A 72089-nucleotide genomic window follows, 5' to 3' on the forward strand; every position below is an offset into this window, starting at 1 on the left:
TTATAGCTTGTTTTTTTGGAGGGGTGTCCTAATATGAGATCATATAGTATTTGTCTTTCTCTATCTTACTTATACTAAGCATAATGTCCTTAAGTTCCATCCATGTTGGTGCAAATGGCAAGATTTCATTGTTTTTTTTTTATGTCTTAATAACATATATTTCTCACATGTTATTCATTAATCTGTCAGTGGACATTTAGGTTGTTTCCATACCTTCACTATTGTAAACCATGATGCAGTGACCATGAAGGTGCATATATACTTTCCAGTTATTGTTTTTATGTTCTTCAGATAAGTATGCAGAAGTAGAATTGCAGAAGTCACAGTATTTCTATTTTTAATTTTTTGAGGAACTTCCATACTGTTTCCCATAATGGCTCAATCAATTTACATTCTCACCGACAGTGTACTATGATTCCATTTTCCACACATCCTTGCCAATACTTTTTATTTCTTGTATTTTTGATAATAACCATTATAATAGGTGTGAGGTGATATCTCACTGTGGTTTTGATTTGAATTTCACTGATGATGAGTGATGTTAAGCATCTGTTCATGTAACTGTTGGCCATTTGTATGTTTTCTTCAAAAAAAAGTCTACCCAGATCCTCTGCCCATTTTAAAATTGGATAATTTAGGGTTTATTTGCTACTGAGTTGTATGAGTTTTTAAATATATATTTGGAGATTAACTGCTTATCAATTACATGATTTTCAAATGTTTTTTTCCCATTCTGTATGTCGTCTTTTCATTTTGTCACTGGTTTCCTTTGCTGTGCAAATCTTTTAAGTTTGATTAGGTGCCATTTGTTTATTTGTGATTTTATTTATTTTCCCTTGGGAGACTGATCTAAGAAAATATTGCTATGATTTTTGTCAAAGAGTGTTCTGTCTATATTATCTTCTAAGAGTGTTATGGTGTCATGTCTTACATTTAGGTCTTTTAACCATTGAGTTTATTTTTGTATACAGTGTAAGAGAATGTTCTAATTTCATTGCTTTACTTTTGTCTATTCAGCTTTCCCAGCACAAATGTTAAAGAAACTGTGTTTTCTCCATTGTATATTCTTGCCCCTTTGTTGTAGATTAATTGACCATAGATGCATGGGTTTATTTCTAGGCTCTCTGTTATGTTCCACTGATCTATGTGCCTGTTTTTGTGCCAGTACCATGCTGTTTTACTATAGCATTGTAGTATAGACTGAAGTCTCAAAAGGCCATACTTCCAGCTTTGTTCTTTTTTCTCAGGAGTGATTTGGCAATTATGGGTCTTTTGTGATTCTATATAAATTTTAGGATTGTTCTGTTTCTGTGAAAAATATCATGGGTATTTCAAAGGGTTTGCAATAAATCTGTTGATTGTTTTGGGTAGTATGGTCATTTTAAAACTATTAATTCTTCCAATTCAAGAGCATGGGATATCTTTCCATTTCTATGAATGAACTTCAATTTCCTTATCAATATTTTTTAGTTTTCAGTTTATAGGTCTTTCACCTCCTTGGCATGATGTATGTTTCTAGAAATTTGTGCATTTCTTCTAGGTGGTCCAATTTGTTAGCATAAAATTGTTCATAGTATTCTCTTAGGATTTTTTTGTATTTCCACGTTATTGGTTGTAATTTCTCCTCTTTCATTTCTTGTTTATTTGGGTCCTCCTTTATTCTTCTTAGTGAGCCTAGCTAAAGGTTTGCCGGTTTTGTTTATCTTTTCAAAAAACCAACTCTTGGTTTTACTGATTATTTTCCATTGTGTTTTTTATTTCTATTTCATTGATTTCCTCTCTGATCTTTATTATTCCCTTTATTATGTTGACTTTGCTTTTTCTTCTTTTTCAATTATTTTAGGTGGTAAGTTGGGTTGTTTATTTGAGATTTTTCTTATTTCTTGAGGAAGGTTTGTATTCCTATGAACTTTCCCTTCTAGAACTGCTTTTTCTGCATCCCACAGATTTTGTAAAGTTGTGTTTCCTTTTCATTTTTCTCAAGGTATTGTCTTATTTCTTCTTTGATTTTGCCATTGACTTGTAGGTTTTTTAGTAGCATTTTGTTTAATCTCCACATGTTTGTTATTTTCCTGTTTTTCTTTCTGTAGTTGATTTCTAGTTTCATACAATTGTGGTAAGAAAAGTTGCTTAATATAATTTCTATCCTCTTATTTTATATTTGTTGAGGTTTGCTTTGTGATCTGCTATGTGATCTATCTTACAGAACATTCCTTGCATGCTTAAAAAATGTGTATTCTGCTTTTTTTGTATATAGTGTCCTTTAGATATCAATTAAGTCCAATTTTTCTATTGTGTCATTAGGACCTCTGTTGCCAATTGATTTTCTGTCTGTATGATCTGTCCATTGATGTCAGTGAGAATTAAAGTCTTTTACTATTATTGTATTCCTGTCAATTTCTCCCTTTATGTCTGTTAGTATTTGCTTTCTATATTTAGGTGCTCCTATATTGGGTGTGTTTATGGTAATGAGTGTTATTATCCTCTCCTTGTATTGATGTCTTTATCATTATATAATGCCTTTCTTTGTTTTTCTTTATAAGATTTTCTTTAAAGTTTATTTCATCTGATATGAGTATTGCTACCCCCACTTTCTTGTCATTTCCATTTGCATGAAGTACATTTTCCTATCCCCTCCCCTTCAGTCTGTGTATGTCTTTCATGCTGAAATGAATCTCTTATAGGCAGAATATTATATCCCATTTTTTAAAATCCAATGCTCAGTCTTTTAATCTGAGCATTTAAAGTAATTATTGAGTGGTATGTATGAATTGCCATTTTAACCCTTTTTTTCCAGTTGTTTCTGTAGTTCTTCTTTGTTCGTTTTTTACTCTTTTTTGTTTTAACTTTTGTGTTTTGATGATTTTCTTTTGTATTATGCTTTAATTTATTTTTTGTTTTTGTGTATCTATTGTATGTTTTTTTGTGGTTACCATGGAGTTCAAGTATGTTTACCCATAACTATATCTACTTGCTTTAATCTGTCATTCAAGTTTAAATACTTTCTAAAATATCTATGGTTTTATATATCTCCCCTATATTTTGTGATTTTAATGTCCTATTTTACATCTTCATGCTTATCCTTTTTCTGTTTGTTGTAGTTATAATTGCTTTTACAATTTTTTTATTGTTTTTTTAATCTATGTAGTAGCTTAGTTAAGTGATCTTCAATCCTTACTATATATTTGCCTTTTCTATTGTGATTTTCTCTTTTCTATAAATTCTTGTTTCTTTTCTACTTAGAGAAGATCCTTCAATATTTCTTTTAGGTTAGGCTTAGTATTGCTGAATTTTTGCTTGTCTGAGACATTCTTTACCTCTCCTTCAATCCTAAATGGTAATTTTGCTAGGTAGAGTATCCTAGGCTGTAGATTTTCCCCTTTCATCACTTTGAATATATCATGCCACTCCCTTCTGGCATGAAAAGCTTCTGCAGAGAAATAAGCTGATAACCTTATGGGGTTCCCTTGTAACTGACTCTTTGATTTTCTCTTGCTGCCCTTAGAATCATCTCTTTATTTTTAATTTTACCATTTTAATTATGATATGTCTTGTTGTGGGTCTGTTTGCGTTCATCCTGTTTGGGACTCTCTGTGTTTCCTGTACCTGGATATCTGTTTCGATTTTTAGACTTGGGGTGTTTTCATCCATAATTTCTTCAAATACGTTTTCAATTCCCTTCTCTCACTCTCTCTACGCCTTCTGGAACACCTATTATGTGTAGGTTAGCACATTTCATATTATCCCATCAATTTTGTATGTTGCTTTCTTTTTCTTTTTTCATTTTTCTTTGTGTCTGCTAATCTGATTGTGTGGTTTCCATTATTCTAACTTCCAGATCACTTATTCATTCTCCTGTGTCATTTAGTCCTCTATTCATTACTTCCAGATTGGTTTTTATCTCAGTGATTGAATTGTCTTTTTTTGATTGATTCATCTTTATAGTTTCTAGCTCCTTGTTACAGTAATCTTTCTTAATTCAGTTAGAATTTTAATACCACCTGTTTGAACTCAGTGTCTGGTCGATCAGTGATCTCTGTTTCATTGTTTATTCTTTCAGGGGATTTTTCTTACTCTTTTAATTGGGAGTGATTCTTCTACCTTTTTGTTTTACTTAACTTTCTCATCTCTATGAATTTAAGAGAAACAGTTATCGATTGTGGTCTCAAAGTGGTGTTTTCATGTGAGAACATTCCTATGTAGGCTCTGTGTGTCCAGTGTCTTTGGTGTGAGAGCTGATTTTGATATGGATGTCAGCCACATCTTTCCTCACAGTGTTCTGGCCACTATCATCTTGATAGTGGCTGTGGTTGGTGTTGGAAGATCTAAAGCCTATGCAGTGCATGAGGCCGGACTTCTCTGCTCCATGGCTGTTGCCACCCTTTCATGGGTGGGGTCTGCTCTTCTTCCCTTGGATCAGAAGCCCTGAGTTTCAGGCTCAATCAGACATCATTCCCCTTTACTGAGTGTCCTGCCCCAAAGGAGGAGAGTGCTGCAGCAAGTGAGGCCAGTGCACTCAGAGAAGACTGATTTACCACCTTTATAGGTATTCATGGCTCTGCTCAGATACAGCCAAAGGTTACATATCTTCCCCTGTTGTAGTTGTTCCAAATCTACTGCAAGGCTGTGGTGTGGGGTGGGAAAGACTACGGTATTTGCTAGGTGGGAACTGGGGATTGTGGCTGCAGATATTGAAGTGACCTCATAGATCTGGGTTGCCTCTGTGGCAGTCTTATCCTAGGACCCATCTGCCCAGATGTAGTGTCAAGATGTGGTGTGGAGTGGGTGAGGTTGGAACACTTGGTTAGCTAAGAAACAGACGGCAGTGTGATGGTCATGGTGGCTCCCAAGTTGCTACCCATGTAACTGCCAACAGTGACCACGGCTCCTCTACCTGGACCACATCCAAGTCTCCCAGGACTTTTGTGTCCCTAGATCAAGTCTTCTCCTAAGACCTGTTTGCTTCAGATCCAGCACCAAGCTGTAGTGTGGAGTTGGTGGGGCCAGAGCACTCAATAGGCTGGGAGATAAAAATTGCTGGTCACAGGGATTCTAGAGGCACCACCCAAGTAAGTACTGACAATGCCCGCTGCAGCCCCACCTTGACCACACACCAGACCCCCAGGCCATTTCTGCATTGCTAGTCTTTTCCCAGGGTCCAGCTGCCCTAGATCCAGCACCAAGCTGTGCTGTGGAATGAGAGAGGCCAGGGTGTTAACCTGGCTTGTATTGGGGAGTGTGGCAAGGTGGCATCTGGCAGTGCAGAGCTCTCTCCACACTGTTTGTTGGCATGTCAGCACCCGTGCACTCTTCATGAGTAGAATCTAGGCTTCTCCAGCCACAATTTTTTTTTTTTTGTGGTACGTGAGCCTCTCACTGTCGTGGCCTCTCCCGTTGAGGAGCACAGGCTCCAGACGTGCAGGCTCAACGACCATGGCTCATGGGCCCAGCCACTCCGTAGCATGTGGGATCCTCCTGGACCGGGGCACAAACCCATGTCCCCTGCATCGGCAGGTGGAGTTTCAAGCACTGCGCCACCAGGGAAGCCCCTCCAGCCCTTTTATCTGTCCCAGCAGCCAAGGAGGTTTGCCTCCTCTGTGCAGGACCCCAGGACTGAGACACCCAGTGTGTGGCTCAACCTACCCACTCCCCAGGACGAGTGTCTGCCTGTGCAGACTTTCTCTTCCTTTCATATCCTTTCCAGGGGCAGAGGTCCTGACCCTATGCCTTTTTTCCTTTCTGCCTGGTTATGTAGAAATCCTTCTTGCAGCTTTGACTGTATATTTCTTCTGCCAGTTTCCAGTTAGTTTTCCATGAGAATTTTTCCACATGTCAGTGTGTTTTTGATGTATTTGTAGGGAGAGGTGAGTTTCATGTCCTCCTACTCTACCATCCAGATCCAATCTCACATTCAAGTCTATAATTCATTTTGAGTTAGGTTTCACAAATGCCACTGGAATTTTGATAGGGTTTGTACTGAATCTGTACATTGCTTTGGGTAGTATAGACTTTTACACAATATTGATTCTTCTAATCCATGAGCATGGAATATCTTTCCATTTGTATGTGTCTTCTTCAAGTTGTTGTTAATGTTGTTTCATCAATATCTTATAGTTTTTAGAATAGAGGTCTTTTACTTCCTTGGTTAATTTTATTCCTAGACATCTTATTATTTTTGATGAGATTGTAAATGTTATTGTTTTCTTAATTTCTCTTCCTTATAATTCATTATTAGTTCATGGAAATGCAACCAATTTTGTGTATTGATTTTGTATGCTGCAATTTATTAATTCTAATGGTTTTGGGTGGAGTCTTTAGGGTTTTTATTGTCTTGTTCTTGATCTTAGAAGAAAAGATTTTAGCTCTTCATCATTGAGTATGATGTTAGCTGTAGGATTGTCATATATGGCCTTTAGTATGTTGAAGCACATTCCCTCTATACCCATTTTGTTGAGAATTTTTATTATAAATTGATTTTTATTTTGTCAAATACTTGTTTCTGAATCTATTGAGGTGATCATAAGATTTTTATCCTTCATTTGTTAATGTGGTGTATCTCATTGATTTCCAAAATTTGAACCAACCTTGCATCCCTGGCATAAATCCAACTTGATCATGGTGTGTGATCCTTTTAATGTGCTGTTAAATATGGTTTGTTAGTATTTTGTTAAGGATTTTTACATTTATGCTTATTATATACATCAGCCTGTAATTTTCTTGTGGCTTCCTTGTATGTTATTGGTATCAAGGTAAAGCTCACCATGTAAAATGGGTTTGGAAATGTTCCCTTCATACCTATTCTTTGGAAGAGTTTGAGAAGTATAGACATTAACTCTTCTTTGTTTCATCATGATTTAGTTGTGGGTGATTGTTTAATTCTAGGAATTTATTTCTTCTAGGTTGTCCAGTTTGTTGGCATAATTATCCATAGTAGTTTCTTCTGATCTTTTGTATTTCTGGGGTATCAGTTGTAGCATTTCCTGCCTCATTTCTGATTCTATTTATTTGAGTTCTGTTTCTTTTTTTCTTGGTATATCAGTTTTGTTTATCTTTCAAAGAACCAGCTTTTGGTTTAATTAATTTTTTATTGTCTTTTTTAGTTTCTGCTTTATTTATGCTCTGATCATTTTTTTATTATTTCCTTTCTTGTACAAACATTGGACTTCATTAGCTCTTTTTTTTCTAATTCCTTGAGGTGTAAATTTATATTGTTTATTTGAGATGTTTCTTGTTTCTTGAGGTAAAATGTTATTGCTATGAGCTTCCCTGTTTGAACTACTTTTTCATATCTCATAAGTTTTGATATATTTTATTTACAATTTTATTTGTCACAAGATATTTTTGACTTCTCTTTTGAAGTCTTCATTGACCCATAGGTTGTTCAGTATTATGTAGTGTAATCTCCACATATTTTTAATTTTCTGGTTTTCTTCTTGTAGTTCATTTCTAACCTCATACCTTTGAAGTTGAAAAAGATGTTTGATATGATTTCAGTATTCTTAAATTTGTTAATACTTGTTCTGTGGCCTAACTTATGATCTAGCCTGGAGAATGTTCCGTGTGAACTAAGAATGTTTATTTTGTTGATTTTGGATGAAATGTTCTGTATATATCTGTTATGTCTGACATGTCTAAAGAGTCCTTTAAAGACAATGTTTCCTTCTTGATTTTTTGGCAGGATGATCCACCCATTGAAGTAAGTGGAGTATTAAAGTCTCCTATTATTAATGTTTTATTTTCTATTTCTCCCTTTAATTCTATTAATATGTGCTTCATTTATTTAGGTGATCCTAAGTTGGGTGAATTAATATTTACTAATGTTATGTACTCTGGTTACAGTTACCCCTTTATCATTATGTAATATCCTTCTTTCCCTCTTATAGCAGGATATGTTTTAATGTTTATTTTTGTCCAATATAAGTAGAGCTACCCCAGCGTTCTTCTGTTTCCATTTGCATGGAGTATTTTTCCATCCTTTCACTTTCAGTCTACATATGTTCTTACATATGAAGTGAATCTCTTATAGTCAACATAGATTTTTGTTTCTTAACATCTTTATTAGAGTATAATTGCTTTACAATGGTGTGTTAGTTTCTTCTTTATAACAAAGTGAATCAGTTATACATACATATATCCCCATATCTCTTCCCTCTGTGTCTCCCTCCCTCCCACCCCTCTAGGTGGCCACAAAGCACCGAGCTGATCTCCCTGTGTTATGTGGCTGCTTCCCACCAGCTATCTATTTTATATTTGGTAGTGTATATATGTCCAAGCCACTCTCTCACTTTGTCCCAGCTTACCCTTCCACCTCCCCGTATCCTCAAGTCCATTCTCTAGTAGGTCTGCATCTTTATTCTCGTTTTGCTCCTAGGTTCTTCATGACCATTTTTGGTTGTATTTTTTTTAGATTCCATATATACTTGTTAGCATACAGTATTTGTTTTTCTCTTTCTGACTTACTTCACTCTGTATGACAGACTCTAGGTCCATCCACCTCACTACAAATAACTCAATTTTGTTTCTTTTTATGGCTGAGTAATATTCCATTGTATATATGTGCCACATCTTCTTTCTCCATTCATCTGCTGATGGACACTTAGGTTGCTTCCATGTCCTGGCTATTGTAAATAGAGTTGCAATGAACATTGAGGTACATAACTCTTTTTGAATTATGGTTTTCTCAGGGTATATGCCCAGTAGTGGGATTGCTGTGTCATATGGTAGTTCTATTTTTAGTTTTTTAAGGAACCTCCATACTGTTCTGTATACTGGCTCTATTAATTTACATTCCCACCAAGAGTGCAAGAGGGGTCCCTTTTCTCCACACCCTCTCCAGCATTTATTGTTTGTAGATTTTTTGGATGATGGCCACTCTGACCGGTGTGAGATGATATCTCATTGTAGTTTTGATTTACATTTCTCTAATGATTAATGATGTTGAGCATTCTTTCATGTGTTTGTTGGCAATCTGTATATCTTCTTTCAAGAAATGTCTATTTAGGTCTTCTGCCCATTCTGAAACTATACACTTTTATACTCTTCCCCATGTTTTATGTTTTTCATGTCACATTTTCCATATTTTTATTTTGTGTATCCTTATCTAATTATTATAGTTACAAGCATTTTTGCTAATTTTTCTTTTTTAACTTTCATTCTAGCATTATAAGTGGTTAATCTACTAGTTTGTATGTATATATGTGTGTGTGTCTTTTACAATGAGATTTATATTTTCAAATGCTTTGTTATTAATTAGTGCCTTTTCTTTTCAACTTAAAGAAGTCCCTTTAACATATATTATAAGGCCAGTTTAAGAGTAATGAAATCCCATAGCTGGAAAACTTTATCTCTCATTCAATTCTAACTGATAACTTTGCCAGATAAGGTATTCTTTGTTGGACATTTTTTTTTAATTTCAATACTTTGAATATATCATGCCACATCCTCTGGTTAGCAAAGTTTCTTCTGAAAAATCTACTGCTAGTCTTATGGGGTTTCCCTTGTATGTGATCAGTTGTTTTCTCTTGCTGCTTTTAACTTTCTGCATGTCTTTACGTTTTGACACTTTAATCTTAATGTATCTTGGTGTGGTTTTGTTTGTATTTATCTTATTTGGAACTCTCTGAGCTTCCTGGATCTGTACGTCTGTTTCTTTCCTCAGGTTAGGGAAGTCTTCAGACATTCTTTCTTCAAATAATTTTTCTGCCCTTTTCTCGCTCTCTTCTCTTTCTCATATTCCTGTAATGCAAATGTTAGTTTGCTTGATGTTGTCTCATAAGTCCCTTAAACTATCTTCATGTTTTTCTTTTTTTTTTCTTTTTGCTGCTATGATTGGGTGAGTTACTGTCCCCTTTGTTTGAGTTAACTGATCTTTTCTTCTTTATCTACTCTCTGTCAAATCCCTCTAGCATATTTTTTAGTTAAGCAATTGTATTTTTCAGCTCTGTGATTTCTGCTTAGTACTTTCTCATATTTTCTATCTCTTTGTTGAAGTTCTTACTGTGTTAATCCATTCATCTCCTGATTTTGGTAAGCATCTTCATGATCATCACTTTTAACTCTTTAACATGTAAATTACTTATTTCTCTTAATTAAGGTTTCTTTTCCCCCTGAGTTATCTTGCTCTTTCACTTGCTCTTTCACTATTCCTTTGTTTCTTCATTTTCCTTGACTTTCTGTTTTGTTTTCTATGTATTGGATTAAATAGCCACCTCTTCCAGTCTTCTAGGGTTGGAATTGTGTAGGATATAAAACTTATCATTCAACCCTACTCTAGTTGTTGGTTGTCTCTCAGACCTTTTTGATTGTTTAAGCAGCCCATTTTATTTTTAAGAGCTCCCAGTAGTTGATGGTGTGCCATGACATTTGGGACAGTCATTGTCCCTAAGTGGAGGATCTGTCAGTACCAAATACATACTGATTCGAAGCCAGACCCTCAGGCAGCAGCTTTTAGAATTTAAATATACATAGTCTTGTGGAACTGCAAACCTAAGCCCTATTGGCCACCAGAACCAAGTGATCTGGAGGTGTCCCTTGGGAGGCAGTCACAAGAATTGACGTTCTTATAAGCTCCTTTCTAGAAGATACCAGTGAGCTGTAGTGGGGTAGCAGGAGGGCACAAACATGGCACCTTGCCTGCATTTTCTGAGAGCATCTCAATAACTCTTAGATGTGTACAAAACCTGAATCCTGCCCCTAAAACAGAATCCCCAAGACAAGCAAGTGGGCTTTTTTCATAGAAAGCCTGAGGGTGTGTTTCAGTCTGTTATCTGTGAAGTTCTCTGGGGGTGGTATTCTGCCAAGCACTCTTTCTCTGATTGTCACAGTCACTTATGTCCCAGGAATACAAGCCCTCTTGACCACCAGAGCTAGGCAATCAAGGGAGTATCCCTGGACAGCAGTTGCAAAAATAAGGGGCCAGACATAAAACCTGGGACACAAGGCACATATAAGTGCTCTGCTATGAGAAATGTTGGCACTCTGGACCATGGCATGGGGAGAGCACAAAGTGCCTACCCTCTGAAGTCCCAGGAAAAGTTTACAGTCGGCCCTTAAATGTGTGTTTAATTAGAATCCTGTCATTCAGCCTGCAGCTATTATGATAAACTAATAAAGCCTCTTTCACAGAAAAACTGAGCTCTTTGATCTGTTGCCTTTTGCTGTGCCCTGGAGAGTGGTATCTATTGAAGAACACTTTCTCCATTGGTTACAATCTTGTGGGACCTGTGAGTGTAAGCCCCACTGACCACCTGAGAGTGGTGATATAGATGTGTCTTCTGGCAGCAGCTATAAAAATCAGCTGTAAAACCAGAGAAGGTATAAGCTCTTTTCTGGAAGATATTTGTGAGCTGGAGTGAGCCAGAGGGAAAGTGTAAATATTGAATCCACTAAGCTCTATTGCCTGAGAATACCTCTATAGGCCCCTATGTATGTGCCAAAAGAGAAGCCTACCCCTCAGGCCAAAATTCCTGGACAAGCATATAGGCCTCTTTCTCAGAAAGACTGGGGGTCTGCAATCTGTGAACTGACCTGGGAGTGGTAGTCTACTAAGAAATCTTACTTTCGTTGACACAGTCCCATGGCATATGGGATGACAAGACCCCAGATCTCCAGTTAGGTGATTAAAGGACTCCCCCTTTGCGGCAAATACAAAATTCAGTTAGATAAAAAAATTACATCACCAGAACTGTGTAGAAGCACCGCTCTGGAAGATACTAGCACTCTGGAACATGCCAAAGGGTGAGTGTGAAGACAGTGCCCACTGGCTACAGAGGGTCACAGGAGAAATGCAAAGATGGCACCTGCTGAGTAGTGGGATTTCAGGGTTGTATGGTAGTTCTATTTTTAGTTCTCTAAGGAACCTCCATACTGTGCTCCACAGGGGCTGTATCAATTTACATTCCCACCAACAGTGCGAGAGGGTTCCCTTTTCTCCACATCCTCTCCAGCATTTATTATTTGTAAATTTTTTGATGATAGCCATTCTGACCGGTGTGAGATGATATCTCATTGTACTTTTGATTTGAAATTCTCTAATGATTAATGATGTTGAGCATTCTTTCATGTGTTTGTTGGCAATCTGTATATCTTCTTTGGAGAAATGTCTATTTAGGCCTTCTGTCCATTTTTGCATCAGGTTGTTTTTTTTTGTTTCATATTCAGCTGCATGAACTGCTTGTAAATTTTGGAGATTAATCCTTTGTCAGTTGCTTCATTTGCAAATATTTTCTCCCAATCTGAGGGCTGTCTTTTCGTCATGTTTATGGTTTCCTTTGCCGTGCAAAAGTTTTAAGATTCATTAGGTCCCATTTGTTTATTTTTGTTTTCATTTCCATTCCTCTAGGAGGTGGGTCAAAAGGGATCTTGCTGTGATTTATGTCATAGAGTGTTCTGCCTATGTTTTCCTCTAAGAGTTTGACAGTGTCTGGCCTTACATTTAGGTCTTTAATCCATTTTGAGCTTATTTTTGTGTATGGTGCTAGGGAGTATTCTAATATCATTATTTTACATGTTGCTGTCCAGTTTTCCCAGCACCACTTATTGAAGAGATTGTCTTTTCTCCACTGTATATTATTGCCTCCTTTATCAAAGATAAGGTGACCATATGCACGTGGGTTTATCTCTGGGCTTTCTATCCTGTTCCATTGATCTATATTTCTGTTTTAGTGCCAGTACCACACTGTCTTGATTACTGTAGCTTTGTAGTATAGTCTGAAGTCAGAGAGCCTGATTCCTCCAGCTCCATCATTTTTCTCAAGATTGCTTTGGCTCTTTGGGGTCTTTTGTGTTTCCATATGGACTGTGAAAAATTTTGTTCTAGTTCTGTGAAAAATGCCACTGGTTGTTTGGTTTGGATTGCACTGAATCTGTAGATTCCTTTGGGTAATATAATCATTTTCACAATGTTGATTCTTCCATTCCAAGAACACAGTATATCTCTCCATCTATTTGTATCATCTTTAATTTCTTTCATCAGTGTCTTATAATTTTCTGCCTACAGGTATTTTGTCTCCTTAGGTAGGTTTATTCCTAATTATTTTATTCCTTTTGTTGCAATGGTAAATGAGAGTGTTTTTGTAATTTCTCTTTCAGATTTTTCATCATTAATGTATATGAATGCAAGAGATTTCTGTGCATTAATTTTGTATCCTGCTACTTTACCAAATTCATTGATTAGCTCTAATAGTTTTCTGGTAGTATCTTTAGGATTCTCCAGGTATAGTACCATGTCATCTGCAAACAGTGACAGCTTTACTTCTTCTTTTCCAATTTGGAATCCCTTTATTTCTTTTTCTTCTCTTATTGCTGTGACTAAAACTTCCAAAACTATGTTGAATAATAGTGATGGGAATTGGTAACCTTGTCTTATTCCTGATCTTAGTGGAAATGATTTCAATTTTTCACCATTGAGGACGATGTTAGCTGTGGGTGTGTCATATATGTCCTTTGTTACATTGAGGTAAGTTCCCTCTATGCCTACTTTCTGGAGGGATTTTGTCATAAATGGGTGTTATACCCTGAGAAACCCATAATTCAAAAAGAGTCATGTGTCAAAATGTTCATTGCAGCTCTATTTACAATAGCCAGGACATGGAAGTAACCTAAGTGTCCATCAACAGATGAATGGGTAAAGAAGATTTGGCACATATATAGTGGAATATTACTCAGCCATAAAAGGAAACGAAAATGAGTTATTTGTAGTGAGATGTATGGACCTAAAGTCTGTCGTACAGAGTGAAGTAAGTCAGAAAGAGAAAAGCAAATACCGTATGCTAACACATATATATGGAATCTAAACAAAAAGAAAAAAAAAAGGTTATGAGGAATCTAGGGGCAAGTTGGGAATAAAGATGCAGACCTACTAGATAATGGACTTGAGGATATGTGAAGGGGGAAGTGTAAGCTGGGACAATGTGAGAGAGTGGCATGGATATATATACACTAACAAATGTAAAATAGGTAGCTTGTGGGAAGCAGCCACATAGCACGGAGAGATCAGCTTGGTGCTTTGTGACCAGCTAGAAGGGTAGGGTAAGGAGAGTGGCAGGGAGGGAGACGCAAGTGGGAAGAGATATGGGGATATATGTATATGTATAACTGATTAACTTCGTTATAAAGGAGAAACTGACACACAATTGTAAAGCAATTATACTCCAACGAAAACGTTAAAAAATAAAAATATATGTTAAAAAAAAGAAACGATGCTATCTGCCAAAAATAAATAAAGATAAAGAAAATATCTGCCAAAGATAAAGAAAAGAAAAAAAGAGAAGAAAACAGAATAAAGAAAAATGAAAGCCAAAAAGAAAAAATATATAAAGAAAAGCAAAGTTTAAAGAAAAAGAAAAAAAGAAGAATTTTTTTTAAAGAAAAAATCACATGGCTCCTGCTTTAACAAGGCAGAGGAAGAGCATGGAACATGATATCTACCAGCCTCCATCCCCAGAGAGTATCCCAGCAAGACCCTCAGACTGATACTTTAAAATTTTCAACTGAATCCCTTTCACAGAAAGTCTAAGCACTTTTCAAAGGGCTGCTTCTGTGCTGGGCCCTGGATCAGGTGAGATTTATGTGAGGCCTTTAAGAGTCATTTTTAAGCTCACCATATCCCCAGTGATGTGTGGGCTTGAGTGCTGTTGGTCTTGAAAGCTTGATGTTTGGCAGGGGCTCATCTCTCAGATGTGGGTATTAAAAGTTGGGGTGCCCAACATCAGATACAGACTGTTTGCTCCTCAAGTTGAAGATCTGTGTTTTGAATTCCCTCCTGATTGTGGATCACCGTAGTTGGGGTGGGGTTTATGAGGAGGTTGTGTCTTAGCCTTTCCTACCTTCTTCAATGTGGTTTCTGTCTCACTTTTCAATGTGAAGTGGTTCCTCCACTGGGTTTTTTGGCTTTTTTCAAAGGAAACTCTTCAGTATATATTTGTAGATTTGGTGTGTTCCCAGGATGAGGTGAGTTCAGGGACTTGAACCAGAACTAGGCCTCTACATATACTCATTATAGCCTCATTACTTATTGCTCCCTCATATAATTCTAGCCAAACTATAGTATTCAGTATTAGTCACCTTCCAGATTTTTTCTCTTTCCTTCCTTGGCTTAGGAGGATTTCCAATAAGAATGCTTACTCTTCTTTGGTATTTAAAAACAATTTTCAAACTTTTCTATCATGTAAGACCAAGTTCAAATGCAATTTCTCAGGTCAAGGAAATCTGCCCCCCCCAACTCCAGAAGATCAGGAAATCTGCTAGTCTATGATAACAGCTCCTGATATTTTGCTACCCTCCACCTTTGCTCTTAATATCCAGTTTGAAATTCAGCTTCTGTAAACCAATTGTTCCCTCCCTACTTCACAAATTCTGAACAGTTTACTTGGAGAAAGTAATACCTACATTAAAAAAGGAAACTTGGGCTTCCCTGGTGGCGCAGTGGTTGAGAGTTCGCCTGCTGATGCAGGGGACAGGGGTTCATGCCCTGGTTCGGGAAGATCCCACTTGCCGCAGCGCAGCTGGGCCCGTGAGCTATGGCTGCTGATCCTGCACGTCCGGAGCCTGTGCTCCGCAATGGGAGAGGCCACAACAGTGAGAGGCCCGTGTACCGCAAAAAAAAAAAAAAAAAAAAGGAAACCTATTTCCTGTTCCAAATACAACATTGTGTTTAATTATTAAAACGTCAGGAAGTGAAAATAACTTAATTATTCATTGGTGGTAAATTTGGAACTTTGGGAGATTAATTAACTCTTTCAAAGCCTTAAAGAATAATAGCATACTTTTACTTGTAATTACATATTGTGTTTCTAATGTATTTAAAGGTACAGTATTACCTCTAAAGAGTTAATATGATACCCAAACTACTTACTAGTTAAAAGAGGAATGTGGTTTAAAATTTCTATTTAAGCAGTACCTTACTTTTATGGTGGGTTACATTCCTGGAAAACATGTAAAAGCATATGAGGAGAAACTGATTTTCTTATAGAAGCAATTTTATAATAAGTGAGTTCAATTTTCAAATAAGAGAATGATGCTTAATATATTTTTTTATAAAAATGACCTCATGTTCCATAAAGATTATCTGTCAATTTAATCTATGATAAATGTGATATCTATAGTCTGTGTTAGTAATTAAAGCTTTCTTAAAGTAAACAGCATAACCAATCATGCATAAACTGTATTTAAGTTCATATAGATTATTGTACAACTTTACTATATTCCTCAAAATCCTTTCCTTTGTTTAAACTAAAATTATCACAAAACTAAAGAGTATTTCATTAAGGTCATGAGATTCTGAATGCTTAATAATTGGATTGTGACAGGCGTCTTACAGAGATTTTTGGGAAATGCACAGCTTTTTTGGGTGACTTCTTGAAAAGCTGATGCAAGGATATATGTTCTGCTATCCTTTGTCTCACAGAATGCCCTTGTTCAAATTGGTCATTGTAACACCTTAACGTAGCCTCACCTATTTCTTGAGCTGTTATTTCATTAGATCAAGCACTGTCACCTTTCCCCCTAACATTATATAAGGCAAACCAGCTTTTAAAATTCAAGAACGAATCATTGCTTGTTTTGAAGTTATCTTTTTCTCTCTCATTACAATAGAGATTCACATGTCAGAAAAGGCCCAATGGTGGGCCTTAATGGTGGACAGATGAAATTTAATTTGTTCACTAACCCACAAATCTGGTGCTTGAAGCACAGCCTCTTGTCAACAACGTGAAAGGAGGGAATATGAAGTGTGACTATTTAGAACTGAGGTTCCTTTTGTTCACAAAGATAACAGGATGTGTAGTTCCAAGTGGGTTTCTTTCAAAATAATCTCCTTAGAGTAGGGTTGCCTATGCATATCTGGAAACCCTCTTTAGGCTATGCCTTTAGATTCTGGTTAATAAAACACACAAATAAAAACAGTTTCATTACCTTATAATTACAGAACTCTCTTCTTCCCTAGAAAACTTATGGTATTTTTTCCTTTTAATTCCTCCTTTTTCAGTTGTCCCTACTTCCTCTTCCATAGACATTGTATTCAAATGGATATCTGAGGATGACCACTTCCCTTCTCCTCCCTGCACACCAAGTGTCTATGCTACTTAAACTGCAGGAATAAAAAAAAAAATGAGAGTGATGGATTGAGCTTCATAAATGCCAACCTGAGAATCTGAGGATTGCTTGTATTTAAAACCTCCATAATAATTCTGAAACAGCCATAACCTTTTAAAAAAAATGAAGATAAGATTGCCAGAAAGAGGACATAAACTTTTCTGCCATTTATTCATGATGTGATAATATTATGCTTACAATACAATTCTGTAAGCTCTGCTCACAGAGAAATTTCTTAATAAACACAAATCTGTTCAGATCTATGCATAGTAATGTTTAAGAAGAAAGGTTGGGTGAATTCAAAAAAAATCTAAATTTTACAGAATGCTTATCTTCCAGCCTTATAGATTTTTTTTTCTTTCTTCCATTTATGGGTTTATATTAATAACATTAAGACTTAAAGTATATTTTGTGTTAATAATAAACTACTTGTGTGTCCTATACCCCTGATCATCAGGACTCTGTAGTTTGGGACAGTATTACAACAACCTATTTATTATTTGATACCTTGCAACCTGAAGCCTGACACACCATCCCCACAAGCCACAGACTTTTCAAATAATCTTCAAAAAATTGTATAGAAGTGATCTTGGTCTTGGATGGCTTAAATTTAGTCTGTGTTTTCACCATTCAGACCAAGTTTAGCATTAACCAAGTGAATAATAACACAAATAGAGGCAATAACTTAAGCATATGTGGTGTATTCAGGACAAATTTTGACTCACCACTGATTATCTCCAGGGAAGTTGTTTCATCTTTCTGAGGTTCCATTTATTCATTTGTATAATCTTCTACAACTTTATTAGAAGAGCTAGATGAGATGCTATATGTGAAAGTACCCAAGAAAGTGGTAACCCAGAATACAATAGACATCCAATATATTTTCAATGAATGAAAAAATTCCCATGCCCTTTATTCAATAAGAAGTTTGTGTCCTAAAATTGATACACATGTTGTTTCAACATTCACACCCCCTGCCTGTGCATTTATCCTTTAGAAAGACTGGAGATTTTTTTGCTCTCATTCACAAATAATGGTCTTCGTATGAAAGAGATTTGTTTTTGCATTCTGGAAAAGATTCATGCATTTATTGTATCATTAACAACATCACATTTACTAAAGAAAGGCTTAAGATAAAATATCCAATTTCCATTGGTTTAAAACATCTGTAAAGCCTTGATCTATATCTCTTAAGTAAGAAAGTGCCTTGAATTTCAAAGAGGAAACATACAACTCCCATCTTCCCTTCCTCTCCCAGATTTTTCACACTCTCCCTCCACCATCCCACCCCTGTAACCACAAATATTTCTGTTGTTCCCAAAATTCAATTAACAAAATTGTCTGGCTGGTCATTTTCGCCTTTGGAAAAAGCCAGGAATCATAGTTAAACAAAGCCATAATCAAAGATCTATTTTATTTTTAACCAATCATTGATGAACCACTCTCTCTGCTCATTAGGCGGGAACGAGTCATGGAGCTGCCATGGCGGGATAGTTGGTCACGAAACTCTGAAGCCATGAAATAGTAGAGAATTGGATCCAAAAGGCAGCAGAGACTTGCAAGACATAGACAAAAAGGGTGGAAATACAGTGAGCTTTGGACAATGGAGCAACTGCTAATGATGGTTTCCTTTACCATGGTGTAAAAAATAAAGTTAATATGATAGGGAGTGAAACAGATGAAGAAGACTGCAGCACACATGTAAACCATCCGCAGTGCTTTCTGTCTCTCACTGATTCCCTGGAAAGCCACTGGTGGTTGTCGCAAGGATATAGTGGTTTTCCAGGTACACCATGCAATGATGACTACTGGGATCACAAATCCTGCCAGCTCAGCAGCTGTAATCATCCCAACCAAAGCCATTGCATTCATTTTCCTGTAACCAAGATCAGCAAAGCAGGACTCAGTGTTGTTGGCTAAGTCTGTGCTTCTCATGATGGGAAATGGCAAACAGGCAGTCCCCACGATGACCCAGACGGCAGCACAGATGCCCACATCATACCTACGCTTCCAGTCTCTGGCCCTGAAAGGCTGGAGAAGAAAGAAGCACCTCTGAAGGCTGATGCATGTGAGAAAACAAATGCTGGCATACATGTTGAGATATTTCAGGTAGAAGCACAGTAGGCAAAGGGCCCTCTGGAAAGGCCAGTGGTGGCTGATGTAATAGTAAATCCGGAGGGGTAAGGACAGCACATGAGCAAGGTCAGCCACAGAGAGGTTGATCATGAAAATGATGGCTTTATTTTTCTTGCTGATGAAGCGGCACAGAACCCACAAGGCTGCACTGTTGGCCAGTAGACCAGGGATGAATATGAGGATGTAGGTGGTGGCGTAGAGGGAGTATTGAAATGTCAAATTAGTGACATTGCAGTGAGTCTCAGCATTGCTGGTATTGTTGCTGCCCATCTTGAATATTTCAGTATATTCATCAAGGTAAGCCGTGAAGTTATGATCCCTGCCCAAAACAAACAAGCAAACAAAAAAAAGAAAGAAAGAAAAAGGGTATAATGGTTAACCAATACTTTAGCTGACACCCAGATCTTTTTTTAATTGAAATATAGTTGATTTACAAAGTTTCAAGTGTACAGCAAAGTGATTTAGTTATATCAGATTCTTTTCCATTGCAGGTTATTACAAGATATTGAATATAGTTCCCTGTGCTACACAATAGGTCCTTGTTGTTTATCTGTTTTATATACAGTAGTGTGTACCCCTTAATCTCAAATTCTTAATTTATCCCTCTCTCCCTTTCCCCTCTTGTAACTGTAAGTTTGTTTTCTATATCTGTGAGTTTATTTCTGTTTTGTAAATAAGTTCATTTGTACCATTATTTTAGATTTTACATGGAAGTGATATCATATCATATTTGGTTTTCTCTGTCTGACTTACTTCACTGAGTATGATAATCTTAGGTCCATGCATGTTGCTACAAATGGCATTACTTCATTTTTTATGGATGAGTAAGATATATATATATATATATATATATATATATATATATATATATATATATATATATATATACACAGCTACATCTTCACCCATTCATCTGTCAATGGAACCTAGGTTGCTCCCATGTCTTGGCTTTTGTAAATAGTGCTGCTATGAACATTGGGGTGCATGTACGTTTTTGAATTAGTTTTTGGCTTTTCTGGATATATGCACAGAAGTGGGATTGCTGGATCACATGATAACTCTATTTTTGGTTTTCTTAAGGAACCTCCAGACTGTTCTCCATAGTGAGTGTACCAATTTACATTTCCACCTACACTGTAGGAGGGCTCTCTTTTCTCTACACCTTCTCCAATATTTATTATTTGTAGACTTTTTGATGATAACCATTGAGACCAGTGTGTGGTGATACCTCATGGAAACACAAAAGACTCAGAATAGGCAAGCTATCTTGAGAAAGAATGGTACTGGAAGAGGAGCTTCAAGATGGCAGAAGAGTAAGACGTGGAGATCACCTTCCTCTCCACAAATACAGGAGAAATACATCTACATGTGGAACAGCTCCTACAGAACACCTACTGAACACTGGCAGAAGACTTCAGACGTCCCAAAAGGCAAGAAACTCCCCCACGTACCTAGGTAGTGCAAAAGAAAAAAGAAAAAAACAGAGACAAAAGAATAGGGACGGGACCTGCACCAGTGGGAGGGAGCTGTGAAGAACGAAAGGTTCCCACACACTAGGAAGCCCCTTTGAGGGCAGAGACTGCAGGTGGCAGAGGGGGGAAGCTTCAGAGCCAAGGAGGAGAGCACAGCAACAGGGGTGCAGAGGGCAAAGTGGAGAGATTCCCGCTCAGAGAATCAGTGCCGACCAGCACTCACCAGCCCAAGAGGTTTGTCTGCTCACCCGCCGGGGCAGGCGGGGGCTGGGAACTGAGGCTAGGACTTCAGTCAGAGTGCAGGAAGAGGACTGGGGTTGGCTGTGTGAACACAGCCTGAAGGGATTGGTGCACCACGGCTAGCCGGGAGGGAGTCTGGGAAAAAGTCTGGACCTGCCGAAGAGACAAGAGACTTTTCTTGCCTGTTTGTTTCCTGGTGCACGAGGAGAGGGGATCTAGAGCGCTGCTTAAAGGAGCTCCAGAGACAGGCGGCTATCAGCGCAGATCCCAGAGACGGGCATGAGACGCTAAGGCTGCTGCTGCAGCCACCAAGAAGCCTGTGTGCATGCACAGGTCACTATCCACACCTCCCTTCACGGGCCCTGTGCAGTCCACCACTGCCAGGGTCCCGTAATCCAGGGACAACTTCCCCAGGAGAACACACGGCGCACCTCAGGCGGGTGCAATGTCATGCTGGCCTCTGCCACCGCAGACTTGCCCTGCATCCGTACCCCTCTCTCCCCCTAGGCTGAGTGAGCCAGAGCCCCCGAATCAGCTGCTCCTTTAACCCCATCCTTTCTTAACAAATAACAGACGCCCTCAGGCCACCTAAATGCAGAGGTGGGGCCATATCCAAAGCTGAAACCCGGGAGCTCTGCAAACAAAGAAGAGAAAGGGAAATTTCCCCCAGAAGCCTCAGGAACAGAGGATTAAATCTCCACAATAAACTTGATGTACCCGGCATCTGTGGAATACCTGAATAGACAATGAATGATCCCAAATTGAGGAGGTGAACTTTGGGAGAAAAGATATATATATAATTTTTTCCCTTCTTCTCTTTTTGTGAGTGTGTATGTGTACGCTTCTGTGTGTGATTTTGTCTCTATAGATTTACTTTTACCATTTGTCCCAAGGTTCTGTCTGTCCGTTATGGTTTTTTTATTATTATTACTTTATAAAAATTTTTTTCTTAATAATTATTTTTAATTACTTTATTTTATTATATTTTACTTTATTTTATTTAATCTTGTCTCTTTCTTTCTTTCTACATTTTCTCCCTTTTACTCTGATCCATGTGGATGAAAGGCTCTTGGTGTTCCACACATGCATCAGAGCTGTGCCTCTGAGGAGGTAGAGCCAAGATCGGGACACTGGTCTACAAGAGACCTCCCAGCTCCACGGAATATCAAACAGTGAAATCTCCGAGAGATTTTTATCTCTACACCAAGACCCAGCTTCACTCAACGACCAGAGAACTACAGTGCTGGACACCCTATGCCAAACAACTAGCAAGACAGGATCACAACACCACCCAAGAGCAGAGGGGCAGTTGAAAATCATAATAAGGCCACAGACACCCCAAAACACACCATCAGATGTGGACCTGCCCACCAGAAAGATGAGATCCAACCTCATCCACCAGAACACAGGCACTAGTCCCCTCAACCAGGAAGCCTACACAACCCACTGAACAAACCTTAGCCACTGGGGACACACACCAAAAACAATGGGAACTACAAACATGCAGCCTGCAAAAAGGAGACCCCAAACACAGTAAGTTAAGCAAAATGAGAAGACAGAAAAACACACAGCAAATGAAGGAGCAAGGTAAAAACCCACCAGGTCTAACAAATAAAGAGGAAATAGGCAGTCTACCTGAAAAAACATTCAGAATAATGTTAATACAGATGATCCAGTATCTTGAAAACAGAATAGAGAAAATGCAAGAAATGTTTAACAAGGACCTAGAAGAACTAAAGAGCAAAAAAAAAAAAAACAGTGATAAATAACACAATAAATTAAATTAAAAATTCTCTAGAAGGGATCAATAGCAGAATAACTGAGGCAGAAGAATGGGCAAGTGACCTAGAAGATAAAATAGTGGAAATAACCTGCAGAGCAGAATAAAGAGAAAAGAATGAAAAGAATTGAGGACAGTCTCAGAGACCTCTGGGACAACATTAAACACACCAACATTCGAATAATAGGGGTTCCAGAAGAAGAAGAGAAAAAGAAAGGGGCTGAGAAAATATTTGAAGAGATTATAGTTGAAAACGTTGCTAATATTGGAAAGGAAATAGTTAATCAAGTCCAGGAAGCACAAAGAGTCCCAACAGGATAAATACAAGGAGAAACAGGACAAGACATATATTAATCAAATTATCAAAAATTAAATACAAAGAAAAAATATTAAAAGCATCAAGGGAAAAAGAACAAATAACACACAAAGGAATCCCCATAAGGTTAACAGCTGATCTTTCAGCAGGAACTCTGCAAGCCAGAAGTGAGTGGCAGGACATATTTAAAGTGATGAAGGAGAAAAACATAAAACAAAGATTACTCTACCCTGCAAGGATCTCATTCAGATGTGATCGAGAAATTAAAACCTTTACAGACAAGCAAAAAGGAAGAGAATTCAGCACCTCCAAACTAGCTTTACAACAAATGCTAAAGGAACTTCTCTACACAGGAAACACAAGAGGAGGAAAAGACCTAAAATAAAAAAAACCAAAACAATTAAGAAAATGGTAATAGAACCATACACATTGATAACTACCTTAAATGTAAATGGATTAAATGATCTAACCAAAAGACATATATTGCCTGAATGGATACAAAAACAAGACCCGTATATATGCTGCCTACAAGAGACCACTTCACACCTAAGAACACATGCAGACTGAAAGTGAGGGGATGGAAAACGTTATTCCATGCAAATGGAAATCAAAAGAAAGCTGGAGTAGCAATTCTCCTATCAGAAATAATAGACTTTAAAATAAAGACTATTAGAAGAGACAATGAAGCACACTATATAATGATCAAGGGATCAATCCAAGAAGAAGATATAACAATTATAATATTTATGAACCCAACATAGGAGCACCTCAATACATAAGGCAAACACTAACAGCCATAAAAGGAAAAATCCACAGTAACACAATCATAGTAGGATACTTTACAACCCCACTTTCAGCAATGGAAAGATCATCCAAGATGAAAATAAATAAGGAAACACAAGCATTAAATGACACATTAAACAAGATGGACTTGATTGATATTTATAGGACAGTCCATCCAAACACAACAGAATACACATTCTTCTCAAGTGCTCATGGAATATTCTCCATAATAGATCATAACTTGGGTCACAAACCAAGCCTTGGTAAATTTAAGAAAATTGAAATCATATCAAGTATCTTTTCCAACAACAGTGCTATGAGACTAGATATCAAATACAGGAAAAAAATCTGTAAAAAATACAAACCAATGGAGGCTAAACAATATACTATTTAATAACCAACAGATCACTGAAAAAATCAAAAAGAAAATCAAAAAGTACCTAGAAACAAATGACAAAGGAGACACTATGACACAAAACCTATGGGATGCAGCAAAAGCAGTTCTAAGAGGGAAGTTTATAGCAATGCCATACTACCTTAAGAAACAGGAAATATCTCAAGTAAATAACCTAACCTTACAGCTAAAGCAACTAGAGAAAAAAGAACAAAAAAGCCCCAAAGTTAGCATAAGGAAACAAATCGTAAAGATCAAATCAGAAATAAATGGAAATGATAACAAAAATCAATACAACTAAAAGCTGGTTCTTTGAAAAGATAAACAAAATTGATAAACCATTAGCCAGACTCACCAAGAAAAAAAGGGAGAAGACTCAAATCAATAGAATTCGATATGAAAAAGGAGAAGTAACAACTTATACTACAGCAGTACAAAGGATCATGAGAGATTAGTACAAGCAACTCTATGCCAATAAAATGGACAATCTGGAAGAAATGGACAAATTCTTAGAAATGCACAACCTTCTGAAATGAATCAGGAAGAAATAGAAAATATGAAGAGTCCAATTACAAACACTGAAATTGAATCTGTGATTAAAACCTTCCAACAAAGAAAAGCCCAGGACCAGATGGATTCACAGGCGAATTCTATCAAACATTTAGAGAAGAGCTAACACCTATCCTTCTCAAAATGTTCCAAAATATAGCATAGGGAAGAACACTCCTAAACTCATTCTAAGAGGCCAACATCACCTTGATATCAAAAACAGACAAGGATGTCACAAAGAAAGAAAACTACAGGCCAATATCACTGATGAATTTAGATGCAAAAACCCTCAACAAAATACTAGCAAACCAAATCCAACAGCACATTAAAAGGATCATAAAACATGATCAAGTGGGGTTTATCCCAGGAATGGAAGGATTCTTCAATATATGCTAATCAATCAATGTGATACACCACACTAACAAATTGAGGGAGATTAACCATATGATCATATAAATAGATGCAGAAAAAACTTTTGACAAAATTCAACATCGATTTATGATAAAACCCCCCAGAAAGTAGGCATAGAGGGAACTTTCCTCAACATAATAAAGGTCACATATGACAATCTCACAGCCAACATTGTTCTCAATGGTGAAAAAGTGAAACCTTTTCCACTAAGATCAGGAACAAGACAAGGTTGCCCACTCTCACCACTATTATTCAACATAGTTTTGGAGGTTTTAGCCACAGCAATAAGAGAAGGAAAACAAATAAAAGGAATCCAAATCAGAAAAGAAGAGGTAAAACTGCCAGTGTTTGCAAATGACATGATACTATACATAGAGATTCTGAAAGATGCTACCAGAAAACTATTAGAGCTAATCAATGAATTTGGTAAAGTAGCAGGATACAAAATTTATACAGAGAAATCTCTTCCATTCTTATACACTAATTATGAAAGTGAAATTAAGGAAACTCTCCCATTTACCATTGCAACAAAAAGAATAAAATAACTAGGAATAAACCTACCTAAGGAGACAAAAGACCTGTATGCAGAAAATTATAAGACACTGATGAAAGAAATTAAAGATGATACAAATAGATGGAGAGATATACCATGTTCTTGGATTAGAAGAATCAACAGTGTGAAAATGACTCTACTACCCAAAGCAATCTACAGATTCAATGCAATCCCTATCAAAATTCCACTGGCATTTTTCACAGAATTAGAACACAAAATTTCACAATTTATATGGAAACACAAAAAGCTGCAAATAGCCAAAGCAATCGTGAGAAAGAAAAACAGAGTTGGAGGAATCAGGCTACCTGACTTCAAACTATAGTACAAAGCTACAGTGTTCAAACAGTATGGTACTTTCCCCAAAACAGAAACACAGAACAATGGAACAGGATAGAAAGCCCAGAGATAAACCCATGCACATATGGTCACCTTAACTTTGATAAAGGAGGCAAGAATATACAATGGAGAAAAGGCAGCCTCTTCAATAAGTGGTACTGGGAAAACTGGAGAGGTACATGTAAAAGTATGAAATTAGAACACTCTCTAAAACCATACACAAAAATAAGCTCAAAATGGATTAAAGAGCTAAATGTAAGGCCAGACACTATCAAACTCTTAGAGGAAACATAGACCGAACACTCTATGACATAAATCACAGCAAGATCCTTTTTGAACCACCTCCTAGAGAAGTGGAAATTAAAACAAAAATAAACAAATTGGACCTAATTAAACTTAAAAGCTGTTGCATAGCAAAGGAATCCATAGTGAAGATGAAAAGACAACCCTCTGAATGGGAGAAAATATTTGCAAATGAAGCAAATGACAAAGGATTAATCTCCAAAATTTACAAGCAGCTCATGAAGCTCAAAATCAAAAAACAAACAATCTGATGCAAAAATGGGCAGAAGACTTAAATAGACATTTCTCCAAAGAAGATATACAGTTTGCCAACAAACGCATGGAAGAATGCTCAACATCATTAATCATTAGAGAAATGCAAATCAAAACTGCAATGAGATATCTTCTCACACTGGTCAGAATGGCCAACATCAAAAAATCTAGAAACATTAAATGCTGGAGAGGGTGTGGAGAAAAGGGAACACTCTTGCACTGTTGGTGGGGATATAAATTAGTACAGCCACTATGGGGAACAGCATGGAGGTTCCTTAAAAACTAACAATAGAACTACCAGCAATCCCACTACTGGGCATATACCCTGAGAAAACCATAATTCAAAAGAGTCATGTACAGGGCTTCCCTAGTGGCTCAGTGGTTGGGAATCTGCCTGCTGATGCATGGGGCATGGGTTCGTGCCCTGGTCCGGGAGGATCCCACATGCCACGGAGTGGCTGGGCCCATGAGCCGTGGCCACTGCACCTGCGCATCCAGAGCCTGTGCTCTGCAACGGCAGAGGCCACAATAGTGAGAGTCCCGCATACCAAATAAAAGAAAAAAAAAAGAGTCATGTACCAAAATATTCTTTGCATCTCTATTTACAATAGGCAGGACATGGAAGCAACCTAAGTGTCCATCAACAGATGAATGGATAAAGAAGATGTGGCACATATATGCAATGGAATATTACTCAGCCATAAAAAGAAACAAAGTTGAGTTATTTGTCGTGAGGTGGATGGACCTAGAGTTTGTCATACAGTGAAGTAAGTCAGAAAGAGAAAAACAAATATCATATGCTAACACATATATGCAATCTCCCAAAAAATATCTCATGAAGAACCTAAGGGCAAGATGGGAATAAAGACTCAGACCTACTAGAGAATGGACTTGAGGATATGGGGAGGGGGAAGGGTAAGCTGTGACAAAGTGATAGAGTGGCATGGACATATATATATATACTACCAAATGTAAAATAGATGGCTTGTGGGAAGCAGCTGCATAGCACAGGGAGATCAGCTCGGTGCTCTGTGACCACCTAGATAGGTGGGATGCGGAGGGTGAGAGGGAGGAAGTTGCAGGAGGGAGACACAAGAGGGAAGAGATATTGGAACATATGTATATGTATAACTGATTCACTTTGTTATAAAGCAGAAAGCAACACACCATTGTAAAGGTATTATACTCCAATAAAGATGTTAAAAAAAAAAGAAAAAGAAATGTGCTGGAGTAATCATACTCTTTGATTTTAGACTATTCTTCAAAGTTACAGTAATCAAACAGTATGATATTGGCACAAAATCAACATATAGATCAATGGAGCATTATAGAAAGCCCGGAAATGAACCCACACACTTATGGTCAATTAATCTCATGATGAAGGAGGCAAGAATATACAATGGAGCAAAGACAATCCATTTAATAAGTGGTGCTGGGAAAACTGGACAGCTACAGGTAAGAGAATGAAATTAGAACATTCTCTAACACCATACACAAAAATAAACATAAAATGGATTAAAGATATAAATGTAAGTGTAGATACTATAAAACTCCTAGAGGAAAACATAGGCAGAACGCTCTTTGACATAACTCACAGCAATAGTTTTTTTTTTTATAATCCATCTACTAGAGTAATGGAAAGAGAAGCAAACAAGGTGGACTTTATTAGATTTAAAAGTTTTTGCAAAGCAAAGGAAACCATCAACAAGACACAAAGACAACCTATGGAATGAGAGAAATTATTTACAAACATTGCAATTGACAAAGGGATTAATTTCCAAAATACACAAACAGTTTGTACAGCTCATTAAAAAAATTCAAAAAATGGGCAGAAACCTAAAGAGACATTTCTCCAAGAAGACATGCAGATGGCCAACAAGCATATGAAAAGATGCTCAACATCATTAATTATTAGAGAAAAGCAAATCAAAAATATGATGAGGTATCACCAGATTTGTTTTTATACCTACAGAGTCATAGGATATTAAAATTAGAAGGGATTTGTTTACAGATGAAGAAGAAGATGCTCAAGGAAGATATACTATTGATCCAAGGTCACCCGGTGAATCAGTCAGAGAACCATGGAATTGTCATCCAACTGCCTTGCCCTCCCAGATTGTCAAAGCTGTGTCTTGCAGGTAAGGAAGTCCTGAAATATTCCGTCTGTTTTTCTAACCACAGAAAAATAATGTGATATTTGAGTCTTTTTCTTTTGTATCAAGACTTCTCTTGCCTCAAGCTCTGGTTGGGATGACCATTGTTCACTATTTCCCAATTGCAATGGTAGAAGTCCAGTCTTGTTGTTCAGGTCTTCTTGCCTCTCCTTTGTCTTCCACCTTTCTCACTGGGTCCTGACTTCCTAACTTGGCACCACAGCACCTGGAAAACAGACCTGACTCCTTTAGCCTGCATTACCAGTATCCTGGTTGATTTTCATGGCTTGGGAATATTACCTCCTCATTATTCTATCACAATAGCTGGTGGTTTTCATGCATTTTCTCTCTTTCTCTTAGCTTAGGTTTCATTCCAAATTTACATGATTTTTTTCAGTAATATATGGATTTAGAAGCTGAACCAGGATGTTTTCCCTTATGTGATTGGAAAGGGAAGAGACCTATTCTCTATCTAAGGGCAATTCTGTACTGGTGTGACATCATGTCTTGGCAGATTATCCAACAGCCACAGTGAACATTGATTAAGGTACCAGCAAAATAGGCCACCAAAATCATTTTTTGAAACAATTTAAGATTTAATATTTTTTTCATTATTCATCATAATGAGAAAGTTTTTTGGACTTCCTTAGTTTATTTTATGCTTTAGTATAATTTTTATTGTGTATTATATGTAAGACATGGGGAATATACAATAATTTTTAGGGCTTCTCAAGGTCTGTCCATGGATTTATGCAGGCTCTTTGCAAATAAGAATGGCAGGGCAGCAACAACCTTGTTATTTTATTTGTAGAATTTTAGACTGAAAAGGACCTTTAAAAAACATTTAATTCAGCCACCATATGATACAGGTAGAAGAAGCAAGGCCCAGAGAGGGATTTATTAAGGCCACAAATCTACTAAATGAAAGATCTGGGACTTCAAAAAGGAGGAAAGGGTGGTTAATCTTTCCACACACCCTTCTGTCCATCATTTGTTTTCCTCTCAAAGACAAATTTCACAAACATAGCTTCTGTCCGTACTGCAGGAATGTTTGTTGCCTTTAGAGCTAGAATTGGAAAACAAAAAGTACTGAGGTTTCCTCAGGTGGAGTTTTGTTGTTGGTATTGTTTTTGTTTTGTTTTGTTTTAAGTATGTTTACAAAAACAAAGGAGTGGCCTCTTAGATTCTCTTCATAAGTAGCAAAATGACTTCCTATATCATTTTAAGTCCTACTCCAGGGAATAGAAATGTGATAAAAGAACAGAACCCCAAAGGATTAATTCACAGATAAAAGAGAGTCAACTTTATAAGCTACCATTACTCTAAAGAGTACTTTCATTTTCCCTCCTCTTATACTCCCTATTTGACCTATCTGTGATATATCTGAAAGAGTCATGCTTGTGTATGTATGACTTAGAACAAAGGTAGAGGGGTACTCACAGGTGAAAAGAAATGAAATAATTATAATGGCCTATCAATTATGTACCCCAGAATCTGCAATGGAATTTTTCACATGCATTACATAATTCAATTCTCACAACCATTGTAAGTTACTATTATTACTCTTATAGTGCAGATGAGAAACTGAGGTTCAGAGAGATTCAGTAAATTGTCTTAGGTAACAAAGTTAAAAAATGGTAAAAATTTGATTTACTACCATGCCTGACTTGATCCAAAGTCTGTGCTATTTCCACTATACCAGTTGCCTCTCCCTGCTTAGGAGGGACTTTTTAATAGAATGAGGATCATTGTGATATCTGGAGGGCACATTATGGCAGAACGTTTCTAACCCCATAGTAGGACCTTATGATCTTGTAACATTAGAATTACTCTAGCTATGCCATCAGGATATAACTAAACATCTGTCCTCACACATGTCACCCACCCCTCCTTACCACCCACTTCTATCTCACATATTATCTCACATTTTATTGCACATATTATCTCATTAATCCTCATAGCAGCCCAGTGATTATTTCCATATTACTTCAGTATTGATCCTGTTTCTACTATTATCTATTGTCTATGCATAGGCTTGTGAGAGAGCAAGGGAGACTACATCAAGTGCATTACAGTTCTAAGAACTAAAAACAGCTCATACCTACCAAGTTTACACTTCCACTTCTGCACTTTATAAACATGGATATTTGTTTCTGCTTCACTGGTACAGAAAATTTCACTTACTAATGGGACAGGTTGTTTTCATACCTCTGTGCTAAATAACAAAGTCCTATTAGGCCAGAACAGCAAGATGTTCACAATTTATTTTGTTTCTGTGGTTTCTTATGCTTCTGCAATTCAGTTTATTTCAAGTTTAGAGATTTGCATGACCTGCTTTCCAAAATCTTTTTTCTTCTCCAGACTGAAGGGGAGGTAGGAAGGGTTTTTCCCCAAATATGTCTGGTGACAATTAAGTGTAAAATCCCCATGGTAATGGGAAACTGGGGGAATTTTTGGGGGTAGGGTGAAAATATAAACTCTCTCAGGGAACATTTAGCTTCCTGTTAACAATCTGTGACACTACTGAAATTTTAGAAAGGAGAACAACCAAAGAAGCCACTAAAAGGAGAAGGCTGAATGGAAGGTCCAAAGTCAGAACATGTTCCTTCTCTCAGTCTCTGCCCCTGCTCCTGTCTCCGTGCCTCTCTCTTTGGCTCGGCTCTATTATTGACTATTTGTGGTTGGCTCATGCCCCCTGTGATACTGATCTCTCTTCCCTTCAATCTAGACATATTTTTGGTTCCTTTGTCAGGAAAGGGTACATGATTGGTGATTCACTCTTGAGTCTAAGCTCCCTTTCTCTGTCTGTGCCATGATTCTCTTCCCAGACACTATGGATAGAAACTGGGAATTCATCCAACTCCTATCACTATATTTCACCCACATCTAATCAGAAACCAGGTGATTCTGTCTCCTTTAAAGCTCTGAAAGCTATCTCCAATCCATCTCCACTTACACTGTTGCCATTCTAACCCAGGCCACTGTCATTGCTCCTCTTGATTATTGTAGAAGATGCCTTACTGGATTCCCTGCACCCTAGTCTTGTCTCCTGCAGTTCAGCCCCATACTGTGTCTAACATTAACATTAATTATGGCTACTGCTTATTGAGAGCTACCATCTATTTATAGGCTAAGCACATATTATCTCATTAATCCTTATAGCAACTCAATGATTATTTCCATATTACAAATGAGAAAACTGAGACCCAGAGAGGTTAAATAAGTTGTGCCAAAGTCAGAAAACTTACATAGTGTAGAGGTGGTATATAAGAATTGGAACCCATGCTTGTATCCATACTCCCTTACCTCTGTCATGGCACTTACTACACACACACTGAAATTCTGTTAACATGTCTTTCTGTTTAAGTAGACTTTGCACTCCTTGATGGCAGGGACTATGTAATCTCTTAACCCTTTCTAACCTCTTCCCCACTGTGGCCTAAGTGGTTTTTCTTTGAAATATCTTGTCATTCTCCTGCCTAAAATCCTTTGCTGGTTCTCCATTGTATTAAGGCCAAACTTCTCACCATGGTTTGAAGGCCATTCCCGTGTCATTTAACATCATTCCATGCCATTCTTCTCCTCATTCACTACTGTTTCAATTACACTGAGATGCTTTCAGTTTCTAGAACAAGCCAAACTTTTTTCCTGAGAAAAACCTCTGCACACGTTGTTTCCTCTGTCTGGAATTATCTTCCTTTTTTTCACATGTCTGGCTCCTTTAACCTCAATTGGAAGGTCAGAGACATCTTCACTGACACTATTATTTAGGTCAGCCTACATAGCATTACATACTATCACACTCCGTGAAATTTCTCTTCGTAGCATCAATACTTGTGATGTAGATGTTTGCTCACTTTTTATTGACTATTTCATTCACTGTGCTGTTAGCCCTATTAGTGCCATTAAAAGATTTATTCTGTTCATGACCATATAGCCAAGACTTAACCTGTGACTTAGTAAACACCCAAAGAAAGGTGATATAATTGGATTCAATTGCATACAAAATAGTTTAAAGTCCTTATTTGGAATCATTAAGTAAAAATGCAAACCCTGATATGTCACCTAATATATGGGGTAAGAGCTTATGGAAAAACCCGAACGAACTTTTTGGCCAGCCCAATATTTCTGCTGCTTGCTATTTCCCTCAAAAGTTGTCTTCTGATTTGGGCTATTATCATCAATATTTGCTGCACGTACCCTTTAAAACTAAGAAAAAAACATGCCTTCAGAAGCCTGAGAAAAGAGCAAAATATTCAATTTAGAATCAGAGGTGGTCAGACATATCCTATAGGTAGATACCGGCACAGCCCAACATCTCAGAGTACCATCAACACTATTATCTAGACCTCAGGGAGAGGGTAGTCCTTGTGATCTGCTTCCAAAAGCTTCTCAACACTTTATTTTTGTTGATTGTCATTCTGCAAATGAAAGATATACCTGCCTCATCACATCAGCAAATGGCTTGTGGGACTTGGAACAAGAGTGAGAGGTAACATCTGTAGTCCCCAGAGCTTAATTTTCCACATGGAAATTAATCATAAAAGGAAAACAACTTGTGTATTTACCTTTTTCTTTGGCCTTTTGAGGGCTCTGGCTGCCTTGGAGGCCAGCACTCAATCAACATATATTTAATAAGCATCATACTATGAATTCTGTGCTAGGTTCTATGGAGAATATAGAATCATCTACTATAATCTCTGTCCCTGAGAAACTTCTTGTCTGGTGGAGAAAATATTTTTTTACATTTCCAACATCACAACCAATGCATGACAAGAACTGAGGTGAATGTCATAGGTGATAAGAAATCCTCATGTTGGCACAACATCATCTCTGTGAGGTAAGCAGGACAGACATCAGTAATACCCCTACCATATTGTTTAGCTGACAAAGAGATGTATTCAAGAACAACTCAGTACCCTGTCCAAAGTCACAGGGTTAAAATATGGTGAAACTAGGACCAGAATTCAGGTTTGTATGCCTCTTACTTAACATTCTTTCAACCATGTTGGGCTGCTTCTATTAAATTATGAGAGATAGAGCACCTCGAGCCAGAGAAGATGGCACTTATGTCAAGCTACCTGCATTCTTTTATTGGTCACTACAGGGACAAGGTTAGAGAGAAAAATGCTGATCGTGGCTGGGGAGAAGATAAAAGTTAACCTTACTTTGCCTGAATTATACACTATTGTATTTAAATCTAAATTGCCCTTCAAAGCTGTGGTCAAGTTCCATCTCTTCAAGAAAGGCTGAACTTGGTATTATCAATACCATTCATCTGGGATTTAGCAATTCATAATTTTATCCAGCAAAGGGACATTCTGCTTTATGTGTATTTGATATGTTAATTGATGAAGATAGTGCAGTGGGGTGGGAAATTTCAAGGAAGAATAATACATGATTGTCGTCCTCAAGAAGTTTATAGTCATTTAAGGAGAAAAAGACATAAGAATAAATAACCATAATAGATTTTTAAATGTGCCATGAAAGGGATAACAAAGAAATTTCTGTGAAAGTAGAAATGAATCCTGCACAGAAGAGGAGTATTAGAGCTCATCCTGAAGGATAAGTTCACTTTTAATAAACAGCTGGAGTGGGAAGGCTGTAGGAAAAATGGATGAAAAAAGAGTTTCAGAGGTGAATGAAAAGCATTCAAAGTTCTCAAAGTATAAAAATGAATGACCCATAGAAAGGAAGAATAGGTGTTCTATACCAGCTGGAAAACAGGGTGAGATGGTGGGGAAGGTGGAATAGGAGGTTAGAGTGGGAGAAGGTAGTGGAAGGGAAAAGCAACTTAAAAGGTAGATGCAACTAGATCATGGAGAGTTTTATGGGGAATTATTGAAGGATTCTGGGAAGAGATGTGATATTACTATACTTGTGTTTTAGAAAGATCACTCTGGCAACAGTGTGGAAGATGGATTGGGAGACCAGAGACAGGAGGTCCAAATTAGTTGTGAGTTTGTAGGGTGACCAACAGTCCAGGTTTGCCTAGAACTGAGGATTTCCCAGCATGTAAGATTTTTGGTGACAGTCCAGGACAAACAGAATAATTGATCATCCTACTATTCCAACAATCAAGGAAGTAAAAAAAAAAAAAAAAGCTCTGACTTGGTATGGCATGAATATTGGAATTTCAAGTAAAAGTCAGATATGGAATTGACCAGTGTTTGGGAGACTGCTTGAGGAGTCAAAGATAACTTCATTTATAAAACATGTGAAATATTATACAAGGATATCACAGTTTTGTACTTTTCCAAAGCCCTTTCAGATTAGCAGCTCACAGCATTCACTATTCCTGACACTCTGAGTCAAAAGTAAACTCTTCCTTATTCCAGAACTTTTCAAATTTGTACTCTCTGCCAAGCTTCATAAATTCCTGACTCTTCAGATGGTTTGCTTTCTCTAACACTAAAATCACTGACCTTCACTGCAAGTTGCACTATGCTAGCTTGCACCAGACACTCCCAGAGACCTGAAATTTCTAAATCTTGCCATTTCTCCTCGGCCAATCTGGCACCCACCCTCATCTTACTTCCTCCCTTACGCAGACTACATTAAATGGTCAAATTAACTATTCTCACACAAGAACCCTCAACTTCTTTGCTCATCATTCTTCTGCAGTACCAGCCTGGCAAGGTCTTAATCCCAGATCAAGTCCACAATCCATTTTCTTTTTTACTATCCAAACTGCCGAATGATCCTATTAAAAATACCAGTATCTATTTGAAATGCTAAAACTAGAAGAGTATGATCTCCAGCCTAAGATTTTTTGCTCCAACCTCTTTTTGCACATGCCTGATTAGTTTCTTCTCCTATTGCCTATGCAGCACCTTCACAACTCTTTTAAAGTTTCTTCTCTCCTGTTCTCCCATCCCCCAACTTTCTCAGCAGAGAAACTTACCTCTTAAATCACAAGAAAATTGAGGTTATTGGGTGAGAAACAACTCAGTTTCATCCATTGTCCCCTTCCAACCCACACAATCTTATCTACAACTGCATCCTTCCCAACACAGCTGCCTTTCCTATTGCACAAGATGAATTCCCATGCTCTTAATCCCTTTTATCTTTCGCAGGATCTTCTTTCATTAGCTGTTCCCTTTCACTCCTAGATCATCATGTTGTCCTTCACTCTCAGCTAGATATTTGTCATCAAGTCTCTCCAACACTCAAAATAATACTACTCTTGTCAATGTATCTTATTCTAGCTCTTTGTCATTTTCCTTCTCTTCTTAAATAAACGTCTCACAATAGTTTTTGACACTGACTGTTTTCTTTTTCTCATTTTATATCCATTCTTTAATGCACTCCAAGGTGACATGCATATTTTTACAACATCACTGAAACTACTTTAATAAAGGTGACAAGTGACCATCACATTGCTAAATCAGGCAGGGCTTCTCTGCTGGCTTGGACACAGTCTGATCATTTCCATGTTTTCTAAATGCTCTCTTCTGTTGGCTTCTAAGCCACAACTCTTTCTTGACTCTCCTCTTAACTATCTATCCATTCATACCGAGTCTCCTTTATGGTTTCTTTTATCTCTGCACATCCTTTAAATGTTTGGTTTCCTTAGGTCTGCATATTCTTTTCTTATTCAGTGCCCTCGTGCTAAGTAACATCACCCAGTTTCATGACTTCTGTTACCACCCATATCCAGATGACTCTTATGTCTCAATGTCCAGGGTTGGCCTCCTCTCAGATATTAAACCTATATGTCTAACTTTCAGTGGAGATTTCCCATTTCAATATCTCCCAGGCATCTCAAAATAAAAATATTCAAAACTAAACTCATCATACTCCCTGACCTTTTACTTATCCACACCATCTATCCAATTACAAGAGCCAGAAGCCTTAAAATAATCCTAGATACCTTCACTCTCATTAAATCAACCAAGTTTTCTCGTTCTCCCACTCTCTCTCCCTCCTCTCTCTCTGGATTATTAAAACACTCTTTAACTGATCTACCTGCTTTGAGGATTGCTCTCTTAAAATCTATTCTATACTCTGCTGCCAAAATGATATATCAAAAAGGCAAATCTGGGCTGCCATGTCATCATAAGGATTGTTTTAATGATACACTCACTGCTCTAGAATGTTTCCATTTATATCTCTTTATTTCTAACTAAACTATGCGCATTTTTGAAGCCAAAGAGCATGACTTACTCATCTTTAAATCTCTAGAACCTAGCAGAATAATTAGTACATAATCATTTAGTAAATATTTTAACTGGGCAAATATTCTGCCTTATGACAACTCTTTTATTGTTTACCTGTTTATGAATCTCTCTACACTGGGCTGTGAGCTTTGTGAAGTCAGGGATTATGCCCTAAATTTTGTTCTCTCTCTCTCTCACTCTCTCTCTCTCTCTCTCTCTCTCTCTCTCACCCTAGAACAAGGCTAAATATATAGCACTATTTAAAAAATTGATGTTAACTGGCTCATGTGGGGATTAATCCTAAAGACTTAACCTCATTGCTGTTGCATAACCAACTCAGCTAAGCAGGACCACACAAAAAAATGCAACCCAGGCAAAATTATAACCTGTGAAAATACCATATCTTTAGTATATACTTCAGCTCCTAGCTCTATGACTGTGAACCACCCAGATAGAGATGAGGGCTAAATTCCCAGTGCCTCCAATACCATCCTTAAAGAAGTAAATGCCTCTTGGTTTATCCAGTGTTCAGTGCTCTATCCAGGGTACACACTGCCTACATCAAAGGCCAGTACCTTCATAGAGATGCCTCTTCTTGAAAGAGGGGCCTGTAATGGGAGCTAAACCCTAAAGGGAATGACCAGCACAGCCTTCTAATCTAATAATCAGAGCAGGAAAATCAGGTACCATGATTGAGCTAACAAGATTCACTTCAAATGTGCAGCTTTACGGATGTTCCTGATAATGAAGGTTGTTATAAAATTATGACTAGGGCTTCCCTGGTGGTGCAAGTGGTTGAGAGTCCGCCTGCCAATTCAGGGGACACAGGTTCGTGCCCCGGTCTCGGAAGATCCCATATGCCGCAGAGTGGCTAGGCCTGTGAGCCATGGCCGCTGAGCCTGCACGTCCGGAGCCTGTGCTCCACAACGGGGGAGGCCACAACAGTGAGAGACCCGTGTACCGCAAAACAAAAAACAAAAACAAAAACAAAAACAAAAAATTTATGATTAAAACTTCATCAAACTCCTTTCTCCTGTATCCCATCTCAGAAGTATATATTTTATTCCACTCTCCAGATCCCATCTCAAATCTCATCTTTTTCTTGCATGGGGCAACCTATTTTGACTTCTTCCTTCTTTGTATTTGTACTGGACTTTTAGGCTACACTATAAGAATGTAGTCTCAATGAGGGAAGACTGTATCTTACACTTTTATATCCCTCATTTTGTTTAGCAGAGGGTTAGGCGTGTAGTAGGATCTCAGTTCATACACATTGGTTTATAAAGGTAAGAGTATGGAGAATAGGCACATATTAGCAGAGCCTTAGGCAGTTTTATTTCTAATGTCTCTCCCATAAGCTACTCTGCCGAACAACAGCAATAGTTTTTCACCCTTTGTTACTGAGGAAAATATGGTCAAGGCAAGGATAATAAGGTTGGAGTCTAACAAATCTAAAAGCTCCAAAGCCTGTAATCTCAACTTTTATTTTAGAGCCAGTTAAATGAATTATTATTATGTCATTAAACACTTGACTTTATGGAAATAACTAAATTTTGTCTCAGAACACAAATGTATGTCATGTCACTAAATATGACTCATACTATGTCTGAGTCCAAGAACAGCATAGGTACCAATAATGTCTACCCAAAAGCAGCTTCACTTCCCAACCAACTAGCTCAATGCTGTGCTTTCACAAAGTTATAGCCAAAATGAACTTATTTTATGGCAGCATCAGAATTTGTACCAGACTCCTAAGTTTCAGTGAAATACTAAATCCAAGAAGTTTCCACATGCATCCTGTCCATTTTTAGCTAAGCGCTGTTAATATATTGTCTTTGATCTTTGAAAGAACTCTGAGTTAATTATTATTATACCCCTTTACGGATCAGAAAATGAAGGTTCGGCAGGATAAAGTTTCTTTCTCAAAGTCACAGCTATTACAATTGCAGTCATAATGAGGATCTTCATGAGTAGAGACAGCTAAAATTCTTCTCTGCAAACAATTTGTTGCACAGAAATACCTTAAAGTAACATTTCTGTGGATAAGACCATTCTTCAAAGATGAAGAAGCTAATAATCTTGGTTCTATTTCTAGCACTTTTATGACTATACATATATGGCAAATGATTGCCCACCAGGTGTCAGTGTAGGGGATCTTTAACGAGTTTTGCCTATGAACCCAAACCATAATAGATCTATGGATAGAGTACTGAAACAATGTATTTATAAGAGTAGTGAGCTGAATATAACAAGACAGATAGGATGGGGAATCTCAAGCAGTAGAATTTATTAAAAAGAACACTGGATTTGGAGCTAAAACACTTGGATTCTAGTAACTATTCAAATTCTGTCTCTTTGTGTTGTCCTGCTAATCCCCTTCCCTTACATGGGTTTCATTTCTCTCATTATTAAAATAAGACAATATGAACTGGATCATGTTAACTACCTTCTGCTCTAACTTGCCATGACATTATGGGCCTGGCTCCTCTAAACCCCCACCCCTAACTAATACCATCAGCACTGCCACTGCCATCATTGATACAGCTGCCACTATCTCAACCTACCTGCTGATTTACACTTTACACATCATTATTACATCTATAATTGCTGTTAATCATTATTAAATGTGTGTATGTATATATATACATATTTTACACCATATATATATATATATATATATATATATATAAAACAAATTAGGTCAGAGGATAGCATCCCCATTTTACAGATCAGGAAACTGAGACTCCAAGAAGTGATCACATTTACCTGAATGCTATGCAAGTGGCAGAGTGAAGAGTGTAAAACATAGGCTTCTGGCATCAAAGTAACTGCTCTTTTCCTAGTACAACTCTATAAAGATTTACCCTCTTAGTCCTCTCCCTCTTTTCACCCCTCATCATTAAGTCACTAATACCACTAAATGAACATGTCTGTCAAATTTGTGGCTCTTATTTTCTTTGATAATAGGGCCAGTATGTGAGCTTGTCATCTTGGGAGGAGAAGTGAGAACTAAATAGAGAAATGTTGCTGATGGAGGCCCTTCCCACTCTACAGGGGAAAATATCTACAGGCCATTTGGGAATGTAACTTGTCTTTTTTCCCCCTTTTTCTTCTTATTTAAACCACAGAAGTCTCACATGAATTATCCAAGCCAGTCCTATACCCATGACCATGGTGTCCTTCATTCAATCACTCATAACCACAGCCAAAGAAGAGCAACTGGAATCTGGAACTCAGCCATTTCCTGAATTAATTCAAATCAACTGTAAATAACCTGGCTTAATGTCAGAAACACAAAAGTTTGTATCTATTCTGCAAATCTAGACATTTTCCCCATAAATTAGAAGTGAAAATTATTTTACCCGTAAAATAAATTAAAGCAATTAGACTATTCACAAACTAATATCTTAGAGTTGGAATTGAACTCTTCATGCATCTTTACTGGATTTTTAATCAGGTAAGAAGGAGGCCTAATTATTCATCATTTTTGTACTTGGGGCAGCATTTTGGAGATGGAAAGAATCGTGTTCTTTGGCCAGACCTGGATTCATATCTTGACTCACTTATCAGCTGTCTAGCCTGAAAAGACTCACTTCATATCTCTTGGTTTCAGTTTCCTCGTTTATAAAATTAGGATCATAGTGCCTGCAACATATATTATTATAAAGATTAAATAGAAAATGTACATCTTTAAGTAGAAAATGTATATATTTTCATGTCTGGTACACTGTATATGTTAAATATATCTTAGTTCATTTCCACTTTACTTGTACAGAGAGTAATCTCCATAAGCCTTTCATTGGATGCTGTACTTCTCTGAGTTTAGAAAATCTCCCCAAAAGCATAGGTGTGAGAAATATTTACTAAGACTAATGCAATAATTCTTAAAGTAGAAAAGTGGAAAATATGTGTTACTTGAAAAGAAAATTCCTTATTACAGTAAATATATTTGGAAATCAAAATTATTGTCCATATAATACATACTGCTGAAAGTGCAGATCTAAAAAAATCTTTTTGGCTGCTGGGCCCACAGTATTTGGGAAATGTCAATGTGATGGAATAGGTTTTTCTAGGAGTCCAAGATCTGGTTCCTAGTTAAGCAAGTCCACGATAACTTTTTAGTGAGATTTTTATGTTTTTCAAATGGAACTTTGCCCTTAAAAGATTGAGAAATACTGATTGAGTGACACTGTCATTGTGGAAATCAGATTACAGAACTTGCTCCCTTGTAGGTTTGCATCTTATCATTTGAAAAAAAAGGAAATTATTTACAAAACACTTGCCTGTGCTCTGAAAGTTGAAGTTCTCATGATGATGTTACTCTGAAAGAAGTATAATGGCCCTTAGCAAAGATTACTGAGTTCACTTTGAGATCTAGACTGTATTTCAAGAAGGTTCACTGTAGTTAGATTTCCCTACTATGGTCCCATTATTTACCACTTCATGATATGCAGCTCTTCTCAGGCACCAGGAGCCTAGAGTCAAACATTTGTATTACTAGGAAGGAAATTGAAGGCCATCTATTTCAAACCCCTCCCCCCTTATTATAGGTGAGGCTACTGAGACCCAGAAAAATAAAGCAACTTGCCCAAGGTCAAAACTGAATCATTGGCATAACTTGACCTAGAACCAAAACTTTTTGTCTCTCTGTGTGTTGGTTCATACACTTCATCACTCTGCCTCTGATGCATGTGAATCAATACTAGATGAACATTTAATATAAAACATCTCGACCTGAAATATGAGACTTTTTGAGCAAAAGTTTTTAAGTAAAGCATAGACTTCCTGCCAATCATTGCTCTGATTGTTGAAACACTTAGAAAAGATGGTTTCACAAAGACAGCTCTGTTCTCTTTATTAGGTCCATAGACTGTCCTGCCTCTTAGGACATCAACTGACTTACCTCAAACACAACTAGCTGTGAAAAGCCACCCAAAACCATCCAGAAGTATGCTTACTCATTTGAAGCCCTGTGCTCCACCACTGCCAGGATTTGAGCAGTCTGCACAACTTGAACTCAACAACTTTTCCAGTTGAGCCCCAAAAGGAACTGTTTTGATCAAAGAAGGCCCTCTGTTCAAAAGGAACTATTCCAAAGATAATTACCCCCAAATGCATGACTTGATTCTCAGTATAGTTCAGGCTGTTTTCAGCCTCAATATATCGACCTATCACATACTTTCAACAGTGAATAATTTTACTGTGTCACAGCTAAGGGATAAACTCCTCAATTAATAGAAATGGCAAGGACTCCCACGTCCATTTGAAAACCAAAATAAAAATGTTCCCACTTGCAGGATCCTTGGGACTGAGACTACTCCACCCAAAAAGCACAATAAAGCTTGTTATCATTCTATCCAAAATGATTCTGGTACCAACTGTTGTGGCACAGTCCACCTTGAAGGATTACCCAACTGGAAGTCTCCTTTTGACTCAGTCATCTTGTCTCAGAACCAGAGAGATTGCTAGCACTCAACGTAATAAGAACAATAATTACTGAAAAGATAGGTGCCTCTTTTTTGGGCTCTGCTATGCAGTAGGTCTGAACTTGGGCCAAAAAGCAGCTTTAAAAGGATCGAGAAATGCCTCTGAACAGACTTTGAAATCATTTCATCAGATTTTGTCATCTGGCATATTTTCTCCTTTCCTAACCTAAAATGCAACACAGTTATAAATATATTTACAGTATTCTCTGGGAGATACCCGCTTCTGTAGGAAAAAGGGACCGTAGTTTAGAAGACACATGTTCTAGTTCCAGCTCTGCGACTAACTAGCTGGGTGATCTTAAGTGTCTTCACTTCACTGTCTCCCAGTTTTCCCATCTGTATGGTGAAGGATTTGGATCTCTAAGAGCTCCTTCAGCTCCAAAATCTATGATCTGACTTTCTTTCTTTCTCTCCTGAGAATTTACTATCTGTTGCTGTATCTGTGAAAGTTAAACTTACCAAAGCGAGGAGCCTATACATAAAAATGTTCCTTCACTAAGCAACTAGATAATTTATACAGAGCAGAAATCCAAATCCTCTTTTTCTGACTGAATAGGTCAAGCTTTCCCAATGAATCTCACTGACCATACTCTTTTCTTACCACTTTGTGCCATCTTCCCTTGTTGATGAAAAAACAAAGAACCCTCAGCAAAGACTGAGCTGCATCACAGACTCCATGCTCCTTGAATAATGGTGGGGACTGATGGCATTAACCCTAACTTTGTACTCTAGTCAGACTCAAGGGAAATCATGATTGCTCCTGCTGTAATAAGTCTGAAATAAGAAACCAGGGACCATTTTCAATTTGGACACTGGTCTCACATCTGTCTCTGTCCCGGATCTTCATGTCCCCACAAAACTTCCCACACCGAATTATACCAATTCCCACATATTAAGCTATAACTTACCCTGGAGCCTTGCTGGGCTTGTTTCTTTGCAGGGAGCTGGAGGCAAAAAAGCTTAAGTCTGGGTGGCACGGAGCTTACTGATAACTGACAAATTTGTTGTTGAAAAAGGAAGTTAAGTGCATTTAGTGTCTCACCACAGAAACCATATTTACACAGACCAAAGGTAAGTCCCTTGAGCAGCAGACATTACTCAAGTTTCATTTAGTTTTTACTTCATTTGTGCAAAGAAATTCAAGGAGCAGAGAGTTAAAGGGTGTTCAAAACCAAATAATGACTGTATACTGGCATTCCTCATGGTTTCACTGCTTCTTACCCTATCTCTTTCAACTACAACCCACATGCTATCCATCTCACTAGATTCTGGTAGGCTATATGGTAGGATGGGATTCTGAGGCAAAATCTGAAGAGAGTTTACCTAAGAACAAGAAAACTGCAACTCCTTCAATCCTGAGAGAGAAAGAGTGAGAAAACCTCAAGAATACCTGTCAGAGAATATTCTCTGACTCCCATTACATTTTCTTAAATTGAGTTTGTTCAACTTGTGATTTATTATTTTATTGAACTTTGGGAGTTTTAATGATGATGTAGATTTAGGAAGGTACTATTTATAATTTTGACTTATGTTTAAATTGTGAGGGTTTTAAAAAGTTTAATTATAAAGCTATAGAAAAATAACCTTTCCCTTCAATGAACTTATGAAGTAGTGCCAAAAAAAAAATACATGTCAGAACCAACAGCAGTAAGACTACCTTTGCTTAAGCTATTCCCTGCATTTGGAGTACCTTTCCACAACCTCTCATCTCAAGGCTTATAATTTAATGTGTAGTTTGTTTATTTTTATACATTTCTTATCCTCTTAGTGTATTGCAAACTGCTTCAGGGCAAAGATCATGTCTGACTCATCTCTGCATTTCAAACTAGTCCAGCACGAGGTACTTTCATGAATGCTTGTTGAATGAATGTGAAGGAATGAATGAAAAAAATAAATATTCAAATAATGAATGAATAAATAAATGAGCCATATATATTTCAGTCTCCCTCCAGTGTACTAAGGTTTAGTCTTTGTCTGTGGAGCCTTTATAAGTTGCAAGTAAAGAAAGATCATACACTTGGGGACTATAGTATCAGCCAAGTCTGAGAGTAGTTCTAAGAAACAAGGCTTGCAAACCAGCACAAACCTCTGTGTGCATGTGAGGAAACTAAATTCAGAACCCAGGGCTTAGAGCTGCAAGAGCCTTTTGGGTAATAACCATAACAAATGAGAAAAGAAAGGACTGTGGGCTAGATCAAACAGTAGCATCTGGATTTATGGATAAGACTGATTAAAGTGGTTGAAAACATTTTTGTAGAAGGGCAACCTGGATCTGCAACATGCTCTTCTTGTAAAACTAGAATGATTCAAGAACTAGATAGAGCCACACCCAACAGTCAGAGATCACTAATATAAATTTCAAGGACATCAAGAGATGGAAAAGAGACACTTTCAGCACTAGGAACTGAGAACTTGAACTGATTGATGAAAAGGCCATGACTTGTGAGAACTGGTAAAGGAAGAGGGTACCCAACCTGGCTGAGGTATATCAAATGAAACATGCATGACCTTGCAATCCCCTTCTTAATTCAGATTTCATATATTTATCCAGCTCCAATTTGTTGTTAATTTAGTTTTCTGACATGGCACCCTTACTGAAAGAATACACTGATAGGCCAACACACATTTCAGTCCATTTGGCAGTTCTGGTCTTCAATATAAATTATTAAATTGGCTTTCTGTTACAAATCCATCCCTTCTGAGTTTGGGCAGTGTAAGCCAGTTTTCCTAGGCTATGATCCTTCTCTGGCCAAAGAAAGTTCCAGACCTGTTGACCTTTAAAGCCAAACCCTGGGACAAAAGGATAAAAGGAACCCTTTCTTGACAGTTAGTTACTGTCACGGCTGCCCACTTTCATTTCCCAGACAACATCTTAACATTGCTAAGAAAATAGCTTGCCAGCTTACCTCATTGCTCTCTTGCATGCAAGTGTCTTCTCCTTTCATTGGTTCTAAAAAAGGAAGCAAAAGTAGCTCAGAAGACAGTGACCCAGTTTAGGCAAAGAACATTTCAACTTAGGTAAAGTTTTTAGTGTTAATTAAAGGAGTAAATCTGTGGACAAACCAAAAAAGCTGATAATTTAACAATCATCTCCAATTAACTTTTAGAAGAGAGACTTTAGTTATTGAGTATGACTGGTAGTCTAGGAATCATTATCACCTCAAACCAAGTAATAAATATCCAGTCATAGAAGTCTAAAAAACAGTACAGCTGCCCCACTTTGCCTATACTTCTGAACTCTTCCCTTCTCTCTTATGTATCCTTTCAAAGTTTAACTGGTACATCATATCTTCCCTAGGTCTAGGAAAGTTTATGAGTCTGTGCTTCAAAGGCTTTTAGGTCTTCTCTAACAGTAACAGTAAATTAGGTGTGATAGCTGTTGTTGAGGACATTATTTATTACAATATACTGTGTTTTCTAGGAGGACCTAAGAATACTACCTGATCTTAGTATTGGGAAGAGCTAGATTTTTCCTAAGCAATTGGTTTGATTTGATTCTTAACAGATACTGATAATTGTGTCATGTGTCTTTTTTTATATAATCTGCTGAAAACCCTGGAACTAATTTATAGTCTGCTGGCTGCAAGATTGGAGATATTTTTATGGTGTGCTTTTCTTTCATGGCTCTAATTTTACATCCTTGTCCATTTTTCTTTATTATGTTCCACCTATTTTTTATTTATATTATCTTGCTATAGTATGCATCCTTTTAAACCATCTTCAATTCTTTCTGGAACAATAGTATAACAAAAAGTGGGAAAAAAAGAGGAAAGAATGAGTTGTGATCTCAATTCCTTTTGCATTAGAACTAGTGAGTGTTAATTGCTTTAGATAAACTGTCTTCAAGAGTTTCCCATATCTGACTCTGTAAACACAGATTATTCCTGCACTTTTAAAAACTAATCTTTCAATAAGTGCTTAAGAAGCTATAACAACAATCAATTTGGGGATGCTGAGTGGGAAGAGTGGAATTCAGAAGCATAAAATATGTCTTCTATCTTCCAAGAGTATACAGTTTAAGTGACACGTTAATCACTCCATAAAATAATTAGAAAACATAACATAGAAAGCATAAATAGTATGATTTACTATTAAATTGTGTGGAAGTTAAGATGAGTTCAGTATGGGTTAAACCTGTTGGGGAAGGTTGGCTGGTCTTTGCGCAATAGACAAATTTGGTTTCAGTAGTATTCCCAATGGGTGAAACATGTCCCACTGGAGGCATGCAAGGTTATTTTTGGTGGTACAAGGAATTGCTGTTTAAACATTTTCAAGTTACACATTTGTTTTTAGGCTTTAAATGTAATAAAATTAGCACTTCACGTCTATGATTTCATTCATAATACTACTTAGGATGAGGCTAAAGTAGGTAGCTAAGTTTTAAAAAGTGTGATTAAACAACACACATACAAATAATAGTATAGAGGGTAAGTAGACATAGCAAAAACAATAGAGAGACATATGCATATCTGCAATTTGGCAAATACCAGCTTAAAGAGAAAGGGGAAGTCAAGGGACTCCAGGAGAGAGAAGAAATATTGCCAAGCATGTAAATGAAGAGTAAACATACTATTTGTGTGATAGTGAGGACAAAACTTTGACTAAAGCATAGGGCATGCTAGGGAACAGCAGGAAAGTAACTCAGAGGGTGAAACCATACAAAGAAGAACTTAAGTGTACAGAAGCCATAGGATACAGGAAATCATTCACGGGCTTTAAACAGAGCTGAGAGAGGGAGATTAAAAACTCTTATTTATTGTGTACTTTCTATGTACTAGTCACCATTCTAGGCAATTTACACACATCCTCTCACTTAATCCTCAGAAAATTCCTAAGGAGTAGGGACTAATATTATGTCCTATCCTACCGACAAGCAAATTGAAACACAGAGAGGGTAATTAAATTCCCTAATATCATACAGCAAATAAGTGAGAGAGGCAAGATTCAGACCCAAGTATGTCTGGCTCCAGAGCCCAACCTCTTTTCTTCCACTCCATGAAGGATTGCTGAGACAAAGTTGCACAGAATGCATTGGAGAAGAGATGAAACAGGAGGTGGAGAGCCCTATTGAAGGAAATGACAATAATTTACATTTAAGGTAATAAGAGCATGGATTAGGGCAGTGACAGTAAGAATGAAGATAAAGAGTAATTTCAAAAGAATTAGTTTTCTTAAAAGAGCACTTAAAACTGTAATCAGTAAAATGAAAGAGGAAATTAATCTTCACAAGTAGGAATAAATCAGTCTTTGAAGGGGTTTAATTTTTGCATATTTTTCACTAAAACGTTTTTGAGTCCTACACTAAAGTACCTTTCTTCAATGAGAAAACCTTACTTTGTAACTGGAAGAGGAGATAATTTCCCTGAACCCTAGAGGCTTGTTTTGGAGACAGATATTAGCACAGAGCAGCTTTTTGAGACCCCCTGTGAGGAACCTACAGTCCTGAAAAGGGAAATGGTTAGTCTCACAGGATGTGAATTTCTAAAGAAATGTATTTCAGAAAATGTCCATAAGAACAAGGTTCCTTCAGCTAACTGGCTGTTTGTATATACATATTGTGAATTAACATGAATGATAAGCTTTCCCAAAATTATTGGTCATCTATTTGGTTTCTATATAGTCAAAGCCATGAACAATGGGCAAGAGGACAAGGGATGAGGAAAAAGATATATCTTCTCTAGGTTTCTTATTTTGTGTTCCTTGCTATGAGGTTTACTAACTTTATAAATATCACTAAGACTGACCATTGAGAACATGATGGAATAGGTGAAGGCTATATTTGTGCCCTAACTTCTTTTTCTGGACTTTTTGTTCAGCTTTCTCTCCAAGGATAGGGTGCTTTTCCAGACCCTCTGGGTTCCTGTTGTCACAAAAGAATTTGATGTGATTATATCTTTAATACTAAAACAGGAAGGGTTTTTAGGATTTGGGCACTGCAAACACATGAGAATGGATTCCAAGTGTCTGGAATTTCAGGCATTGACAAGCAGCAAAGATTCCTCAAATCAGCAATTAAGTCAAATTCCTCAAATAAGCAATTCTCAAGCTTTTTGTCTCAGACCGCTTTACACTCTTTAAACTTGTTTAGGATCCCAAAAAGCTTTTGCTTATACGGGTTGTATCTATTGTAAATAACGAAACAAAAACGTCAATTAAATAGAGTTCGGAGTCCAGAAGGTGGCGCTCTCCTGCTCTGCAACTGCAACTGAGCCCAGCAGGAAGAAGAAAGACTCCGCTTCTTTCCTGGCAAGTACTCAGTGAATGAAAAGCCATGGACTCGCTGTTTACTATCACCCTCCAAACTTTCTTTTCCTCTCTATAAAACACTCTCCTTCCCCTACTGTGTGGGGACTTGCACTTGGCTTATCATGCTTACAGACCCCAAATTGCAATTCTCTGTTGATCCTGATAAACGCATTTTGCTGGAGAAATACCAGCAGTCTATTTGTTTCAAGTCAACGCTATCAATATTTCCCATATTAGGCATTTAAAATTGATGGCATAGAAAACAAACTTAGGGTTACCAAAGGGAAGAGGGTGTGGGGGAGGCACAAATCAGGAGTATGGGACTATCAGATACAAAATACTATACATAAAATAAATAAGCAACAAGGATTTTCTGTATAACACAGGAAACTATATTCGATGTCTTTTAATAACCTATAATGGAATATAATCTGAAAATTATAACTGAATCACTTTGCTGTACACTTGAAACTAACACAATATTGTAAATCAACTCTACTTGGATAAAAGTTCTAATTTATTAATCCACTTAAAATAATAAATACATTGTATGTTAACATAAATAGCATATATTTTATGAGATATAATTAATTTACTAAAAAATAGTGAGAAGAGTGACATTGTTTTACACTTCTGCAAACCTCTTTAACAGAACAAAGCTGGAATCTCATATATTTATTTTTTTCATTCAATCTGTTGTGATATATTGTTTCAGTTGTAATTTAAGGAAAAAATATGGTCTCATGTGGATGAGATGAAAAAAGTTGAGCATTTTAATAATCCTTTCATTTGAGTGTACATATTCTTTGTTACAACACAAAAACTAAACTAGTAGTAGCCTTTTACAGGATTATTGCAATGTGGATTCTGAAAGCACATCAAGGAACTTTTCCTACTCTATTTTATTAAAATTCATTGATATATCTTGTATTTTGAATTGGTCTTTTAGCCGTGCATTATTTGTAACCACTTGCATTGGTCTCTTGGAACATATTCGTTCATGGAGTTATGCTACACTTGATACAGTTCACTATACAGAATCAAAAATGCACCACATTTGCTACAATCACCACTGGTTTCATCAGAAAAGTCTGTAAGTAATAGGAAGCTGTCAAGTATATGATGATGGGTGCAAGTTGTCCAATTTCTAATTTACTTGAAAACTCAAGTTTTAATATTGGCAACGAATACTTGGCAGTTGTTTTTCCTTGAAGCAACAGGTTTACTTTGATCATTTCTAAGAAATGTCTGCCAAATACCCAAATCTGAACAACTATAATTTCTTTCAAGTAAAAATTGTGTCCCATGAAAAAGTGTCTAGTTCAGCACAAACCTTAAATAATTTACAGGTGCTTTTCTTTGAGACAACCATTATACTTCAATGTGCAGCAGAAGTACTTTATATATACTTCCTATTTTTTAAACAAAACATTAAAAGACTTGTACTCAAGGGTCAAGATTTAACAAAATTAGTAATTTTTTTGTTGCTGCATCAAGGATATTCTTAAGTGAAACTGCTTTTTCTACCCATAAATGTATGGCAATGAAGAATACTAGAATACTTTGATACAACTGCTTTGATTTATATTAAGGCATCAGAAGTTTTACCCTCCATATGTTTTGTACCATCAGTGCAAATGTCAATACAGTGAAAAAGTAAAAATGTCTTAGTATTGTTATAAAAATAGTTTTGACCTTGAGGGCACACTGAAAGAGTCTCAGATCCTCCAGGGATCTGTAGACCACACCTTGAGAATCTTTGTCTCAAATCATGTTTCATAGGGATTCATAAGTGATTGTTAAAAAATTCAGTCAAAATGTTATTATGACTAAATAACTATAGACATAGTTAAACATTCATGCTGGGAATCAACTGATAACATCTATATCGTATTATTCTAACATTAACATGAAAGTTACATGTTCTATGTAGAGCCTTTTTGGCTGTCTTCAAATGTACCTTTGGTATTCTCTTTGCTATCTCCTCTGTCTTTACTACCCTTTATTCATTTGAATTCAGAGTAGCTATGTTAATTGAGCATTCACTAATTGCAAGACTCTGTGCTAGGTTATGTTTGGGTGGATTCAGTGATGAATAAGACAAGTCCTTGTCCTTAAGGAATTTAAAATCTAATTTAGAAAGTTAGGGATGTATATACTTAGTGCTAGAATACAATGCAGGCTGAGATCAGATTTACTCAGCTTCCCTCCTTCAGAGGCAACTACCATATTTAGGTTCTTATTTATGCTTTCACAGATACTCTATGCACATACAAGCACATACATATATATGTTTTCTCTCATTTTTAATACAAGAAAGCAGTAAACTATATACATTCATCTGCACCTTGATTTTCCACTTAGTAAATTATCTTAGACATAATTGCCTATCTGTAAAAACAAGGAGGTACCAATAATTTTTGACAATTTTGACTGTCTAATAATTAATTTAATTATTCTCTACTGGTGGTTTATAATTTTTTGCTGTTGAAAATTGTTCTGTAAATAATGTCATTTTACATGTGGCATTTTCAACATATGAATTTATAAAGCAACATAGTAGAGTGGTTTGGGTTTGAATCCTAGCCCTCCTACTTACTAGCTCTGTGACCTTAGGCAAGTTTCTTAACCTCTCTGGGCCTATTTCTTCATCTTAAAATGAACACAAGTTAATGTATATGAAGAACTTATAGTAGTATCTGACATATAGTAAACCTTCAATACATGTAAATTATTATTTTTTAACCTTTATTGGACCAGTGAAGCCATGGAAATTATCTTTAACACTTGTGTGTGTATGAAATTTTCTAGAAGAGAATTCAAAGCTTCCATCAAATTCTGAAAGAAGTATGGGATCTCCCCAAAAACGTAAGGACCACTACTGGGAATAATAATAATAATAATAGCTACTGGGTAAAATACTTTAGACTACCTCCTCCTACAACACTAGCCCCTTTTGCATCATAAATCCTATCTCAATTCCTTCAATGAATAAATGCCTAATATATAAAGTATTTTACATCCATTATCTGTAATCTTCACAACAATATTGCAAGATAGGAATTTCTATTTTACACATGAGGAAACTGACATTCAAAGAAGTTAGTTAATGAGCCCAAGATTAAATGATTGGCAAAGACAGTATTTGAACTCAGTATAGCCTGGCTCCAAAGTTATTTCAATTATATACTGCTAACCTTTTTTCTTCCTTGCTTGAATAATTCCATTTTCTTTATGACAACAACATTCTCTATGCTCATTCTATAAATCAAATCCCCGAAATCTGGCTTCTACTCCCTCTCCTGTACTAAAATTGGTTTATTAAAAGTTGTCAAATACATCATAATCACCCATTCTGATGGATCGTTCTTCAATATCTTATTGAACTCTCTGACATTTGACATAGTTAACCAGTATGAAGACACCATGGGCAAGAAATTAGGTCTAGGTTCAGATAGACCTAGGTTCAAATCCTTTGCTGCCACATATTAGCTGGGTTATCATAGATAAGTTATATTACTCATCTGAGCTTCAGTGACTTCATCTATAAAACAGAGATAATTTACTTACTTCTTAGGCCGATTCTGAGAATTTAATGTAATTGCTCATTTAAAGTGCCTTAACACAATAAACTTGCAGTAAATGTTAGTTATCATTCTCCACATTTCATGAAATGCTCTCTGTGGTTTGATAACTGCATTATTGAAGCTGCCCTACCTCTCTCATTGCTCTTAAAAAAAAAGAAAAAAAAACTATTGCTGGTTCCTTTTCCTCCTTCAAGCCTTAAATCTCAGTGTCCAAAAACATACCATCATTAAACCTCTCTTCTTTTCTCTTTACTGCTCCTTGGTAATATCATCAAAATTAAAATCTATATTCTTATGATAAACACATAACTCCAGAATAGATTTATCAAAATTGTCTACAATATAGTTCCCTCTGAGAGTCAATGCATCCCAAACTGCAGTGAATATGCTGCCCTCTGTGAGTCTACTCCTTGATTAATGTGATATCCTCCAAATTTTCTAGGCTAAAAATCTGAAGTTGTCCTACTGGTAATGAAGACAATATGTATACCTAAAGCTGTGCCTTCTGAAGAAAAAATTCTGCTTCACACTGCAATAGAAATAGACTTCACTGAACTAACTTAACCAAGTCACTAAAAAAATTAAGCAATCAAACAACAAGGCCCAAGGAGGAGGCCATTTCAGCATCTGCAATTGCTGCAACATATTATTTAAAATTGTTCATTTTAGAAAAGTTATAATACATGCAAAGAAACAAGAAAATATGTACTATAAATAGTAAAAAAAACAAGCAATGGAAATTTCCTTTGAGGAAAGCAAGATGTTGCACTCAGCAGATAAATATTTCAAAACAGCTATTATAAATATATTCAAACAACTAAAGGAAAACATTTTGAGAGAATTGAAGGAAAGTGTGACGATTTTCCTTCTATCATAAGATAGAGAATATCAGTAAACTGTTGAAATTATATTAAAAGTGAAAATTCTGGAGATAAAAAGTGCAATAACAAAAAGAAAAAAATCACTATAGGAGCTCAAAAATATATCTGAACTGGCAGAAAAAGGAATAAGTAAAACTGAAGATAGATTGATAGAGATTATGTAATCTGAAGAACAGAGAAAAAAGGAGGATAAATGAATGGAGCCTCAGAGAAATATGGGATATTATTAAATGCATGGCACATAATTAAATACAAGAAACAAAGAAGAAAGATAAAGGGGCAAAAGCTTATGCAAAGAAACAGTGAATGAAAATGTCCTAAACTTGTTGAAAAATATCAATCTACACATTTAAGAAGATTGATTCATTCTAAGTACAATAGATTCAAAATGGCAGAATAAGGACCTCTTAAAGTGCTCTCCTGGATAAGAGCAATAAGAACATTGGGAAAAGTGTCAAAATCAACTTTTTCAGTACTCTGGAAATTGACTAAAGACTTGCAACAATCCACGGAATATTTCTTAGAGAAAAATGGCTAACTCTTGTGAAGAATAGTGTGCTTTCTGATGTTTTAATTTGCTCTATTTCTGTAACTCTTTCACGAGATCTGCAGCATCCTTGAAAACCAATAACCTGGACCCACAGTGGAAACCAGCAGCCTGGCCACTACTAGAAAGGTCAGGCTAAGGTTTGGGGCCTTCCAAAGCCACATTCCCACAGAATTATTACTATTGGATTTGTCTGGACATTCCCTGGAAAATGCCACCAGCAGGGCTTGTTTAAACTGACCCAGAGATCTCTCAGTGTGTATATCATTTTCCCTGAACATTTTTTCAGAAATATTAGCCATAATTATTTAAGAACACATGTGCCTCAAGTCGTAAATATCAACTGGGAGAGACAATAACCTAATCAAAACGTTTAGAATGAAAAGATATGGAATGGTAAGTCCAAAAGGGACTTTGAAAAGTTCTAGAAATCTAGAACAATATTTCTCAAAATCTAGAAGTATACATATGTGTAGGTCTATGTGCATGCCCAGAGCTGTGCACAAGCTCAAGAAAGACCTGAGAAGACAATGAACGCTCACCTCTGATCAAACTTAAATCTCTGGGGGATTGGGAGGAAGATGGCGGAAGAGTAAGACAAGGAGATCACCTTCCTCCCCACAAATACATCAGAAATACATCTACACGTGGAACTGCTCCTATAGAACACCTACTGAACGCTGGGAGAAGAGCTCAGACCTCCCAAAAGGCAAGAAACTGCCCACGTACCTGGGTAAGGAAAAACAAAAAACAGAGATAAAAGAATAGGGACGGGACCTGCACCAGTGGGAGGGAGCTGTGAAGGAGGAAACGTTTCCACACACTAGGACGCCCGTTCATGTGCAGAGACTACGGGTAGCGGGTGGGGGAAGATTTGGAGTCAGGAAGGAGAGCTCAACAACAGGTGTGTGGAGGGCAAAGCAGAGAGATTCCCGCACAGAAGATCAGTGCCGACCAGCACTCAGCAGCCGGAGAGGCTTGTCTGCTCACCCACCGGGACGGGTGTGGGCTGGGAGCTGAGGCTCGGGCTTAGGTCAGATCACAGGGAGAGGACTGGGGTTGGAGGCGAGAACACAGCCTGAAGGGGGCTAGTGCACCACGGCTAGCTGGGAGGGAATCCGGGAAAAAGTCTGGAGTTGCCGAAGAGGCAAGACACTTTTTCTTCCCTCTTTGTTTCCTGGTGTGCAATGAGAGGGGATTAACAGTACCACGTAAAGGAGCTCCAGAGATGGGCACAAGCTGCGGAAGTCAGCGTGGACACCAGGGATGGGCATGAGATGCTAAGGCTGCTGCTGCAGCCACCAAGAAGCCTGTGTGAAAACAGAGGTCACTACCCACAGCTCCTCTCCCAGAAGCCTGTGCAGCCCGCCATTGCCAGGGTCCCGTGATCCAGGGACAACTTCCCCAGGAGAACACATGGCACACATCAGGATGGTGCAACATTACGCTGGCCTCTGCCGCGGCAGGCTTGCACCGTATCCGTACCCCTTCCTCCCCCCAGCCTGAGTGAGCCAGAGACGCCAAATCAGCTGCTCCTTTAAATCCGTCTTGTCTGAGAGAAGAACAGATGCCCTCAGGCCACCTACACGCAGATGCTGGGCCAAATACAAAGCTGAACCACAGGAGCTGTGCGAACAAAGAAGAGAAAGGGAAATTTCTCCCAGCAGCCTCAGAAGCAGCGGATTAAAGCTCCACATTCAACGTGATGTACCCTGCATCTGTGGAATACCGGAATAGACAAAGAATAATCCAAAATTGAGGAGGTGGACTTTGGGAGCAAGATATATTATTTTCCCCCTTTTCCTCTTTTTGGGAGTGTGTAAGTGTATGCTTCAGTGTGAGATTTTGTCTGTAGAGCTTTGCTTTCACCATTTCTCCTAGTGTTCTGTCCATTCGTTTTCGATTTTTTTTTTACATTTTAAAATATTTACTTAATAATTATTTTTTATTTTAATAACTTTATTTTATCTTACTTTATTTTATTTTACTTTATACTCTTCTTTCATTCTATTTTTTCTCCCTTTTATTCTGAGCTGTGCGAATGAAAGTCTCATGGTGTTCCAACCAAGGGTCAGTGCTGTGCTTCTGAGGTGGGAGAGCCAACTTCAGGACACTGGTCCACCAAAGACCTCAAAGATCCAGGTAATATCAAATGGTGAAAATCTCCAAGAGATCTCCATCTCAACAAAAAGACCCAGCCGCACTCATCGACCAGCAAGCTACAGTTCTGGACACCCTATGTCAAACAACAAACAAGACAAGAACACAAAACCACCCATTAGCAGAGAGGCTGCCTAAATGCATAATAAGGCCACAGACACCCCAAAACACACCACCAGACGTGGACTTTCCCAACAGAAAGACAAGATCCAGCCTCATCTACCAGAACACAGACACTAGTCCCCTCTACCAGGAAGCACACACAAACCACTGAACCAACTTTAGCCACTGGGGACAGACACCAAAAACAAAGGGAACTATGAAACTGAAGCCTGCAAAAATGAGACCCCAAACACAGTAAGATAAGCAAAATTAGAAGACAAAAAAACACACAGAAGATGAAGGAGCAAGGTAAAAATACACCAGACCTAAAAAATGAAGAGGAAATACGCAGCCAACCTGAAAAAGAATTCAGAATAATGATAGTAAACGTGATCCAAAATCTTGGAAATAGAATAGACAAAATGCAAGAAACATTTAACAAGGACCTAGAAGAACTAAAGAGGAAACAAGCAATGATGAACAACACAATAAATGAGATTAAAAATACTCTAGAAGGGATAAATAGCAGAATAACTGAGGCAAAAGAATGGAAAAGTGACCTGGAAGATAAAATAGTGGAAATAACCACTGCAGATCAGAATAAAGAAAAAAGAATGAAAAGAACAGAGGACAGTCTGAGAGACTTCTGGGACAACATTAGACTCACAAACATTCTAATTATAGGGGTCACAGAAGGAGAAGAGGAAAAGAAAGGGACTGAGAAAATATTTGAAGAGATTATACTAGGAAACTTCCCTAATATGGGAAAGGAAATAGTTAATCAAGTCCAGGAAGCACAGAGAGTCCGATACAGGATAAATCCAAGGAGAAACACGCCAAGACACATATTAATCAAACTGTCAAAAATTAACTACAAACGAAACACATTAAAAGCAACAAGGGGAAAACAACAAATAACACACAAGCAAATGCCCATAAGGGTAACAGGTAATCTTTCAGCAGAAACTCTGCAAGCCAGAAGGGACTGGCAGGACATATTTAAAGTGATGAAGCAGAAAAACCTACAACCAAGATTACTCTAACCAGCAAGGAACTAATTCAGATTTGATGGAGAAATTAAAACATTTACAGACAAGCAAAAGCTCAGAGAGTTCAGCACCAATAAACCAGCTTTACAACAAATGCTAAAGGAACTTCTCTAGGCAAGAAACACAAGATAAGGAAAAGACCTACAATAACAAACCCAAAAAAATTAAGAAAATGGGAATAGGAACATACATATCAATAATTACCTTAAATGTAAATGGATTAAATGCTCCCACCAAAAGACACAGACAGGCTGAATGGATACAAAAACAAGACCCATATATATGCTGCCTACAAGAGATGCACTTCAGACCTAGGGACACATAAAGACTGAAAGTGAAGGGATGGAAAAAGATATTCCATGCAAAGAGAAATCAAAAGAAAGCTGGGGTAAAAATTCTCATATCAGACAAAATAGCCTTTAAAATAAAGACTATTACAAGAGACAAAGAAAGACACTACATAATGATCAATCCAAAAAAAAAGATATAACAATTGTGAATATTTATGCACCCAATATAGGAGCACCACAGTACATAAGGCAAATACTAAGAGCCATAAAAGGGGAAATCGACAGTAACACAATCATAGTAGGGGACTTTAACACCCCACTTTCACCAATGGACAAATCATCCAATGTGAAAATAAATAAGGAAACAAAAGCTTTAAATGATACATTAAATAAGATGGACTTAATTGATATTTATAGCACATTCTATCCAAAAACAACAGAATACACATTTTTCTCAAGTACTCATGGAACACTCTCCAAGATAGACCATATCTTCAGCCACAAATCAAGCCTTGGTCAGTTTAAGAAAATTGAAATTGTATCAAGTATCTCTTCTGACCACAACAATATGAGACTAGATATCAATTACAGGAGAAGATCTGTAAAAAATACAAACACATGGAGACTAAACAATACACTATTAATAACAAAGTGATCACTGAAGAAATCAAAGCAGAAATCAAAAAATACCTAGAAACAAACAACAATGGAGACACGACGACAGAAAACCTATGGGATGCAGCAAAAGCAGTTCTAAGAGGGAAGTTTATAGCAATACAATCCTACCTTAAGAAACAGGAAACATCTCAAATAAACAACCTAACATTGCAGCTAAAGTAACTACAGAAAGAAGAAGAACAACAAAAAAAAAAAACCCAAAGTTAGCAGAAGGAAAGAAATCATAAAGATCTGATCAGAAAAAAATGAAAAATAAATGAAGGAAATGATAGCAAAGATGAATAAAACTAAAGGATGGTTCTTTAAAAGATAACCAAAATTGATAAACCATTAGTTAGACTCATCAAGAAAAAATGGGAGAACACTCAAATCAATAGAATTAGAAAGGAAAAAGGAGAAGTAACAACTGACACTGCAGAAATACAGACGATCATAAGAGATTACTACAAGTAATGCTATGCCAATAAAATGGACAACCTGGAACAAATAGACAATCCTTAGAATTGAACAACCTGACGAGACTGAACCAGCAAGAAGTAGAAAATATGAACAGACCAATCACAAGCACTTAAATTGAAACTGTGATAAAAAATCTTCCAACAAACAAAAGCCCAGGACCACACGGCTTCACAGGCGAATTCTATCAAACATTTAGAGAAGAGCTAACACCTCTCCTTCTCAAACTCTTCCAAAATATAACAGAGGGAGGAACAATCCCAAACTCATTCTATGAGGCCAGCATTACCCTGATACCAAAACAAGACAAAGATGTCAAAAAGAGAGTAAACTACAGGCCAATATCACTGATGAACATAGATGCAAAAATCCTCAACAAAATACTAGCAAACAGAATCCAAGAGCACATTAAAAGGATCATACACCATGATCGAGGGGGTTTTTTTTCGAGTAAGGAAGGATTCTTCAATATATGCAAATGAATCAATGTGATACACCATATTAGCAAATAAAAGGAGAAAAACCATATGATCATCTCATTAGATGCACAGAAAGCTTTCAACACACAATTATGATAAAACCCGTCCAGAAAGTACCATAGAGGTAACTTTCCTGAACATAACAAAGGTCACATATGACAAACCCACAGCCAACATGATTCTCAATGGTGTAAAACTGAAACCCTTTCCACTAAGATCAGGAACAAGACAAGGTTGCCCACTCTCACCACTATTATTCAACATAGTTTGGAAGTTTTAGCCACAACAGTCAGAGAAGAAAAAGAAATAAAAGGAATCCAAATCAGAAAAGAAGTAAAGCTGTCACTCTTTGCAGATGACAAGATACTATACATAGAGAATCATAAACAAGCCACCAGAAAACTACTGGAGCTAGTCAGTGAATTTGGTAAAGTAGCAGGATACAGAATTAATGCACAGAAATCTCTGGAATTCCTGTACACTAATGATGAAAAATCTGAAAGTGAAATTAAGAAAACACTCCCATTTACCGTTGCAACAAAAAGAATAAAATATATAGAAATAAACCTACCTAAGGAGACAAAAGACCTGTATGCAGAAAATTATAAGACACTGATGAAAGAAATTAAAGATGATACAAACAGATGGAGAGATATACCATGTTCTTGGATTGGAAGAATCAACATTGTGAAAATGACTCTACTACCCAAAACACTCTACAGATTCAATGCAGTCCCTATCAAACTACCACTGGCATTTTTCACAGAACTAGAACAAAAAATTTCACAATGTGTATGGAAGCATAAAGACCCCGAATAGCCAAAGCAACATTGAGAACGAAAAATGGAGCAGGAGAAATCAGGCTCCCTGACTTCAGACTATACTACAAAGCTACAGTAATCAAGACAGTATGGTACTGGCACAAAAACAGAAAGATAGATCAATGGAACAGGATAGAAAGCCCAGAGATACACCCATGCACATATTGTCACTTTATCTTTGATAAAGGAGGCAAGAATATACAGTGGAGACAAGAGAACCTCTTCAATAAGTGGTGCTGGGTAAACAGGACAGGTATATGTAAAAGTATGAGATTAGGACACTCCCTAACACCATACACAAAAATAAGCTCAAAATGGATTAAAGACCTAAATGTAAGGCCATACACTATCAAACTCTTAGTGGAAAGCATAGGCAGAGTACTCTATGACATAAATTACAGCAAGAGCCTTTTTGACCCACCTCCTAGAGAAATAGAAATAAAAACAAAAATAAACAAATGGGACCTAACGTAACTTAAAAGCTTTGCACAACAAAGGAAGCCATAGACAAAACCAAAAGACAACCCTCAGAATGGGAGAGAATATTTGTAAATGAAGCAACTGACAAAGGATTAATCTCTAAAATTTACAAGCAGCTCATGCAGCTCAATAACAAAAAATCAAACAACCCAATCCAAAACTAGGCAGAAGACATAAATATACATTTCTCCAAAGAAGATATACAGATTGCCAACAAACACATGAAAGAATGCTCAACATCATTAATCATTAGAGAAATGCAAATCAAAACTACAATGAGATATCACCACACACCAGTCAGATTGGCCATCAAAAAATCTAGAAACAATAAATGCTGGAGAGGGTGTGGAGAAATGGGAACACTCTTGCACTGCTGGTGGGAATGTAAATTGATACAGCCACTATGGAGAACAATATGGAGATTCCTTAAAAAACTACAAATAAAACTACCATATGACCCAGCAATCCCACTACTAGGCATATACCCTGGAAAACCATAATTGAAAAAGAGTCATGTACCAAAATATTCATTGCAGCTTTATTTACAGTAGCCAGGACATGGAAGCAACCTAAGTGTCCATCATCAGATGAATGGAGAAAGAAGATGTGGCACATATATACAATGGAATATTACTCAGCCATAAAAGGAAACAAAATTGAGTTATTTGTAGTGAGGTGGATGGACATAGAGTGTGTCATACAGAGTGAAGTAAGTCAGAAAGAGAAAAACAAATACCGTATGCTAACACATATATATGGAATCTAAGAAAAAAAAAAGGTTATGAAGAACCTAGGGGTAAGATGGGGAAAATGTCTCTGTCTTACTAGAGCATGGACTTGAGGATATGGGGAGGGGGAAGGGTAAGCCGTGACAAAATGAGAGAGTGGCATGGACATATATACACTACCAAATGTAAAATAGATGGCTAGTGGGAAGCAGCTGCAAAGCACAGGGAGATCAGCTCAGTGCTTTGTGACCACCTAGCGGGATGGGATATGGAACGTGGGAGGGTGGGAGATGCAAGAGGGAAGAGATATGGGAACATATGTGTATGTATAACTGATTCACTTTGTTATAAAGCAGAAACTAACACACCATTGTAAAGCTATTATACTCCAATAAAGGTGTTAAAAAAAAACTCTGATATAAAAGAAGTGAAGTCTCAGGCAGATTTGAAACTGTTGGGCAACTGTTGCCACAACATGCACCCAGATGCTCTCAACAAAAATTGGGAGACCTTTTTGGTTCCAGGCAATTTCTATTCAATCTTTCGATGATCATGAGGCTAACATGACAGAGATTTCAGTAGCCAGACACAGCAAAGAATGTACAGAATTTGCCTTAAAAATTTACAGATTTAGGGACTTCCCTGGTGGCACAGTGGTTAAGAATCTGCCTGCCATGCAGGGGACATGAGTTCAATCCCTTTTCTGGGAAATCTCACATGCTGCTGAGCAACTAAGCCCGTGTACCACAAGTACTGAGCCCTTGTGCCACAACAACTGAAGCCTGTGCACTCTAGGGCCCACTTGCCACAACTACTGAACCTGTATGCTACAACTACTGAAGCCCGTGCACCTACAGCCCATGCTCTGCAAGAAGAGAAGCCACTACAGTGAGAATCCCACACACCACAATGATGAGTAGTGCCAGCTCGTTGCAACTAGAGAAAGCCTGCATGCAGAAACGAAGCCACAATGCAGCAAATAAATAAATGAATAAATAAAAATTATTTTTAACTGTACAGAATTAGTTTAGAAAGATCAGTAAACAAACAAACAACCAGCAATAACAATAAACTGAAAGGAGGAGAAAATCTAATTTCTAGGATAGCCATATATTATTTTAAATATCCAGTTTGCAACAGAAAATATTAGAAATATAAATAACCAAGAAAGTATGCCACATGCAAGGAAAAAATAAAGCAATCAAAAGAAATTGTCCCTGAGGTATCCTAGAGAGTAGACATATTAGACAAAAGCTTAACTCAGCTATTATAAATATGTTCAAAAAACTAAAAGAAACCATATCTTTAGAAGGAACTAAAGAAGTGTGTGGAAATGATGTCTCAACAAAGATAAAATATCAAGAGAATTTTTCTAAAGGCCAAATAGAAACTCTGGAGTTGAAAAGTACAAAAACTGAAGTAAAATTCAGTAAAAATACAAAGCAACAGGATAGTGCAGGCAGAAGAAAAAAAGCATTAAACTTGAAGTTTGAATAAGTGATATTTTTCCACTCTGAGAAACAGAAGAAAAGAATGAAGAAAAATTAACAAGATTTTGAGACTTGTTGGACACCATCAAGAATGCAAATGAAAACATTCTTTCATGTGTTTGTTGGCAATCTGTACATCTTCTTTGGAGAAATGTCTATAATGAGAGATAGGAGAGGAGACTACAAGGCAGAAAAGTCATTCAAAGAAATAATTGCTGAAAACATTAATCTGGTGAAAACATTAGGATGGTGAAAAACTAATGTCCACATATCCAAAAAGCTCAATAAATTCCAAATATGATAAATTCAAAGAGATCCATACTAGCCATATCATAATCAAACTGCAAAAGCCAAAAACAAAGAATGTCTTGAAAGCAAGAGAGAAGCAGAACCTCATGTATAAAGGACCCTTGATAAGATTAGAAGCTGACAACTCATCAGAAACTACAGAGGCCAAAAGTCAGTGAACTGACATATTCAAACTGGTTAAGAGAAACATGTCAGCCAAAGATTACATATAAAGAAAGGCTATCTTCAAGAAATGAAGATAAAGTGGAAGAACACTTTACTGGTAAACCCACCATATAAGAAATGCTAAAGTTCTTCAGACAGAACACAAGTGATACCAGACAATTATTTAAATCGATATATTTTTAAAAAATTAACAGTAAATGTAGGTAAACATGAAAGACATAACATAATTGCATATTTCTTCTCCTTTTAATCTCTTAATTGATTTTTTTAAATTAATGCAAAGGACAATATTAAGATAATTGTATTGTTGGGCTATAACATACAGAAAAGCTCTATGTCATAATAACGGCACAAAGGAGATAGATGGGAGCTCAGATACATAGATTGAGAAAAATGACATCAGATGGTAACTCTAATCCACAAGAAGAAACAAAAATAACCAGACATTGCAAATAAGAAGGATAATATAAAAATTCTATAGATATATATTTGCTCTCCTCTTTCAGCTCTTTTTTTTTTTTTTTTTTTTTTTTTTTTTTGCGGTACGTGGGCCTCTCACTGCTGTGACCTCTCCCGTTGTGGAGCACAGGCTCCGGACACGCAGGCACAGCAGCCATGGCTCACGGGCCCAGCCGTTCCACGTCTTGTGGGATCCTCCCAGACCCGGGCACGAACCCATGTCCCCTGCATCGGCAGGCGGACTCCCAACCACTGCGCCACCAGGGAAGCCCTTTCAGCTCTTTTAAGAGACAAAAAATACACAAAATAATAATAGCAAAGTGGTGTTGAATTTTTAACATATATAGACTTAATATAAATAATAAATGAATGAATAAATAAATAAATATATAAATGTTTCCATAAAGAAAAGCCCAGACCCAGATGACTTCACTGGTGACTTCTACTAATCATTTTTTAAAAATTAACACAAATTCTTCACAAACATTTCAAAAAAATAGAAGATGAGAGAACATTTCTCAACTAATTTTACAAGGAGGCCAGTATTATCCTGAAAGAAACCAGACAACAACATTGCAAGAAAATAAAACTATAGATCCGTATCCATTATGAATACAGATATAGTGATCCTTAACAGAATACTAGGACACCTAATCCAGGAACATACAAAAAGGACTATACAAAATCGCCAAGTGGGATTTATCCCAGGAATGTAAAATTGGTTCAAAATATGAAAATAAATCAATACATAATAGAATAAAACACACAAAAAAACACATGATCTTCTTAATAGATGCAGAAAAAGCATTTGACAAAATTCCATACCCTTTCATTATTGAAATTCTCAGTAACCTAAGAATAGATGGGTACTTCCTAAATCTGATAAAAAGCACCTATGAAAAATTCCTACAGTTAACATTACACTTAGTGGTAAATGATTGAATGCTTCCCATGTAAGATCACCAAAAACATAAGGTTGTACACTTTTGCCCCATTTATTCAACATTCTAATATAATTTCTAGATTATTTATTATACAAGGAAAATACATTAAAGGCATACAGATTGTAAAGAAAGAAGAAAATCTATATTTGCACATAACCTTATATCGCATACAAATAATCCTAAGGAATTCACTAATAAATTTTGTGAACCAGTAAACAAGTTCAGCAAAGTTGCAGGATAAAAGCTCAATATTTTAAAAAATCTCAATTTTATTTCTTTACAAGAGCAATCCAAAAAAATTTAGAAAACAATCTTTTTACAAGTATATTAAAGAGAAAAATACGAGTAAATTTAACAAAAGAAATGAAAGATATATACACTGAAAACTACAAAATATTGTTCACATAAGTTAAAGAATGTCTAAATAAATGGAAAGACACTTTACGTTCATGGGTCAGAACACCTAACATTGTTAGGATGGCAATACTCCCCAAACTGAGCTACAAGTTTAATTCAATCACTAATAACCCCAGGAGTGTTGTTTGTTTGTTTTTGCACAAACTGACAAGCTGATCCTAAAATACATATGGAAAGACAAGCGTCCCAGAATAGCCAAAGCAATCCTGAAATAGATCAATAAAATTAGACAAACTTTGGATGAAGAAATTCTTCCTTTTTCAAACCTTACTAAAAAATTACAGTAATGAAGATAACTGACATAACAATAGACATATATATAGATCAATGGAATAGAGTTGAGAGACTAGAAATGATCATTTATATTTATGTCATAATTGATGACAGCCAGGTTGTCAAGAAAAATCAATGAGGAAAGAATAAACTTTTAAACAAATTTTACAAAGTGCAATTGCAGAGTTGTATGATAAATGCAGTTTAGTTTATAAGAAAATGCCAAACTATTTCTAAAGAAGCTATACCATACTGTTTAACACTCCTACCAGCAATATATGTGCAATTCAATTTCTCTACCTCCTCACCAGAATTTTGTGCTCTTATTAATTTTTAATTTTGCCATTCTGATATTGCATTGTGGATTTAATTTACATTTTTCAAATGGCTAATGATGTTGAACGTCGTTTTAGGTCCTTACTTATTACCTGTATACACCCTTCAGTGTTGTGTCAGCTCAACACTTTCCCATTGTTTTAATTTTTTTAATGTTGAGTGTTGAGAACTCTATATGTCCTAGGTAATAGTCTTCTGTTGGATATGTATTCTATATAGACTACCAGTCTGTAGCTTGTTTTTTTTTTATCTTTCTGTAAAAATGGTCCTTCACAGAACAAAAGTTTTAATTTTAAGGTTCAGCTTATCACTTTTCCCTTTCTGTGGATTGCGCCTTTGGTGTTAAGTCTAATCCTTTACCTAGCCTTGGGTCCTGAAGTTTTTCTCCTATGTTTTTTTTTTAAATAATTTGTAGACAAACTTCTAATTTTGAAATAAATTTACAAAGTTGCAGATATAGTACAGAGTTCCTAGATAACTTACATCCATTTTCCATTAACGTTATCATAACCATGATACACTTGTCAAAATAAGAGGTTAACATTCATACCATATAATTAACCAAAGACCATACATTAATCAGATTTAACCAGTATTCATACAAATGTCCCTTTTCTGTTCTAGGATCCATTCCAGGGAACCATATTGCATTTAGTCATCATGTTTCCTTAGTCTCCCATACTATTAGGCAATTTTCTAGTATTTCTTTGTTTTTCATGACCTTGAAAGTTTTTCTCATATTGTGGTAAAGTACATATAGCATAAAATTTAACATCTTAACCATTTTTAAGTATACAGTTCAGGCAGTGACATAAGTGCCTTCATATTGTTGAGCAACTATCAATACCATCCATCTTCAGAACGCTTTTCATCTTGTAAAACTGAAATGCTATAAACATTAAATGGTAATTCCCTCCCTCAGCCCCTGAAAACCACCATTCTTTCTATCTCTATGAATTTCACTGCTCTAGATAATCATACAAGTGGAATCAGAGTATTTCTCCTTTTGTAGCAGGATTATTTCACTTAGCATAATGTCCTTAAAGTTCATTCACTTTGTAGCATGTGTCAGAATTTCCTTCTTTTTAAAACTACGTAGCATTCTATTGTATTTATATTACCAAACTTTGTTTAGCTATTTATTTGTCAATGAACACTTGGGTTGCTTCCATTTTTGGCTATTGTAAATGATGCTGCTATGAATATGTATGTACAAATATTTCTTCAAGTTCCTGCTCACAATTCATTTGGGTATATACCCAGCAGTGAAATCTTTGGAACCCATGGCAATTGTTTTTAATATTTTGAGGAACCATTATATTGTTTGACAACCTGGCTGCACCATTTACAGTCCTATCACTGATGCACAAGAATTACAATTTCTCCACATCTTTGCCAACACTTACTTTTTCTGTTTGTTTCGATAGTAGCCTTCATAATGGTTGTGAGATCCTATCTTCTTGTGGTTTGGATTTGCATCTCCCTAATGATTAGTGACATTGAACATCTTTTCATGTACTTATTTGGTCACTTGTATTTGGAGAAATTTTTATTCAAGTGCTTTGCAATATTTAAAATTGTGTTGTTTATTTGCAGTTGAGTTGGAGGAGTTAATTATATATTCTGGATTTTAATCCCTTATCAGATATGTGATTTGCAAATATTTTCCCATTCTGTGAATTACCTTTTTACTCTAAAGGTAATTGATTGTGTCCTTTGATACACAAAAGTTTCACATTTTAATTTAGTCTATTTTTACTCTTGTTGCCTGTGATTGTCATGTCATATCCAAGTAATCATTGGAATGTCCAATATCAAGAATATTTTATGTTATATTTTCTTCTAGGAGTTTTATATTTTAGCTCTTGCATTTATATTTATGATCCACATAGAGTTAATTTCTGTGTGTGTTTTAAGGAAGAGGTCAAATTTCATCATATGCATGTGGATATCCAGTTGACCTGGTATTATTTGTTGAAAAGATCATTCTTTCCCTTGTTGAAAGTTTGGGCCCTCTGGTTGAAAATCAATTAACCATGAATGTATAGATTTATTTATGGGTTCTAAGTTGTATCCCATTGATCCATATGCTCATACTTATATCAACACCACACAGGCTTAATTACTGTAGCTTTGTGGTAAGTTTGAAATTGAGAAGGGTGAGTCTTTCAATTTCCAATTCCAGTTTTGTTCTTTTTCCCCCACTTGACTGTTGTGTCTATTCCAGGTTTTAATTTTGATGAAATTCAACTTATCTATTTAAATAGTTTTTTTTTTGCCTTTGCTTTAGTGTCTTACCCAAAAAGTGATCGTAAAGTCCAATGTCAGGAACTTGTTCCTAAAATTTTCTTCTAAGAGCTTTATAATTTTAGGTTTTACTTTTATTTAGCTCTTTGATCCACTTTGAGTAAATTTTTATATGGTACAAAATAAGGGTCCAAATTCATTCTCTTGTATATGAATATTCAATTTTCCCAGAACAAATCACTGAAATATTATCTATCATCATTAAGTGGTCTTGACTCCCTTGTCAAAAAATCATTTGACAATATATATAAGGATTGATTTGTGAGCTCTCTATTCTATTCCCTTTGTCTGAATGTTTGTCTTTATGCCAGTAAACACTGTTTTGATTACTATGGCATTGTAGTAAGATTTATTAATCAGCAAGTGTGAGATCTCCTACTTTAAAAAATATTTTGAGTATGTTCTTGCAATGTTGGGTCCCTTGAGGTGCCATATGAATTTTACAATGGATTTTCCTATTTTTGCAAAAATATTATTAGTATTTTGATAGTGATTGAATTAAATCTGTAGACTACATACGGTAGTACTAACATCTCAACAATATTAAATCTTCCAATCCTTGAACATAGAATGTTTTTCTACTTATTTATTGGTATCTTCTTTAATTTCTTTCAGCAACATTTTGTGGCTTTCATTGTACTAGTTATTAAAATCAATAATTAATCTTATTCCTAGATATTTTATTCTTTTTGATGCTATTGTAAATTGAATTGTTTTTAAATTTTCCTTTCATAGTGTGCATTGTTAATGTCTAGAAATGCAACTAACTTTAGTGGTTGATTTAATATTCTGCAATTTTATTGAAATTATTTATTAGTTCTGAGAGGTAGTGTGTGTGTGTGTGTGTGTGTGTGTGTGTGAAATTTTTACGGGCTCTACAAAATTTATTGTCTGTGAATAAAGAGAACTTTACTACTTTCCTTCCAATTTGAATGCCTTTTATTTCTTTCTCTTGACTAATTGCTCTGGCTAAGCATTCCAATACATGTTAAATAGAAGTGGTGATAGCAGGTACGCTTGTCTTGTTCCTGACCTTAGAGGAAAGCTGCCAGCCTTTCACCATTGAGTATGATGTTAGTTGTGAGGCGGGGGTTGTATAAGGCCTTTATTATGCTGAAGTAGTTTCCTTCTTCTACTCCTAATCTGTTGAGAATTTTTATCAGGAAATGGTGGTCATGAACATTGGGGTGCATGCATCTTTTCAAATTAAGGTTTTCTCCAGATATATGCCCAGGAGTGGGATTGCTGGGTCATATGGCAGCTTTATTTTCAGGTTTTAAAGGAACCTCCATACTGTTCTCCATAGTGGCGGTACAGATTTACATTACCACCAAAAAGTGTAGAAGGGTTCCCTTTTCTCCACATCCTCTCCAAAATTTATTGTTTGTAGACTTTTTGATGATGGCCATTCTGACTGGTGTGAGGTGATACCACATTGTAATTTTGATTTTCATGTCTCTAATTATTAGTGATGTTGAGCATCTGTTCATGTGTTTTTTGGCCAACTGTATGTCTTCTTTGGAAAAATGTCTATTTGGATGTTCCACCCATTTATTGATTTGGTTATTTGGATTTTTTTTGATACAGCACTGCATGAGCTGTTTGTATATTTTGGAGATTAATCCTTTGTCCGCTGCTTTCTTTGCAGATATTTACTCACATTCTAAAGGTGTTTTTTTCATTTTGTTTATGGTTGCCTTCATTGTGCAAAATCTTTAAATTTAATTAGGTCCCATAATTTTATTTTCAATTTTATTCTTTTTTATACATTTATTTATTTATTTGGAACATCTTTATTGTAGTATAATTGCTTTACAATGGTGTGTTAGTTTATGCTTTATAACAAAGTGAATCAGTTATACATATACATATGTGCCCATATCTCTTCCCTCTTGCATCTCCCTCTCCCACCCTTCCTATCCCACACATCTAGGAGGTCACAAACCACCTAACTGATATCCCTGTGCTATGCGGCTACTTCCCACTAGCGATCTATTTTATGTTTGGTAGTGTATATATGTCCATGCCACTCTCTCATTTTGTCACAACTTACCCTTCCCCCTCCCCATATCCTCAAGTCCATGCTCTAGTAGGTCTGTGTCTTTATTCCCATCTTACCACTAGGTTTTTCAGGACCGTTTTTTCCCCTTAGATTCCATATATATATGTTAGCATATGGTATTTGTTTTTATCTTTCTGACTTACTTCACTCTGTATGACAGACTCTAAGTCCATCCACCTCACTACAAATAACTCAGTTTCATTTCTTTTTATGGCTGAGTAATATTCCATTGTATATATGTGCCACATCTTCTTTCTCCATTCATCTGTTGATGGACACTTAGGTTGCTTCCATGTCCTGACTATTGTAATAGTGCTGCAATGAACATTTTAGTACATGACTCTTTTGAATTATGGTTTTCTCAGGGTATATGACCAGTAGTGGGATTGCTGGGTCGTATGGTAGTTCTATTTGTAGGTTTTTTAAGAAACCTGCATACTGTTCTCCATAGTGGCTCTATCAATTTACATTCCTACCAACAGTGCAAGAGTGTTCCCTTTTCTCCACACCCTCTCCAGCATTTATTGTTTCTAGATTTTTTGATGTTGGCCATTCTGACTGGTGTGAGAGGATATCTCATTGTAGTTTTGATTTGCAGTTCTCTAATGATTAGGGATGTTGAGGATTCTTTCATGTGTTTGTTGGCAATCTGTATATCTTCTTTGGAGAAATGTCTATTGAGGCCTTCTGCCCATTTTTGGATTATGTTATTTGTTTTCTTGATATTGAGTTAGAGGAGGTGCTTGTAAATTTTGGAGGTTAATCCTTTGTCAGTTGCTTCATTTGCAAATACTTTCTTCCATTCTGAGGGTTCTCTTTCCATGTTGTTTATGGTTTCCTTTGCTGTACAAAAGCTTTTAATTTTCATTAGGTCCCATTTGTTTATTTTTGTTTTTATTTCCATTTCTCTAGGAGGTGGGTTAAAAAGGACCTTGCTGTGATTTATGTCATAGAGTGTTCTGCCTATGTTTTCCTCCAGGAGTTTGATAGTGTCTGGCCTTACATTTAGGTCTTTAATCCATTATGAGTTTATTTTTGGGTATGGTGTTAGGGAGGGTTCTAATTTCATACTTTTTCATGTACCTGTCCTCTTTTACCAGCACCACTTATTGAAGAGGCTGTCCTTTCTCCACTGTACATTCCTGCCTCCTTTATCAAAGATAAGTTGACCATATGTGCATGGGTTTATCTCTGGGTTTCTATCCTGTTCCATTTATCTATATTTCTGTTTTGGTGCCAGTACCATACTGTCTTGATTACTGTAGCTTTGTACTATAGTCTGAAGTCAGGGAGCCTGATTCTTCCAGCTCCATTTTTCGTTCTCAAGACTGCTTTGGCTATTCGGGGTCTTTTGTGTTTCCATACAAATTGTGAAATTTTTTGTTCTAGTTCTGTGAAAAATGCCAGTGGTAGTTTGATAGGGATTGCATTGAATTTGTAGATTGCTTTGGGTAGTAGTGCCATTTTCTCAATGTTGATTCTTGCAAAGCAAAAACATGGTATATCTCTCCATCTATTTGCATCATCTTTAATTTCTTTCATCAGTGTCTTATAATTTTCTGTATACAGTTCTTTTGTCTCCTTAGGTAGGTTTATTCCAATATATTTTATGCTTTTTTTGGCAATGGTAAATGGGAAGGTTTTCTTAATTTCACTTTCAGATTCATCATTAGTGTATATGAATGCCAGAGATTTCTGTGCATTAATTTTGTATCCTGCTACTTTACAGAATTCATTGATTAGCTCTCTTAGTTTTCTGGTAGCATCTTTAGGATTCTCTATGTAGAGTACCACTTCACATGAAAATAGTGACAGCTTTACTTCTTCTTTTCCGATTTTGATTCCTTTTATTTCTTTTTCTTCTCTGATTGCTGTGGATAAAACTTCCAAAACTATGTTGAGTGAGAGTGTGAGAGTGGGCAACCTTGTCTTTTTCCTGATTGTAGTGGAAATCGTTTCAGTTTTTCACCATTGAGGATGATGTTGGCTATGGGTTTGTCATATAAGGTCTTTATTACGTTCAGGAAAGTTCCCTCTATGCCTACTTTCTGGAGGGCTTTTATCATAAATGGGTGTTGAATTTTGTCAAAATTTTTGTCTGCATCTACTGAGATGATCATATGCTTTTTCTCCTTCAATTTGTTAATATGGTGTATCACATTGATTGATTTGTATATATTGAAGAATCCTGGCATTCCTGGAATAAACCAAACTTGATCATCATGTATGATCCTTTTAATGTGCTCTTGGATTCTGTTTGCTAGTATTTTGTTGAGGATTTTTGCATCTGTGTTCATCAGTGATATTGGCCTGTAGTTTTCTTTCTTTGTGACATCTATTTCTGGTTTTGGTGGCAGGGTGATGATGTCCTAATAGAATCAGTTTGGGAATGTTCCTCCCTCTGCTATA

The 72089-nt window shown here is 36.7% G+C and overlaps 1 protein-coding gene across 1 annotated transcript; it reads right to left on the reverse strand.

Annotated features, from left to right (window-relative positions):
• Positions 1 to 18394: 18394 nt before the first annotated feature.
• LOC308608707 (putative P2Y purinoceptor 10) lies at positions 18395 to 43401 on the reverse strand. Its single transcript, XM_081221996.1, has 2 exons — positions 43323 to 43401; positions 18395 to 19546 (listed from the first exon to the last, which is right to left on the reverse strand). Exon 2 carries the CDS (start codon positions 19495 to 19497, stop codon positions 18511 to 18513), a length of 987 nt encoding a protein of 328 aa, XP_081078122.1. The 5' UTR covers positions 19498 to 19546; positions 43323 to 43401; the 3' UTR covers positions 18395 to 18510.
• Positions 43402 to 72089: the final 28688 nt, after the last annotated feature.

The sequence above is a fragment of the Mesoplodon bidens genome (assembly GCF_964165515.1).
Source record: "Mesoplodon bidens genome assembly, chromosome: X".
In the NCBI taxonomy this organism is placed as follows: Eukaryota; Metazoa; Chordata; class Mammalia; order Artiodactyla; family Ziphiidae; genus Mesoplodon; species Mesoplodon bidens.

What these genes read in the sequence shown, in the direction of transcription:
- LOC308608707 (XM_081221996.1), bottom strand. Translation starts at nt 19,497, where the DNA reads ATGGGCAGCAACAATACCAGCAATGCTGAGACTCACTGCAATGTCACT.